The 72,089-nt window shown below is 39.4% G+C and overlaps 6 protein-coding genes across 10 annotated transcripts; 1 reads left to right on the top strand and 5 right to left on the bottom strand.

Moving 5' to 3' along the window:
• Window positions 1-16,764: 16,764 nt before the first annotated feature.
• LOC109188827 (calcium-binding protein P-like) lies at window positions 16,765-17,187 on the bottom strand. The gene has a single exon (XM_019339464.1). The coding sequence runs from the start codon at window positions 17,185-17,187 to the stop codon at window positions 16,765-16,767; it is 423 nt and encodes a 140-aa protein (XP_019195009.1).
• A 1,472-nt stretch (window positions 17,188-18,659) lies between these two features.
• Window positions 18,660-21,032, bottom strand: LOC109189127 (probable endo-1,3(4)-beta-glucanase ARB_01444). Its single transcript, XM_019339878.1, has one exon. The coding sequence runs from the start codon at window positions 21,015-21,017 to the stop codon at window positions 18,786-18,788; it is 2,232 nt and encodes a 743-aa protein (XP_019195423.1). The 5' UTR covers window positions 21,018-21,032; the 3' UTR covers window positions 18,660-18,785.
• A 3,495-nt stretch (window positions 21,033-24,527) lies between these two features.
• On the top strand, window positions 24,528-27,066 carry LOC109189125 (sarcolemmal membrane-associated protein). Its single transcript, XM_019339875.1, has 6 exons — window positions 24,528-24,887; window positions 25,421-25,543; window positions 25,938-26,117; window positions 26,223-26,304; window positions 26,431-26,495; window positions 26,633-27,066. The coding sequence occupies exons 1-6, from the start codon at window positions 24,594-24,596 to the stop codon at window positions 26,924-26,926; spliced, it is 1,038 nt and encodes a 345-aa protein (XP_019195420.1). The 5' UTR covers window positions 24,528-24,593; the 3' UTR covers window positions 26,927-27,066.
• Window positions 27,043-30,630, bottom strand: LOC109189124 (protein trichome birefringence-like 19). The gene is made up of 2 exons (XM_019339874.1): window positions 29,984-30,630; window positions 27,043-27,993 (listed from the first exon to the last, which is right to left on the bottom strand). Exons 1-2 carry the CDS (start codon window positions 30,596-30,598, stop codon window positions 27,223-27,225), a joined length of 1,386 nt encoding a protein of 461 aa, XP_019195419.1. The 5' UTR covers window positions 30,599-30,630; the 3' UTR covers window positions 27,043-27,222.
• Window positions 30,631-36,958: 6,328 nt separating this feature from the next.
• On the bottom strand, window positions 36,959-44,717 carry LOC109188826 (protein trichome birefringence-like 19). Its single transcript, XM_019339463.1, has 2 exons — window positions 44,211-44,717; window positions 36,959-37,751 (listed from the first exon to the last, which is right to left on the bottom strand). The coding sequence occupies exons 1-2, from the start codon at window positions 44,715-44,717 to the stop codon at window positions 37,002-37,004; spliced, it is 1,257 nt and encodes a 418-aa protein (XP_019195008.1). The 3' UTR covers window positions 36,959-37,001.
• LOC109189123 (protein FLX-like 2) lies at window positions 44,250-61,594 on the bottom strand. Of its 5 annotated transcripts, XR_002055541.1 has the most exons (6): window positions 61,321-61,594; window positions 60,520-61,098; window positions 59,753-59,895; window positions 59,432-59,553; window positions 58,056-58,743; window positions 44,250-44,260 (listed from the first exon to the last, which is right to left on the bottom strand). XR_002055541.1 is itself a non-coding variant. In XM_019339870.1 (5 exons), the coding sequence occupies exons 2-5, from the start codon at window positions 61,077-61,079 to the stop codon at window positions 58,162-58,164; spliced, it is 1,407 nt and encodes a 468-aa protein (XP_019195415.1). In that variant the 5' UTR covers window positions 61,080-61,098; window positions 61,321-61,594; the 3' UTR covers window positions 57,566-58,161. The 5 variants fall into 5 exon arrangements, 4 of the variants coding, with proteins under 4 accessions (XP_019195415.1, XP_019195416.1, XP_019195417.1 ...); XM_019339870.1 differs by lacking the exon at window positions 44,250-44,260 and having other exon boundaries at window positions 57,566-58,743; XM_019339871.1 differs by lacking the exon at window positions 44,250-44,260 and having other exon boundaries at window positions 57,566-58,740; window positions 61,321-61,593.
• Window positions 61,595-72,089: the final 10,495 nt, after the last annotated feature.

Below are 72,089 nucleotides of genomic sequence, written 5' to 3'. Positions count from 1 at the left end.
GACGATGACCCATGAAATTACATATATATTCTCAAAGATCACGATCAACAAACAGTTAAATAGACGAATGACTAAATCGTGTTAAAATTGCAAAGTTAAAGACTTAATTGGTTAAAATTGAAAGTCAAGAACCAATTTGTGAATTTTGCTATAGTTGAAAAACCATTTTGGATGGCAAATTATGCCCTGGACCCGTGTCCACAATGAATTGTGGACACGGGCCCAAAACGACGTCGTTTTTCAAAAAAAACGCGTCATTTAGTTAAAAAAAAAATCACGCGCGTTATTTTTTTTTTTTTTTTTTTTTTTGGATTATGAATGTACAGTTATGCCGTTATGAATGTACAGTTATGTCGTTATGAATGTACAGTTATGCAATTATGAAATTATGAACACAGAGCTCTAACATTATGAACTTACAATTATGAACATATATAGTGATAAAATTATGACCATGGAGCTTTAAAATTGTGAATATAGAGCTTCGAAGATTATGAATGTACAGTTATGGAATTATGAATGTACAGTTATAGAGTTATGAATCTACAGTTATGGAGTTATGAATCTACAGTTATGAGATTATGAATCCACAGTATGGAATTATGAATGTACAGTTATTGATCGAATTATGAACAAAGAGCTCTAACATTATGAACTTACAATTATGAACATATAGTGATAAAATTATGAACATAGAGCTCTAAAATTGTGAACATAGAGCTTCGAAAATTATGAATGTACAATTATGGAGTTATGAATGTACAGTTATGGAGTTATGAATGTACAGTTATGGAGTTATGAATGTACAATTATAGAGTTATGAACGTACAGTTATGGAGTTATGAATGTACAGTTATTAACATATAGTAATAAAATTATGAACATATCTACTATACTAATAAGAGCCCAAGAGAGTTAGGCCTATAATGGGTAGAAAAAATGGCGGTCAAATTTTTTAATCAAATGAATGGCTCAGGTTGATCAGATTTTAATTTTTCCTTAAAATTTACTAATTTATCCTTAATGAATATAATTATCCGTTAACTTTTCCTTTAAATATTATCTTTTCCGTTAATTTCGGTTAGTTCACCGTTAACTTATTGATTTCAATAAGAAAGGTCTTAGGTTCGAACCTCATTCCAATCAAAGTTGGCATACTTAGTACTATATTTTAATCTTATTAAATTAAATAATAATTTGGTAGCTACAACAAAAAATAATACATATGCATTTATTTAATTTAGAATTATGTGTCTACAATGTCTTTATTCAAACAAATTTATTCATTATCAATAAATTAAATAAGAGAAATAATTTTATTAGTTATATTATTTTTATTTTTCTCCAATATAGAAATTCTTTACATTCAAATTTATCAATTGATTATATTCAGTACATTGTCTCTACAATGTCTTTATTAAAAAAAATATATATTCATTATCAATAAATTAATTAAGAGGAGTAATTTTATTAGTTATATTGTCTTTATTTTTCTCCAATGTAAAAATTCTTTACATTCAAATTCATCAATTGATTATATTCATTACATTGTCTATTATGTTTTTTGTGCACTATTTTTTTAAAATTAGATATCAAAGTTATAATACAAAATAATGCTATATATTTATTTACCAAGTATTTTATTAATACCATGAAAAAATAAAATAAATAAAATAAATAAAGTCAATCATATTAACTACTTTGAGAGATTTGTTGACAAGGAGAGTATTCAAATCACACAACAAATTGAAGTGAGAACTATCTCACAATGTTCTTGTAAGACAATTAGCAGTTAGCGGTTAACGTTAACGAATTATATTAGCGGATTTGACCAGCGAATTATATCAACGGTTGATAAAAAGATATTTGAAAAAATTAGCTATTTAGATTAACATGTAAAATGACCTAAGGGTATACATATATTTAATAATAATAATAATAATAATAATAATAATAATAATAATAATAATAATAATAATAATAATAATAATAATAATAATAATAATAATAATAATAATAATTGTTTTTAAAAAATAAAAAAAATAAAAAAATATAATTAAACCGAACATATTAACTACTTGGGGGATTTATTGACAAAAGAGTATTCAAATCACACAACAAATTGAAGTGGGAAACTACCTCGCAATGTCCTTATTTGGCAATCAGCAGTTAGCTCTTCAATATTAGTATATATTTAATATTTTTAATTTTTATTTGCTCTCCCTTATGTCCCGTATTTGGTTTCAACCATACCTATACAATTATTTTATTGACAATTATAATCAATCTTGACTATATTATCTTGCATTTGCAAACTTAGTATTACCTATTTAAATACGCAAATTCAACATTAAATTATCTATGCGTGAACAATTCCAATATAATCTTGCATTGATATACTTTAAAGTACTTATTTAAAAAAAAAAACATTGGGCATTATTCCAATCGCGCAATGCGGGTAAAAAACTAGTAATCCTATAACGAAGCTGTCTGAAATTTAAAAAAAAAAAAAAAAAAAAAAAAAAAAAAAGATAAGAGTGTCTAACGACACTGTTACCCGTGTCCAGCAAGCATGCTGGACACGGGTCCAACGCATAACGATTGATTTTGGATATTTACCCTTAAAAACTTGTTTTCTATTCACAATTTCTAACTATATAACTAGCTAAGCCCACTGCCCACTAGCCCAAGATGCCGCAAATTATGTTGTGCAACCGAATGCACCTTGCAAGGTGCATACGGTTGCAAAACGGTGCCGTTTTGGTTAAAAAAACGCGCGTCCCACTTAAAGGAGAAATCAGGTTCGATTCCCGGCAATAACATTTTTATATATCCAGAAATTCATAACTATATATCCAGAATTTCATAACTATATATCCAGAATTTCATAACTATATATCTACAGTGAATGAATGAATTAAAAATCCACAATGAATGAATGAATGAAGTAAAAATCCACAATGAATGAATGAATGAAGTAAGAATCCACAATGAATGAACTAAATATCCACAATATATGATTGAACTAAATATCCACAATGAATGAACTAAATATCCATAAATTCATAACTATATAACCACAATTTCATAACTATATATCCACAATTTCATAACTATATATCCACAGTGAATGAATGAAGTAAAAATCCACAATGAATGAATGAATGAAGTAAAAATCCACAATGAATGAATGAATGAAGTAAAAATCCACAATGAATGAACTAAATATCCACAATATATGATTGAACTAAATATCCACAATGAATGAACTAAATATCCATAAATTCATAACTATATAACCACAATTTCATAACTATATATCCATAATAATGCTATTGCTGAGAGTCGAACCTGATTTTTTTTTTTTTAAGTGGGACGTGCGTTTTTAATCAAAACGACGTCGTTTTGAACCGTATGCACCATGCACATGGTACATTCGGTTGCACAGCATAACTATTGCCAAGTTGATAGGCAATATCTAAGCCCAATATCTATTCTTAATTCCCCAACCTCAACTCCACTGACCACCGTCGCACAGCAATCATTATTGTGTGGACCATGGTCCACACAAGTTGTGTGGACCATATTTTATCTACTGTAAAATAATGTATATTCAGTACAAAAATAATGTACATTCAGTACAAAAATAATGTACATTGTATTCAGAGGATGTACATTATTTTTGTTCTGAGTGTACATTATATTGTATAATGTACCTTCATTACAAAAATAATGTAGATTTAGTATATTAAAAATGTACTTTTTGTTATGGTTCACATAACATTGTGTGGACTATGGTCCACACAATAATTTGCCTTCGCACAGACCGATGTCCCGTCCTCGGCTTTTGCTTCTCGCCGACGATTCCTAGCTTCTGCTTCTCGCCGACGATTCCTCGCTTCTGCTTCTCGCCAATGATTCCTTGCTTCTGCTTTTGCCAACGATTCCTTGCTTTTGCTTCTCGATTCCACTAATCCACTCCACTGCTCTCCGTCTCCGGCCGACGACTTGACGCCCTCGCTCAGTCTCTCCGCTCCGGCTCTCCTGTCTCCCTCACGATCTCCAGCTAACGACCTCCCTGAGGCTCAGGAGTCAGGCCTCAGCCAGTCGCTCAGTCAGAGGTAATTTTTTTTAAATTCTATACTGCAAGCCAATCGCAGTCCGCGGAAGTAGCAGTAGAGAAGAAGATGAATACTATCAATGCTTTGATTTGAGGAAGAAAGAATAGTGACTAGAAAAGATGAGAGCGACTGGAGAAGATCCTTACGAAGAAAGAAGAAAATTGCGGAAAAAAAAGATGTGGCTAGGATTCGATGCATTACAGCTTTACTGTTCACCCGTGTGTTTTCTAATTAGAGAACATATTTTCAGCGTGTCTCTGATTTCTTCATAAATGGAGAACAATTCTCAGTTTTGGAAATGGGAACAGAGTATGGTAAACACTTTGCACTGTTTTTCAATTTTTAATTTTCGGAAATTTTTGAAAATTCTCCTTTAGTAAACACGGTCGAAAATTTGTTCGAAAATTTCTAGCCGAAATTTTTTCTGAAAATTTTTAAAAATTTCCTGTTAGTAAACGCTCCCATATATTTCAAAAAAAAAAAAAAAGAAAAGAGAGAGATATATAAATGTTAGGGATGATAAAAAAAAAGAGTTTTTTTTCCCAAAATGGTCCCTCGACTATTGCTCATTCTCAATTTTGCATTTCGACTTTTAATTGCACTCAATGTGGTCCCTTGACTTTTAAAAACTCCCCCAAATTGGTCCTCCGTTAGAAATTCCGTCTATTGAGTGTTAAAATGAAGGGCATTTTCATCCATTTACTTATTATATACCTAATATACTCTGAAAAATAGTCAAGGGACCATTTTGGGAATAGTCGAGGGATCATTTTGAGAAAAACTCATTTATTTATTTCATTTTTGTAAAACTATCAAATTAGAGTTTCTATACATTTTTTTTACAAATATAAATAGTTAAAATCCACAATCAAACCTCAAAATTTTAAACTTTCTATACAAATTTATTCATTCTATCTAAACATACAAACTTTTCCTCTAATCCTATCAAATTTTACAATAAGTTCTGTAAATTTCAAAAATATAATACTCATATACTTTTTATGTTCACACACACACACACTAAAACTTCAATAGACAATCAATCACTATGTATCATATTAAATATTATTTTTACCATTGAAAATAACATTACTATTTTTATCAGTTTAGACACCCAAAATGTACTCTTCACTTCTCGGTCACTATGCCTTTTGAAAATAAAATTATTATTTTTACAATCAATCGCTATGCTCTGGCACTTCTTCGAACTGAGAAGTACGCGTCACTTCTCGGTCAATGACAAAATTTTAGAAAATATTTTTGGAAAGTTGGCTTAACTTAGCCGGTCAAAGTACCTATGCGGTCCTCGTACTATAGTGTTTTGTTCAATTTAGTCCTTCTACTTTAATTTTGTTCATATTAGTTCCTATACTTTAAAAATTGAAACAATTATGGACAATAGCTTATGTGAGCAAATATTTATGTATTTATTTTGGACATATTAATGTAATATATTGGTAGTAAAAGTAATTAATTTTAAATATTTATAAAATAATATATGAGTTGGCATGTAAGTATGATGACATGGCATAGATAATGTCAGCGCTACATAAGCTATTATCCTTAGTTGTTTTACTTTTTAAAGTACAGTGACTAAATTGAACAAAATTAAGGTAGAAGGACTAAATTGAACAAAACACAATAGTACAGGGACCTTATAGATACTTTGACCAACTTAGCCTGTAAGGCCATTAGTTTCATTCCAAAGTTAGTACAAACCATAGCTACCATTTCCAAATGCCTATCTACCCAGAAGTACATCATGCTAAAGAGAGTCTAGAACTATGGCTATCAATTTTATGAATTAAAGGACAAGTAAAATAAACCAAATGCAAAAATAATTAGCACAAAACAAACAATTCTAATCCTAAAGTCTCATCATTTACCAATATTACAAGTTCTTGTCATTTTGAAGTTTGTTTGTATTTTATATATAAATGTTAATAAACTTAAATTTGAAAGTTAAACTTGTTTACCAAAGTACGTAAAAAGATAATAATTTTATTTTAACTATAAAAATAATATTTAATGTAATACATCGTGATTGATTGTCTTTTGAAGTTTTAATATGATTATATGATTATATATATACATAAAAAGATAAAAATAAAAAGTATATGAGTATTTATCAATGTTACGAAATTTATTGTAAAACTTGACAGGGATAGGGGAAAAATTTGTATGTTTAGACAAAAGGAAAAAAATTATAAAGAACGTTTAAAATTTTGAGATTTGATTGTGGATTTTAACTATTTATATTTGTAAGAAAAAAAAAATGTATAGAAATTCTAATTTGATTGTGTTAAAAAAAATGGAAATAAATAAATGAGTTTTTCTCAAAATGATCCCTCGACTATTCCCAAAATGGTCCCTCGACTATTTTTCAGAGTATATTAGGCATATAATAGGTGAATGGACGAAAATGTCCTTCATTTTAACACTCAATAGATGGAATTTCTAACGGAGGACCAATTTGGGGGAGTTTTTAAAAGTCAAGGGACCACATTGGGTGCAATTAAAAGTCGAAATGTAAAATTGAGAATAAACGATAGTCGAGGGACCATTTTGGGAAAAAACTCTAAAAAAAAATGTTCATTTCATAATTAATGTCAACATCAACTAACCAAAAACACTCTACTGGCTTTTCAAATTTTGACCCTTGATATGATAAGCTAATGCAATAAATTATTTTATTAAACATAAAATAACCTATTGACCCGTCAAACCAACTAAAATTATTGAATTGTTATATCATGGATCATGGTTCACATTGCCCTGGTCCTAACGATGTATAAATTATATATTTTTACTATTAGAATTGTGAACTTAATAAAAATTGTGTTTTTAAGTCAAAACACATGGAATTGTGAATAGAATACATGATCATCAAATCCTAATATGTTAATATTGTGTGGCTGCAGTATTTGAAAGGAACTTGTGAATACAAAACAAGATAATCAATTACATATATGTTAACATTGTATGTTCGTAGTATATAAATTGTGAATTTTTAAATGATAGTGCTAATTGTCACGTAAGCAGTAATCAACACAAGTACGATCAAGTAAAGCGGGTAAACTTTTATAGATCGGGTGAAAAGGTCCTAAGTACAATCTAGATAGCTGCTCGGGTGTCGACTGAATGCGGTCGGGATTCTCTGATAACAGCTTTATCGATCGTCCAAAAGGTCCTCTCACTGTCGCAACGGCGGGTATTTATAGACGCGACGCAGGGGACATGATCCGGGCTTTCCGGCCAGCCCGACGCGTGGCTTGGACACGTGTCGTCCCCTCGGGCGTCTTGCTGTCCCCGTCAAGTGCTGACGCGTGTCTCTCCTCAGCTTCTGTCCAAGGGTGGTCGGTCGGGAATTTAACACTCCGGTCGAGAACCGATCGGGCTTCTCCGAGGAATCCCGACCTGTGACCTGCAAAAAGAGGAGGAAAGAGACAAGATGAGTCGGTCGGGTAGGGCCCAGGCCGGTCGGGATATACCCTATCAAGAGCCCCCCCAGCCCGGGCATTTTTGACCGTCCGGGATAAAACGGGGCGGGATGAAGAAGCCCAACCGTCGGCCGTCTAACCCGACCGGATAGTTGTCATTCTCTCCCCCGCCACGTGTCGACGACTGCAGGCCTCGACGACTGGAGCGGTCGCCTCGGAGTCAGCGCTAGGCGTGTCGCGCAAGCTGGCCCGTTTCCCGCCTAAAGCTCTCCGATAAATAGGCCCTTGGGGCCTTCATTTGAACTTTCACCAATCTTCTGAAGCGATCGGTACCCTCAGAGAGCCCCGAGCAGATCGATCGTGCAAAACAGTCGAGCAAAGCTTTTTAAGCCTCTTCAACAAAGTATCTTCAATCGGTAAGCTTCCTAGGCCTTAGCCTTTTGTTTAATGCTTTAAGTTCATAGGGTTGGTAGGTTATAACTAACTGACCCCTAACATCCCGTCTAACACTAACCCCGACCGGCCTCTAGGTAGATCGACATGTCAGACTCCGACAGTCAGAATGTCTCGGTCGCAGATTACGACGAGGAGGTCGAGCACCTCAGCGAGGAGGAGGTCGACATTATGACGTATTCGCCCGAGGATACTCAACGACCGGCAGCAGTTCCCGAGCGAGCCCCCGAGCAGCGAGAGGCAGCGTGCTCGTCTAGCGCATCGGGGTCCGGTTTGGGCCGGTCGGAAAGCTCGAGTCGAGACAGTGGGGAGACCTCCACGAGCGGGCAGGGATCCCCGATTGGCAGCCTTAACGGAACACCCGGTCGGGTGATTGGGGATCACCCAGACGATGTCCCTCGGGTCGACGTCCCAGAAGACGCACCAGAGCCGGCCGAGGAAGATGCGGCTGACCCGACCGGACCGAGGAGGGACGACTTCGAGTTTTTGAATAGTGAGTCGGCCGAGCAGCAGATGAGCGAGCTCACTACAGGTGAAGCGAAGCGGATCGCGGAGATGCTCAACGGTCGAGTAGATTTCGACACGAGCAGGAGGCTCGGGAACGTCATCGATCGGCATCAGGGCAAGTGGCTCGGGATGCATTACGACTCCCTGATGGCCCCGATCGCCATCCCTTTCACGCCTCTCTTGACGGCCTTCCTGGGGTACTACCAGGTCGTCCCGGGCCAGATTTGCCCGAACGCGCACAGGATCCTTGCCTGCTTCCCGCAGATCTGCGCTCGGCATAAGGCGGCCTGCACGATGGAGTTGTTCAACTTCATCTATCAGGTCAAGACTCTCCCGGCCATCTACGGAGGCGGCTTCCTGATGTTGCAGTCCCGGGCAGACATCTGTGCGATCGAGGGATTGCCCGGGAATAACAAGAAGTGGAAGAACCGAATCTTCTCACTTAAATACGACCCGTGGATTCTCCCGGTCGAGAGGGTTTGGAGCACCCATTATCGGAAGCAAGTAACGCCGGTCGAGACTCCGAAGCTCGTGGCGGACATCGCTCGGATCTCGAGCGAGCTCCATGAATACACTATCTTCCGAACGGCCGAGGCTGTCGAGGCGGCCAAGCTCCCGCCCCCCGTGTACGAGCTCAAGGAGAAATACCTTCCGGTTCCAACGGGCGTAACGGTCGCGAAGGCCACCAAACGGAAGAAGAAAGGTCTAAGATCGACCAACCTTCCCGAACGTGTTTCCCGATTGATGTCCCCCCTTCTTCGACCTTACTAACTTTGATACTTTGTTGTTTGCAGAAATGGAGTTCGGAGACGATGACGCCCCCCAGGCCCCGCCCGCCAAGGTCTCGCTTGGCAAGAAGAAGCCAAAGACCAAGTTGGCGGGGCTCAAAGCCAAGCCGACCGGGCAGAAGGACATCCCGGTCGCCCGTCCGATCGGGACGTCGACCGTCACCACGGCCGAGGGCTACGTGGTGGACGCGACGGACGTCCTGGTGACCCGGGTAGAGGTCGCCCGGGGAAAGGAAAAGACGCCCGAGCAGGGCGTGGCGGCATCAAGCGCCGCTGAGAGCAGGGTAGCCCGAGCCATGCGACCAGGATTAGCTCCCCGGCCAAGACTAGCTCGGGCAGCTCGACTATCCTGGCGCAGATCGGGAACGCCGGGCCGGCCACGGAGGACTTGAGCAAATTGTCCCCGACCCAGGTGGCCGAGAGGATCGGCCACGACCTGGCCGAGGTAAGCTTTCTTCTTCGTCTTCTATTTTAAGTCAAGTGCCATCAGTCGGGCTAACACTTCTTTCTTGCAGGTTTCCCGGTTGGCCCAGCTCCTTCAGGGTCGGGCCATGCTGGCCGACGAGGCCGACCACCACAAGAAGGTTGCCGCTTGCCGATTCCGGGAGGTCCAAGAGATCCAGGCCGAGCTGGAGAAGGTCCAGAAGGACCTGAAGAAAAGCCAGGAGGACCAGGAGATCCACGCGGCGGTCGCGCGAAAGGCGATCGGGGAAGCGTCTGAGCTCAGGAAGGAGGTCCTCGAGCTGAAGGCTCGGGTGGAGACCCCGGATGAGCTGGCTTGGTTCATCTTTCAGAGCAAGGAGTCGGGCACGGAGTTCCTTACGGCCGTCAGAGGAACGCCGATCGGGGAGGAGCTGATGGTGGCGTTTAGTCAGTGGGCCTATAAGGCTGGCCAGAGGAAGATGTTCGAGACGACTCGGACGAGGCTCGAGCAGGGACTCGAAGAAGAGGACTTCCAGCTGGTCCAGACCTTATTCCCTCAGAACGTCTCCGACCCCAGTCCCGGTTTGTTCGTGCCGAAGAAGAAGGCAGGCGAACCGAGCAGGTCGGCCACGGCCACTCCGAGCGGCAAGGAGCCCCCAGCCCCGAAGGAGAAGTAGACTGGCCTTCCTTTCCCTAGTTTTGTAAGGCACTTTGGTCGGGAGCCCGGTCCCGAGTTGTACCGGGCAACTTCTTCTGTTAATAAAACTTGGTTTTTACTCAACTTATGTTGCTCGGTTGGATTTATGCCTTTGCTTGTGTATTTTGACGATAGATTAGGGCCCGGCCTCGTGACCTTTGGCCCCGATCGATAGAGTAGTCGGACCGTATGGCCCAACGGCCGGTCAAGGATAGCCCGACCTGTGGCCGATTGGCCTCGCCTTCGATTCCAAGGCAGGCCGCTCAGGACGGGGTGTTCCCGACCATGGGCCCAGACCTCACCTTTGGCTTGGCCGTCTCGATCGGGGCATTCCCGATCACCGGCCTAAACTGCGGTTCCCGACCCTCAGGCTTTGGAACTTATCTTCGACTTCTAGTCTGGCCGTCTCGATCGGGGTGTTCCCGATCACCGGCCTAAACACTTCATTTAGGGCCCGCCGTCTGGGGTGTTCCCGAGCGCGGGACCTATAGCACTTCCTTCACCTTAGCCCCCACACCGTTGTGCGCTAGGGGCACGAGCAGGTGCGTTAGCGAAGAGAAGCTCGGCCAGACTGGGGGGTTCAGCTGTAGCTTAGATTTCCCCGATCGGCTGTCCGACCAGTCGAGGCATTCGCCCGGTCGATTGTCAGTTGGCTATTAGAGCCACAGAGATAAGGCTATTAGAGCCCGATTGCACACCCCTATCGGTGAGGACCGAGGGAGAGGAGTTCGACGGCTATTAGAGCCGATTTAGTAGCTGGCTATTAGAGCCATGTTACACCGCTATCGATCGGAACCGAGGGAGAGGAGTGTGGGGCAGTGCGCCCGTCTTCAATTTTGTTGCCGAGTCTCGATCGGGTGAAGGGCGAGCAAGACAAACGATATGAGAAAGGAAAACCGACCGGGCCGCCGTATGCAAACGGTTGGGTAATCACCGATCGTTCATACATTAATATTTCCCGCTCGCAGGCGGTCGAAAATATTTACAATCAGAATAATTACAAGGGTGCCTCCCCGTAGGTCGAGCCCCCATTCAGTCAAAAATTACAAAAAATAGGCTAATGCCTAAACATAACGAGGTGCTCGAAATTCCAAGTCCCCTCGATAACCCAACCGGTTGTCATCTCGAGCCGGTAAGTTCCCGGTCTCACTACAGCACTGACGACGTACGGTCCTTCCCAGTTTTGAGCTAGCTTCCTACCTTCCAAAGGTTGACTGGCCTCCCTCCGGCGTAAGACGTAGTCTCCGACCTGGAAATACCGAGGGTTGACCCGAACATCCTTTGAGCTTTTGACTCTCTTCTGGTACTCGGCCATGCGCCGAGCAGCTAGCTCTCTCTTCTCCTCGACCCCATCGAGGTCCACGACCATCGAGTGTTCGTTTTCTTCCGCGTTGAAGGTTCGTTCTCAGTCGGTCGGGATCCAAGCCTCGATCGGGAGTCAGGCTTCAGCCCCGTAAACTAGGGCAAACGGGGTCTCCAAGGTCGCCTCTCTCGGGATCGTCCGATAAGTCCATAGGACGTAGGGCAATTCATCGGCCCAGCTACGACCAGCCGAGTGTAACTTCTTCTTCGGACCTTCCATTTATCGTCTGGTTGGCGTTCTCGACCTGCCCGTTTCCCTGGGGGTAAGCTACTGACGACCGGATGTGTGTAGTCCCGATCGTGGCCAAGAAGTTCTGAAAGTATTGGCTCACGAATTGGCGGCCGTTGTCGCTGATGAGATGCACAGACACGCCAAAGCGGGAAATCACGTTGCGCCATAAAAACCGAGCACATTGTTGGGATGTGATCGTGGCAAGCGGCTCGGCCTCGATCCATTTCGAGAAGTAGTCGATGGCGACGATGACGAACTTGCGCCGACCGGCAAGTTGGGGGAATGGTCCCAGGATGTCTACGCCCCACCTTGCAAAAGGAATGGCGGTCGTGACCGGCTGATAAAAGGTGGCCGATCGTCCGGGCATCCGGGCGAACAACTGGCACGTCTCGCAACCCCGAGCGAGCTTCTCACAGTCGAGCTGGATGGACGGCCAATAGTACCCGATCAGCATGATGCGGCGAGTAAGCGATCGGCCGCCTTGGTGTGACGAGCAGATGCCCGTATGCAGCTCCTTCATGACAAGGTCAGCTTCAAACGCGGTCAGGCAGCGCATGAGGGGGCTCCCATACGAACGTCTATAGAGACGATCGTCCAAAACCTGGAACCTTGTAGCCCTGAGCTTGGCCTTCCGAGCGCGCTGGGGGTCGGTCGGGAGCCGACCATGCTCGAGGAAGACTATTAGGTCGGTGATCCAGGTATCTTCTGCCGGTTGGATAGGAACGACTGGCAGTCTGTGAATGCTGGGTCTTGGGATCACCGTGATCCGAGCGATCTTTGACATGTGCTCCGGGGCGTCTTGGGCCAATTTGGACAAGATGTCCGCATCGGCATTATCCAGTCGGGGTATGTGCCGGACGGTATACCCCCGGAACGTGGCAAGTTTTTCCATTGCAAGGTCCTGGTACGATTGTAATCGTTCGCCGTTAACCTCGTAGTCGCCGGTGACCTGCCCGACTACGAGTGCAGAGTCTGTCTGAGCCCGGATGTACTCAGCCCCCAGGTCCCGAGCGCACTGTAAGCCATTGATGAAAGCTTCGTACTCGGCCTCGTTGTTGGTGGGGTGGAACTGGTATATAAGCGCGAAGTACACCTTGAACCCTTCCGGGCTCATGACAACGACTTTTCCTCCGGCCCCTTTTTGGCTGCTGGACCCGTCCGTGGCCAGGGACCACCACTCGGCCTCGGGATCCTCGACCTCGGGGGGTCGGGTATCCCGGGCGGTGCACTCGACCAAGAAATCTGCAAGGGCCTGCCCTTTGATGGCTGGTCTCGGTCGGTACTCGATCGCGTACTGGGTCAGCATCAACGCCCACTTGACCAGGCGGCCGGATGATGAAGCGGTGCGGAAGACTGGACCGATCGGCTGATCGGTCAGCACGCGGATGGCTCGACCCTAGAAATAGGGAGCCAGCTTCTTCGCGGCGATGTAGAGGGCGTAGAAGACCTTCTCTAGCCGGGAGTACCGGAGCTCGGGACCATGTAGCGCGTGGCTTACATAGTACACCGGTCGCTGGACCCCTTCCTGATCAGTTCGGCACAATACTGCGCTTACTGCTCTATCGGATACGGCGAGGTACACGTCTAGGGCCTCCCCGAGCTCGGGCTTCGAGAGCACAATCGGAGACATGAGGTACTCTTTTAGCTCATCGAAGGCCGCTCGGCATTCGTCATCCCAGACGAACCCACTTACCTTGCGCAATACTTTAAAGAACGGTAGAGCGCGCTCGGCTAGTTTGGAGAGGAACCGGCTGAGGGCTGCCAACCGACCGGTCAATTGCTGGACTTCCCGAACGGTGGAAGGTGGTTGCATTTCCAGAATTGCCTGTACCTTGGCCGGGTTGGGCTCGATCCCCCTCTTTGTCATCATATAGCCGAGAAATTTCCCCGTTTGAACCGCGAACGTGCACTTGTTCGGGTTCAATCTCAGCTGGTACCTCCTCATGATCTGAAAGCATTCTCGGAGGTCCCGAGTGTGGTCGGATCGGTCCCGACTCTTGACCAGCATATCGTCAACGTAAGCTTCCATCGTTCGGCCCAAGAGATCAGCGAAGAGCATGTTGATCATCCTTTGGTAGTTCGCTCCTGCGTTGCGTAGGCCGAACGGCATCACTCGGTAGCAGTACAGTCCGTCTGGGGTAACGAACGCTGTCTTACTCTCGTCTTCATGGTGCATCATGATCTGATGATACCCTTTGAAAGCATCCATGAAGCTCATCAACTCGACCCCAACCGTTTCGTCGACCATTTGATGTATGCTCGGGAGCGGGTATGGGTCGAGCGGGCAGGCCTTATTGAGGTCGGTGAAGTCTATGCACATCCTCAAGCTGGGGGCTTTGGAACGAGAACAACATTTGCCACCCACTCGGGATAGATCACCGGTCGGATGTGCTCGATCGCCGCCATCTTCCTGACCTCTTCCTTGACGAACTCGCGGCGGTCGGAAGCGAGGTGCCGGGTTTTTTGCACGACCGGCTTAGCGGTGGGATCGACTACCAGCTTGTGGCAAATAACCGTCCGGTCGATCCCGGGCATGTCTTCGGGTCCCCACGCGAAAACATCGGCAAACTCCCGCAGGGTGGCCAAGATTTCCGCTCGGAGCTCGAGGGTGAGGGCCCGGCCAATCTTGATCGTCCTGTCCGGTCGGTCCTCGGACAGGGGAACTTCCTCTATTTCCTCGGAAGGTTCTGGCTGTTCCTTCCGGTCGGCGGAGGCCTCTTTAACGATTGTGTTCACCCGGGAGGAGGTTCCCGTGCCCCGCCTGTTTACGGCCCGGGTGTAACAGCTCCGGGCGGATTGGACATCGCCCCGGACAACACCGACCCTATTCGGGATGGGGAATTTCATGCATAGGTGAGGCATTGAAATTATCCCACCGATCTTCATGATGGCGGGTCGGCCCAAGATGATATTGTGGACACAGCGTAGGTTCACCACAACGAATTCCATCTCGATCTTGATTGACTTGGGCGGGGTGCCGATCTCGACTGGGAGCGCGATTTTTCATTCGGGGTGAATAAGGGCCCCGGTAAATCCCGACAAGGGTACGCCGACCGGAATTAGTTCGCGCTTGTCGAGTTGCAGCTTCTCAAATACGTCCAAATAAAGGACGTTGACACTGCTCCCAGTATCGACCATAACCCTTTGGACATCAGTCCCGTTCACATCGATCGTGACCACGAGAGCCTCCATACCGTTGTCGTCGCTGCTGGGCTGGTCGTCGATGGTGAAGGTTATGGGCTCCATCTTCTGCCTCTTCCCGGTGTCTCGGGAATCAACGATGGCGACCGGGCAATTCTCCCTTGGTCGGGAGGCATCATCCAATCCACCGAAGATCACGTGGATGATCGGCTTGCCTGCCGGTCGGTTGCTAGTCGGTGGATCTGGGTCCCGTCGGTCGTCCTGACGGCCCTGACCCGACCGATCGGAACGACGGTGGGATCGTCGACGATCTCTTCGATCGGTCTCTTTGCTGCCTTCTTCTCTCTTCCCCACGCACTTGTCCAGCTTTCCCGAGCTGAGCAGCTCTTCCAGCAGCTGGCGTAGCTGGACACACTCTTCAGTGTCGTGGCCGGCGCACCTGTGGTAGGCACAGTGCTTATTCCTGTCCGGTCCGTCCCGACCGGGGTGAGAGAGCTTTATGAGGTTGCAGGATTGGGCATACTGCATGGCCTCGGCAGCGGATCGGTTCAAGGCCGTGAACGGACCAGGCCTGGTGCGGGATCGGGGACGGTCCTCACCCGATCGGATCTCCGCCCGGCCGGTCGGCTTACGGGATAAACTCCCGACCTCCTCCGAACGCTTGACCGCGTTCGCCTCGCCAGCATTGGCGTAATCCGTGACCCTTCGGAGGGCCTCTTCGTACGTGTTCGGGGGGTGGAGGATGAAGTCCTGGTAGAGATAACCCGACCGCAGAGATATGTGGAGCATATGCGTGGCTGTGGCGTCATCCATCTGCTCGACCTCCCCGACTGCGGCCTTCCACTTGACGAGGAAGTCGACCAAGCTTTCCCCCTCGAGCTGCTTGGCCTTTTCCAAGTACATGTAGGACTTCTTCACCGCCTTCGAGGTGATGAATTTCCTAAAAAATTTGATCGCCAGGGCGTTGAAATCGGAGATCGAGCCCGGCTGCAGCGATCGGAACCACTCGGCTGCCCGACCGGATAGAGTGGAGTAGAAGGCCCTGCACATGACGGCATCTGACACGCCCATCATCGACATGTTGTGGAAGTAGTCGTTGACATGGACCTCAGGGTCCGTGCGGCCGTCATAACCTCGGTTCCCCTGGTTCTAGAGGTCGAGCGGGTAAGGCTGGGCCATCACGTCCACCGTGAAAGGCGCTCTCACCAGGGTCGACTGCTCGACTCGGGGCCTGGCGGCGTGCTCGTCTCTAAACCGAGCAAATTCCTCCTGGAGGTTGCGGAGCTGCCCCCGAGTCTCGTCGAGCTCGGTCATCTGAGCCTGAGCGCCTTCACGGGCGCGCCTCCGACGATGGGACCTTGAACCACCGTGCCCAGACGAGGCCTCCTGGCTGATCTCCATCGCCTGCTCACCTCCCGAGCGCTGGCTCGTGCCTTGAGGTCCCAGGCGCTCTCGCATGGCCGGTCGGAGGCGGTCGAACACTACTGTCCGTTCGGGTTACTCCGCTTGGGTCCGATACTCTGGCTGCTCTTGCTGGGCCTGCCGTGGTGCCTCCATCGCGACTGCACCCTCCGACCCCAACCGCGAACGAGCCGAGCGTCTAGCCCGGGAAGAGGGCTGAGGCGGTCGGATAGAGTGGAGGGGCGGCGGCTGGAGCCGTGAACGCAGGCGTGTATGGTGGATAGCCGACCGGTGGCGTGTAGTACATTGGCTGGCCGGGCCAGTACCCATATGGCTGAGGAGGGACCGGGTATGGATAGTGCCCGGGGTACTGGGGATACTGCTGGAACTGCGGGTGTTGGAACTGCTGGTCGGGCTGACCGGGCTGCTCGGGAACATAATACCCTGGTTGGATGTAGTTGACCGGCTGCTGAGCGGCCGGGTATGAGGTTGACTGGTGTGGTGGAGAGAGATTGAGGTTGAGGTCAGCGGCGTGACCTTGTTGGTGGGACGACGGATGATCGGATGAGCTGGCCTCATCCGCCTGGTCGTCACGAACGAGTTCTTGTGCCCACAGATACATGGTGTGGTAGAAAAGAGAACGAGTGCTCGCCAAACGGTAGCTTGTTCGCACGGGTCCCCACGGACGGCGCCAAAATGATAGTGCTAATTGCCACGTAAGCAGTAATCAACACAAGTACGATCAAGTAAAGCGGGTAAACTTTTATAGATCGGGTGAAATGGTCCTAAGAGTACAATCTAGATAGCTGCTCGGGTGCCGACTGAATGCGGTCGGGATTCTCTGATAACAGCTTTATCGATCGTCCAAAAGGTCCTCTCACTGTCGCAACGGCGGGTATTTATAGACGCGACGCAGGGGACATGATCCGGGCTTTCCGGCCAGCCCGACGCGTGGCTTGGACACGTGTCGTCCCCTCGGGCGTCTTGCTGTCCCCGCCAAGTGCTGACGCGTGTCTCTCCTCAGCTTCTGTCCAAGGGTGGTCGGTCGGGAATTTAACACTCCGGTCGGGAACCGATCGGGCTTCTCCGAGGAATCCCGACCTGTGACCTGTGACCTGCAAAAAGAGGAGGAAAGAGACAAGATGGGTCGGTCGGTTAGGGCCCAGGCCGGTCGGGATATACCCTATCATTAAAAAAGTAAATCGTTAACATTTAGTAGGTAAATTGTGAACATTTGGATCTGGGTCCACAAAATAATTTGCCAAAATCAATTGTTATGCCATGGACTCGGGATCACCTTGCAAGGTGGACCCAGGTCCAAAACGCGCGTCTGGGGCCGTTAATGTGACCGTCTCCTCAACCAATAATATATTTTTTTTTGGTGAATATAGAATTCAAAAATTATGAATATAAAATTCAAAAATTGTGTTATACTGTTGATATAATTGTGAATATTGAATTTTGTATATTTAAATTTAAAATTGTGAATATTTAGTTCTAAAATTGTGAGGTTTTCAAAAAAAAAAAAGTTCTAAAATTGTGAATATAGAGGAACAAATTCTAAAGACAAATGGCAAGTTAGCGGGCGAGCAAAGAAGCAATTTTTTTTTTTCTAAAATTAGACAATGTTGTTTTGAATTGCAAGGTGGATCCGAGTCCACATCATAATTTGCCTGCCACGACTAAGAACGAGAGAGGAGTCTTCATAATTGTGAAAAAGGCAATTGGCTATACCTCTTCCCTGATATCGGTAGGCCAAAAGGCATCATAGTCATTATTGACATTGCAATGGGCAAATTTATATGCAGTATATGTATCTCATTTTCAAGATATCAAATTCAAACAATTTCAGAAGAACCCACAATCAGAATATAAAGCTTGATCCATGAGTTCAAAACTTCTAACACACTTCCATGGTTGATTTTTAGTAATAAGCGGAAGACCCACAGATTAAATCACAATAAATAACTGAAATGAGAACCAGATGGAAAAGAAGGTTAATAATGGTGGTTGCCTGTCTCCTTATAGTATTACTGGTGGTATCTATCTATCTATCTCGTCTTGACCATGAACATTTATAGTAGGGGCAAAATCTTTGTAAGAACATACAGAGTCTCTTAAACTGTATTCATGGAGAAATTCAATGGAAATCAAAAGGCAATAACAAGTGGTATCAGATAACCAAACAGACTGGTTTCTAAATATAATGAGTTGCAGCACTCAATGACAGTAGTGATGAAACCAGCATAACTTACCACCTCTATCATATTCCTCAACATCATCCTCTCTACTGTGAATCCACCAAAGAAGATTTGTCAGTGAGTTCCCGTCGTCATGCCCACTTAACCTCCTTACCTTCTCCAAAGCGCCCGCTTTGTCATAAACTCCTTGCAGTGCGTACACGAACCCTTTCCACCCTTCCCCGACCCCTTCTCTCGCGAGAGCCGGCAGAGCCCATAGCACCAGTTGTTTCACAAATTGAACGTCAGAGAATAGAGCTTCGCTGATTGGGAGTATAGGCAAGAGTTGTATTCCCAGCCGGCACTCTCTCCATTCAGCAGGAGCGAACCAGAGGCCGCTGTCTCGTTTGTTAGCCCACAGAACCCCCACCACGCGATTCTCCCTGGTGAACTCTTCTGCATACAAATTGCTATCCTCTCTCACTTGCCACCACGTTTGTGCAGATTGAATTTCCAGTGCAGAAAGGGTGGATCCAATGGCTGCAAGATGGGTGTCCCCATAAGCCAACCCCATCAAAGCTGCAGAATAGTAAGCGTTCACTGCCTCGCTCGTGCTCTCCTGGTTTCGCCCATCTGCAAATTCAGTCAATCCTCCCGCCCAAGAATGCAGTTTCCATAGGTCAAAACACCTCAACCGGGTGTAATTTGAACTCTTTTGCCTGCTCAAGTTCATAAAATCTGCCACAAGAGAGTACGCCTGGCCTCTGTACTTCCTTCCCCACGCAGAATCAATCTTAGAAAGCACAGCAATCGCGTAAACAAAGTAGCCCACGTGATAATGGTGATCATTAAAGATCCCAAACCCAAAATCAGCACCAGTATCAGTTAACCCTTGTTTCGTCACAAGTCCACCCCATCTCGAATCATACAAGAAACCATTAGCTCCAAAAGTCCCATCCAACCAGGGCTGAATTGCATCCTTCAAGAACCTCCGAATCGTGGGAATAACATCAAGATGACACACCTCCTCAGCTATCAACGCTAGCCTCGCTGCTCTTGCTACCAACTTACCATAAAAATAAGACGATGCAGTCTGTATATTCGCAGCATCCAAAGCCTGAACATCTGTATCCAATGCACTAATTATCTCGCCATACGATTCCTCACTTGCACCTTTAACCGAATGCCATGTCACTGAAATGGGGTCAGTTTTCAGAACCCATGAATCCCCAACAACACCTACAAGATCACCATCAATGCTGCTATACTTAAACCCCTCCAAAACAGTAATTGTGCAATCAGAGTCGGAAAGAAGGCGGAGATGCAGAGGATGTGCAAGCATCAGCAGATCCCCCCAGCCATTCTTATCCCACTTATACTCCAAACAAAACGGTTTGGTGAAGGCAGCGTGGCCGGCAGTGGGGTAACAGCTACTAAACCGATCAAGAACAGCTTCACATTTCGGATCAGGGTTTGGCAATAGAGCAATCCTAATTACACCACAAAAAGTTGTAGAAGTAATGGTGGATAGATCATGGGTCAAATTAATGGGGGAAGAGGCGTACAAAAGCCAAGTCTGGTTATTGTTCAGCTTAATAGTGTATTTCGTCTGGGAATCATTGGAGGAACATTCAAGAATCGCATGAATAGTTGAAATTGAAATACTGACATTGCTGTAAACGTTACAGGTCAAGAAGGGGCTGCCCCGGACAAGAAAGAACCTGAGATTGCTGGAGGGGAGATCCAGCGTGAGACTGAGATCGCTGAACGAGGAAACAACGTGAGCCGCATTAGGGTTAGGGTTATCCAATGCGGAAATGGTGAGATCAGCGTTGAAAATCTGGTAAATGAACGCAGGGTTTCGGAACTGAGACGGGTAACAGAGAGTGAGAGAGGATTGGGATGATTTGATGAGATAGGGGTGAATGTATTCCGCCTGATCGCCATTTTTAAGAACAAAGTTCTGGAAGAAAGAATTTGTGGGCAGAGGGTTTGAGAGGAGATCAGGGGCGAAGAAACGGGATGGATCGGGGAGAACAGTGGACTGGCCGTGTGGGAAGAGGAAAGGCTTGGCGATCGGCCTCTGGTCTCTCGGTGGCGACATGGCGGCGGCGGCGGCGGCGGCGACGGCGGAGAATTCAGGCTGAAATGTCGAGGATTTCTGCGGTGGCGCTGGCTGCTGATCGAATTGCGGTGGAGGAGATTTATAGGGCTTTTTAAAAGACTTAGAAACAATGGCTTTGACTTTTCTTGTAATTTTTTTAAACACCATTATTGTCCCTTAGCCGCGTAATCTTTATCGATGATGACGACAGTCAAAACACAAACGGATAAAATTTCCCGGTACGACGTCAAGTGGGCGCGTGTTTGTTCCTGTCGACCAACTGAGTTCGTTGATATGCGTCAGCAATGGTGACGAAGAAGACGTAGAAGTATTTGGAACTTGAAGATAAACCATTGATGCCATTATCTTCATCAATTTCTTGCCTTCATGGGGAGTTTGCTTGAGGGAGATGGTGAAGTGTCGAAGGAGACAGCGTAGTGAATGGAAATGGTAGAAATATTGGATTAGAAGTGAAGATGGGTCACCTTTGTGGCTTGTTATTGTTGTTTCTTTCTTTCTTGAATTTGTTACGTAGATTCTTTTGTTGGTATTTGTTATAATAGGTAAGTGGTGGATGAGGAAAATTAGGTATATTTTTAAATTGTAATGCGATATAAAGTTTTTATTTGTAAGTACGATTAAGAATAAGAGATGAGTCTTTTTACTAAAAAAAAAAAAAAAAAAAAAAAAAAAAAAAAGAGAATAAGAGATGAGTCTTCATAATTGGAAAAAAGGTGATCGGTGAAACCTCTTTCGTATTTTTTAAAGATCAAAAGATCCATCCTTGCATATGTATACTTTAAGAAACCCCCTTATTTAACCAATTACGATAAAATGGTATAAAATATAAATAAGATTATTTGTGATATTATTATATGAAGGTAACATTCTGAACATTCGTCCATATGGACATATTACGCGATGACATGATAACTGTGTTGTGCTTAGAAGCTAAGATGATCCCGGGTGGTTACACAACTAAAGAGTGAACAAGTTCTTAATGAAAAAACAAGATGATGAAGATCAGTTATGTGATGATGATTTGGAAGGAGAAGAAGATGAATACAATGACGATAATGAAGATGCCTTTGTTGATAATGTTGAGTGCCATAATGTTGCATCCAATGATGAAGAGGAAAATATAAGGGTAGAAGTTGAATCTGAAAATGTGGCATGGGTGTGAATGAAGACGTGCAGAGTGTGTATTATGACTCTAAAAGCCCCCCGAGTTATCATTCTGAACAAGAAGATGAAGAAGCACCATTTGACATGTCCAATAAAGCAAAAAGTAGATTTGGAATCCCTTCGTATAATCCCAATGTTCTGTCAATTGAGCTTAAAGTGGAAACTCTATACAATGATCGGAAACAATTCAAGAAAAGCAAGGACAAATTATGCAGTGTACTCGAAGAGGAATATTCACTATGTGAAGAATGAACAAAATCGAGTGTTGTTTTCATGTGTAAAGCCTTGCCCATTTCAAGCTACTGGACCAGGGGATGAACCTCTGAAGTGTTTTCAGTTGAAAACACTCACTGCGGAACATAGATGCAACCAAAAAATACAGCTTGGGAATTGTGAACCAAAAAATGGATTGAAGATAGGTATGAGGATAAGGTAAGGGATAACCCTGCAATTGGACCAACATAACTAAAAAATCACATCAAATATGAACTGAAACTTAATGTGGACATTTGCATGGTGATAAGAGTAGTGAGTGCTATACTGACGAAAATTGATGTTAGTTTTAAGGATCAATTTCGTATAATTAGGGATTATGCTGTTGAATGTATCAACTCCAATCCAGGTACACATGCAGTGATAAAAACACATAGAACTACCCTTGACAGTCATTGTGTGTTTCAGATATTTTATGTTTGGTTTGGAGCTTTATAGTTAGGGTTTTTAGAAGGGTGTAGGAAATTGGGATGGATGTGTGTTTTCTAAATGCAATTGGTAGAGATCTAATAACCAAATGTACCCTATAGCATGGACAATTGTAGAGATAGAGAACATCGATTTTTTATGCTGATTTCTAAGGTTATCGAAGGCAAATGTGTACATTGACTCGTGTTTTGGCAATCATGTGAATGAAAATGTATGGTTTCTTTATTTGTGTTTTGCAAAACCTTGTGTTTTATGACTGTTGTAACAGATTGTGAATTTCAATATTGTGCTCTATGACATATTTATGTTCAATTATTTGTTTTATGACATATTTACGTTCAGTTATTATTTTTTGGGGGTATACCCAATGTTTTCACCGTCGGACACAATGAGTAATTCCCTCACTAGATTGTAGGCATGTGATTTACGTTCAATTATGAGAATAAATAATTAAAACCTTGTGCAATCTTATGATCTTTGTTAGATTATGAAGTCCAATTATAAGAACAAATCAAATTTACTAATCAACTTTAACATCACATTGCAAAATTATTAAAAACTTAAATAGAATACTAACCATTAATAAACTAAATAAATACTCCGTAGTAAATTAGATTTGAATTGCCAATAACAAAGTCAATACACAACTAGATCTATATGTCAACAAAAACAAATTAAAACATCATATTAAACTACAACAAAGGCAACATAGATTCATATGGTATTGTTCTTTGTTGCAAATTTACATACACAATTATTACAGTATTACTACAACAATTACTAAACAAATTATTATTGTATTTATGTCTTTTTTTCTTTCAACTTTAGCTTGAATAGTCTTATCAATATCACTTCGCAATTGCTGAATTTCCTCCATATAACTTTGTACTTCATATTCTTCAACTCGATCTAATTCAACCTTCATATTCAAATCAGATTCAAGCTCATCATATTTTCATAATACACTTTTCCATATAAAGTACGCACAACCACCTTCCTCAAAAAATTCAACCATTCAAGAAAATCATAAATTTGAAAATAGCGAACATGTAGAAAATCCAGACAAATTTAAAACAACCTAGAAAATTTTAAAACAATAACTCAGAAACTTTTAAAACCTAAAAATTTATAAATACTTGTACATTTCACTGTTGACACCACAAAATTGTTGTCCATTGTCTCGTGATTCACATAGTGGTGATTTCGATCTACAGCGACAATACAAGAATGGCTCATATTGTAAAATTAGTCTCAACTTTGAGTGAGATTTTGGTGAACCACTCCAAGAAGAAGCTGCCATCTCCAAGAGTAGAAAATATGAGACTAACGTAGGAAAAGAAGAAGAAGAAAGAAGAGGAGAAGGAGGAGGAGGAGGCGAAAAAGGGTTTGAAGAATCTGTATAAAAAGAAGAAGAAACTAGAGTTGCGATTTTTTTATTGTGAATGTGAATGCACAAGGAGCAATTAGCGTTTATAAATCCTTTTTTTTTTTTGAACACAACACAACGAATATCATTAAAACAAATGAGCAATACAGGCCGGTGGAACAGATTTCCACGACTCTAGGACACACCTGGAACCAATTGTTCGTGTCAAAACATGAGCTATCTGGTTCGCTGACCTCTTGACATGACGATTATAGGGAGCTAACCGATCATTGAACGTTAATGCTCTAAAATAAAAATTTGTAAATTTAATTACAACATTGAAAGTTTGAGCTTGACTTCTCGTATAAAGTTCGGGTCTTTTATATTAAAAAATAATTTCATATTGTATTGTAATAAATTAATAATCAGTTAAGCGGCAAACAGTACAGTTGAGAGTTGAGACCTCTTCGGAAGAGGAGTAACGCTCAGCGATGGCGGGGCTGCTTGCTTGGGCAGCAGATGTGGTCGGAAAGAGCGGACACATCAACGGCGGCGACGACGACGATCCGAATTCCATCCCGTTGATCTTGACAGACGAGCAGCAGGCCTACGTCCAAGAGCTGAATCGCAAAGCCGCCTCTCTTAGCCGCGCGATCCAAGATCTGCGACTCAGACTTCCGCCTCCCGACATCTCACAGCGCCTTCCCCACCTCCACGCCCACTCCCTCGCCTCCAACGCCGCCCTAGCACTCCAGCTCAATGCCCACTCCGCCACCAAGGAACAGGTTTTTGTTTCGTTGCTGGTTTTCTTGCCCTGGCTCGAATTTTCCTCTGTAATTTATATGATCAGCTGATTTCTAGACTCATATTTGGATTATTTCATGTGGTTATCGGAGTGACTGCCGTATTTTTTGTGTTCCCATTTCTGGCTCTCGATTTCACTGTCACTGTAATGTTTTGGAATGCTTACTGCAAGTTTATTTTAACTGATTCAAAAAATTTAGGAGTTGTTTGCTACAAACAATTATCTGAATTATGAATTCAAATCATGACAGTGCTTTGTCTTGTCCCTATTTTGTCTATCCAATTCTATTTTTAACTGCACTCTCATAATCTCTGCTGCAATTTGTTTTAGATGTTGGAGAGTCTACTAATTTGTTTTGAGGGTAAAACTTGTGTAAATGGAATTTCTGCTTATCTTTTCCTTAAATTTAGCCAATCTGCAACTTAATGCACAAAGCCATGGGAACAAAGATGTACACCACTGCTTTTCTGTTTTAATTCTAAAGTTTGATGGTGGCTTTATTTGTTATGGCAGGCGCAACAAAGAGAAGTTACACTACAAGAAGAAAATGCTGAATATGAGAAGGCTATATCAAATTGTAAAAACAAAATTGAAGAGAAACTGCAGGAAGCAGATACACTTCAGATTAGGTTAAAGGTTAGAGACAAGTTCCATTATAACAATGTTCTATGAATAGGGCGCAGGAAGTATATTAGTCTTGCATACCTTCAAGCTTAACAAAGAGCATCTTGAAAGTGTGTAGAGTATCTTCATATGAATTGTTTTATCAGCTCTAGGTAATTTACTACTAAGAAAGTTTTGGATTATAAATATCAGTTCACCAACTACTAAGAAAGTTTGTTGATTCACCATTTACTCTTTCAGAAGAGTCGAGACCCATAGATATGGTCTGAGGCGCTGATTACTACTCTTCTTATTTGGGTTAGATCATTTGGATTGACAGCAAGCTGTCTATTACTTCATACTTAATACTTTCTAATATCTTTTTATCAAGACAAAATGACATTGACACTTCTACATTGCTCTATAGGAAATGGAACTGTTCGAAGAAAACTTGAGATCTGAGTTAGAAAGTGCGCTAGCTGCAGTTGCAAGCCAGTCTGTAAAATCAAATAAAACTGTAAGTAATTCTACTATCATGGTTGATAGTGGTACAGAATCTTCAAAATCCACACTAGCAGAGAAGGTAGAGGACAAGAGAAATGAACTGGTTAGAAACTTACTCCCTTCTCCTCATGATGCATTACTTTCTTTTTCTTTTTTATTTAGTCTATTAAGCTTATCATTGATTGCTAAAACTATTTTATCATATCAGGCATCAATGGAAGAACTCGTTCAAGACCTTGAGAAAAAGTGGGCACAAGTTCAGGATAAAGCATTGAAACATCCCTCTCCAGGTACCTCTAAATACAATTTCTTATTAGCTTCTTGTTTGATTGAAGTGTTAGATATGTTTCCTTGTTTGCTGCAGTCCTCTAGTTCCTTGATGATGTGTTATAATTTAATGGTATGGAATCTTTCAGCTCAACGTGAGAAATTACTGGACAAGCAGCTTCACAGCCTAATTGAACAGCTTGCTGCCAAACAGGTGAATTTATTATTACTCCATAGTCCATACTGTAAATCATTTTATCTTGTTCTGCTGATGTTGCAGTGGTATCAAATATCTTCTCTCCTAATAGTTGTTGATGAAGAACTTGTTCAATTTTGTTTTCCTGCTTTTAGGCCCAGGCAGAAGGCCTTGCAAATGAAATTCATATAGAAGAAATGAACCTAGAGAGATTGAAAGGTCTTCAAAGGCGGTCTGATAGTAGCAGTGCAAGGAATAGGTACGGAAGAAGCAACAGTTTTGACAAAGGACGTGCTTCATCAGATTATATTGTTGACCCTCGTCAGAAGCCTCCATATCAGGTGGCTGGCCGAACTGAGGCTATTCAGAAACTAGTGCTGCTAAGGTCAGGTTTTGTTCTCTATATTTTAGCTTTACATATCTTGGTGTTCATCAAGATTTCATTCTAAAAAGTAGTATGCACGTTACATGTCAAATGCATTGAAGCTCATCTTCGAAAACAAAATAGAAGGCTTATGCTAATTAGAGGTCTTGTCCCCACTTCTGATATGTCATGAATTTGTTGTTAATGAATGTGCAATTTCTGGTACACAAATTTTGGAACTATTTTACATTTTGATACAGTTTGAGAACTGATAAATTAGACGGGAAACTTCTTTACTTCCTGATTTCACCCCTTCTGCAACACAAGAACTTTGGTAGACAAGAAGACTAAAAAGAAGACAAAAATACAAGTTCACCTCTGTTATTCATCCTCTATCTCCCTTTTCAGCAACTCCCACAAGAAATCACTCCATGTATCAATTGGCCCTGGCAAACACCAATGCACACAGTCATTATACATTGTCACGTTTGGATTGGGCCAATGACCATAGCCATTAGGATGCCCATCTGGTCTCAACAACATTGCCTGTGTTACATCAAACAATCTAAATTTCGACCCCTTCCTTCTCCCTTCCTTCACTGCCACTGCAAATTCTTGCTTCTGAATATCATACATACCTATCTTAAACTTTCCCAGAATTGTGTCATTCCTCTTAAATGGTTCTGTCCTCACACATGCTCCACCCTGATCAAAAGCCCCATTTTCAAAATGCTGTGGGGCAAAAGACCTCAAGAATGTCACTCCCTTAAAACTCTCCAAGCTATTAATCGCCCTAAACACCGTCCTTAGAGCCCACCTGTAGCTGAAGTCTTCAGTCAAGTGGGTAAGGTTGGGCTCTGGGCAGTACAGGCAGCCGACGAGCTGGCCATCTAGATAGAATTTGGTCGGCCGGAAGAACCAGTGACCAGCGTTGATGATCAAGTAGTCAAAGGTGGAGATTTCTGAGGTCCAAGATTCATCAAATTCGTCTAGGTATAGATCAAAGGGCTTTGTGTTGACTTCAGAAAAGGTTGTTCCTGTCTTGACCAAATAGGGAGACCAAAACATCCTAACAGTGAAGTTATAGTCTTTGTATAACATATGCTTCCGGTTGTCGTCTGTAGTGTTTGAAATGTCCACAGGATATGCAACCTGAACAAGAACAAGTTACACTCAAAGTAGCATTCAACTATGATAGATAAAAGATAGTCACTTGCCACAAATCTTTTTAATCAAATTTTGCACAATTTGACACGATTTCGAATGTGTAGTATGTATCTGTATTTTACAAATAACTCCTGAATACAATCAATATGAAGGGGACATTTAGTTTGCGGAATATAAGAGTATCTAAGGTAATAGGATTACCTCTCAAGAGGTAATGTGAGATTACAATAATGTAAATTATCTTGCGTTTTTTTAGTTGGGGTTGTTGGGATGTAACATTAACATGCGAGGCTAGAACCAAGTAAGGTTATATAACATTAACATACTAACATTACTGGGTAATGTTATATAATTTGAACTAAACACATCTAAATATAAATTGTTACTCTGTATAATAATTGTTCTAGTTAAGAAAAATAGCACTTTTTGTCCTCAACCTTTTGTCCTCAACTTAAATTACATAAAAATATAACTTTTCGTTCTTTCAATTATAAAGCGTTTACCTTCCAATAAATTTCCTTTTCCATACGCTAAGGCGCTAATTAAGGCGAGGAAGACGCATCTCCAGCTCATGACCATTTGGCTGTGTTGCCACTTACCACTATTCTATTGTCCTGGTCCACAGTCCACACCGCGTATCTCTTCTTTTAAAGATCGACGAAAGGAAGCGTAATGCTACCTAATCACTTATCCCAAATTTGTTTTTTTTTTTTTTTTGTTTTTTGTTTTTTTTTTTTTTTTTAACGAGATTTATCTCTCATATGTAATTCGTGAGCTATTTCATACGAGTGTGCAAGTTTCATTTAAAGTTGGGCTTGGTCATAGTTTTTATTATTTCATTATGACACATTATAAAACACATATGAAAGATAAATTTCATTTAAAAAAAAAAAGTTAAAAAATACACCACCTAATAACATAGAACAATTCACAGAAATATTAAAAAAGGAAGCGTCAAAATCATTTTCTGTCAAGAAACTTACCAAAACTCAACAAAACTTTTAATATTGTTTTCCTTAATTAAAGAAAAATATTTTATAGTTACATCTTTTTTAATTTTTGTTATCCTAGGAAAACAAAATCATCTTTTTTTCTTTTAATATTGCATTATTGCATATGGAAAATGCTTCTCCCCCCGGGTGTTTTTACCTCCTAGAATTCCTCCTTAATATTACTTAATTAAAGAGTCCACTAAAACCCTATTTGGTAACATAATTAGCTTATCTGTCAATTTTAATTTATCTGATCACTATTAGTTGTTTGACTTGTTTAAACAATCAATATAAATATTTAATTAATTAACTTTTTATAACAACTTCCAAAATGCTAAAATTCAAAAAGATGCTCAAAACAAATTTTTGAGAAAGTCATTTATGTTATCAACTAGTCAAACTAGGGTCGGATTTTAAATTTTTGTGGCCCTGTTCTGGTAAATAACTGAGGCCCTCCAAAATCATAATTTTTATAATTGATATATGCAAGTTTCGAACCTTTAACCTTCAAGTTAAAATCAAGTTAAAATACAATAAATACACAATTTTACCACCTCTTAATGAAACCTTTTAGGTTTAATTGAAAACTTATAATTTTTATTTCTAAACTAACTAGGTAAAAATTGAATATTTGGCCTCTAAAATTTGGGACCTATAAAATTGGGGGCCTGTGCGGTACCCAACTTGCACAGCCTAAAATCCGGCCTTGAGTCAAACCCATTAAACCGATCAGCTAAAAACTATTTACCAAACATTCCATAAATAGTTAAAACATTTTCATTAGTGAAAATAATAATTTAACTTTTTTCAACTCAAACAAAAAAATGCCTTAAAAATGGAGGGGTGTCTAGCATTAGTTGTGAAATATATTTATCTTTTATGAATAAAATCAAGATTATATATTTATATTTATCTTCTATCAATGAAATCATGACAATATAACGAAGAATGAAAATAAAGAAAAGAGAAAGGCAAAAGCATACTCTAGTTAAGAGGCAAACAAGCGACTGGAAATGGTTCCTGGCAATGGAGTCTCCGACGAACGCCAAAGATTTATTCCTCCCAAGTTCTAAGAACCGGCGAGGATCAAACACTGGGAGCTCACACCCGTCCGGCCTCCACCGCCACTTCAAGTACCCCGAATCCGGCCGCCCATACTTCATGCAATTCTGATGCTCTTGAATGCTGTAGCAAGTCTCGTTCGTGTAATACTGCGCCTCCGCGTTCGGAATCCATTCCCCGGCGAAGATATCGCACTTCTCCGGAGCCGGAGGCGCCCGGAGATGAGCGCCGCCGATCGCTGCTCCGATACTTTCGGCTGCAGTTAGATTAGCAGCGCAGATTGCGGCGATCTTCTGCGGAGCGGTGGTGATGAGAGGGCGATGAAGAGAGAAGGCGACGACGAAGATTAACGTGAAGGCGATCAGCGGTAGGATTATGGTGCGCAGAGTTGGAGATTTGCAGGAGGAAAGCTCCATTGAAGCTTCCTTCGCTTCAATGGAGATGAGATCTGAGGGAGAGAGATGAAAGGATGGAAAGAAGTAGCAATGAAGTGGGAAATGAATATTTAAGTCAAGATGGATGGATGGATGTTTCATGTTTGCAGGCTTTAATTTATTTAATTTATTATTTATTATATAATTAAGACACCTAAATGGGATTTGGGAACCATTTATGCAGCAAATGAGGGAGTTAAGTTCCGAGTTACTCAAAATATTCAATATTTTATTTATAGTGGTTAATTCTTTTTCTCATAATTCAAGCTTTTTAGTTTCCTGAATCTAGGTTTGGGATTGTTTATTACACCCAAAATTAAAAAAAGAGATAAATTCTAAATTGTTCAAATGATTTCAGGTTCTAGCCGTCTGTGCAATAGATCTTTACCACATCTGATTGCTAGAAAATTCTTAATGACTTCTTGAATTTTTAATAGGGTTCAATCTGATATCTTATAACTAAAAGTAAAATTAAATGTTAATTGATTAACCACTTAAAATTTCTTACGGAGTTTATGCTACCAATTATAAAGTTTTTAACTTTTATTGGTTAGTTTTATTTTGTAACAAATCTTCACATACATTTCAATTCAATTGTCTTTTTCCCCTTTATTGGAATGTTGTCAAATGTTTTGTCACGTCATTAGATAATTGAAAAGAAATTCCGTTACTTGTAGCCCGCAAGCTTTATCATTTCTCAACGAAAGTTATTACCTAAATAAGAGTGGTGATCGGTGAAAAAAAAGCATATTTATTACCTCATCAATTATCGTTATTATTTGTCTTAAGGTGTATTAATCATGACTTTCATAAAATTTTAAAGATTTTTGTGAACTTTAAAAGTTTGGAGGTATTCAATTCCAATTTTTAGTGAGTCTTTAAAAGTCAAACGATATTCAATCAAGATTTTTAAAGAGTTTTTAAAAATTAGATGGTATTTAATTAAAACTTTTAAAGAGTCTTTAAAAGTCATGCAGTATTCAAAAAGTCATAAACTATTATTTTTGTAAGTTCTCATTGTTAAGAAATGTAAAATATACTACTATTATTTTTGTAAGGTTGCAGCAGGTTTACTCATTCGATGAACAAATTTAATTTGAAAGATAAACGTTAAAGTTCATTTATCTTCAGAGACATTCTAGCACTTTCGATGTTCAATTTTGAACAAAATGAAGTGTAAATAAATATTTATTACACTTTCATGTACCAAAGAACCAAAACCGTCACAACCTTTAATAATATAAAATTTAACTAGCCCGCATGGGCAGCTCAACTGGTCATAAATGTGAAAGTTAAAAAGAATGATCAGAGCACCACCACAATCGTTATGCCTTGGACCCGTGTCCAGCATGCTTGCTGGACAGGGGTAACAGTGCCGTTAGGCACTGTTATCTCCTTTTTTTTTTTTTTTTTTTTTTTTTTTTTTTTTAATTTCAGATCACTTTGTTATAGAAGTATATGTTCATAATTTTATTACTATATGTTAATAACTATACATTCATAACTCCATAACTGTACGTTCATAACTCAACTCTATAACTGTACATTCATAACTCTATAACTGTACATTCATAACTCCATAATTGTACATTCATAATTTTCGAAGCTCTATGTTCACAATTTTAGAGCTCTATGTTCATAATTTTATCACTATATGTTCATAATTGTAAGTTCATAATGTTAGAGCTCTTTGTTCATAATTCGATCAATAACTGTACATTCATAATTCCATAACTGTAGATTCATAATCTCATAACTGTAGATTCATAACTCCATAACTGTAGATTCATAACTCTATAATTGTACATTCATAATCTTCGAAGCTCTATATTCACAATTTTAAAGCTCCATGGTCATAATTTTATCACTATATATGTTCATAATTGTAAGTTCATAATGTTAGAGCTCTGTGTTCATAATTTCATAATTGCATAACTGTACATTCATAACGGCATAACTGTACATTCATAATCAAAAAAAAAAATAATGCCGTTAACGCCGTTAACGGCAAAACGCGCGCGATTTTTTTTTTTTTTTTTTTAACTAAATGACGCGTTTTTTTTTTAAAAACGATGTTGTTTTGGGCCCGTGTCCACAATTCATCGTGGACACGGATCCAGGGCATAATTTGCCCCAACGGCACTGAGGGGCTCCTCAGTGATTCTGCTGAGACTCGATCCCAAGTTATTGTTTCCAAACTTCAATTGAGTTGTCTATGTACATTGTCATATTATTGTATTTTCCTAGGTAGGGTGAACAAAATTTGGTTTATGTCCCTATTTATGCAACATATTGAGCTAAATACAAATATTTTATGTGCACTAGAAGTACTTATAATTATTGGACATAGACTTACAATTTCTACAACAAAAAATTCAATAATATTTGTACATATGTAAGGTGTACCTAACAACCATTTTATGGTTTCATTTTTTTGCTATAAAAGTTTATCTCAAAGGATGTCTCTTTTATATCTTGTTGACGTTTGGTCAATTCACAATATAAATAATACATACAAAGAGTTTTGTATAATTTAATATAATTTTATTTGATCAATTAGTAATATAACTATGTAAGAGTAATATAACTGGGTGATCGCCAACTAATGAACCCGTCCTAATATTTCATTTCTCTCTATGTTTTTGTATACAAACAAAAACTCTGGAAAATAAAAAGCCTAAAACAATGAATTTGCTCAATCTAAGTGAACCAATGCACAAATAATCAATAAATATAAACAGTTGTTAAACAAAACAATATATGTAGTGCAAGAAGCATTTTACCAAGGAAAGTATATCCAATATGTTTGAGATCCCACCAAGGGTATTTCCAAACTTTTATTTTATTTATTTATTTTTGTTGATATTAGGACATTGTTAGACCTAGATTTATTTAAAGTTTTTTTTAATGTTTCTATTTATTTTGTATTTGGAAAAAAAATGCAATAAAGCCTGGTGGGATGGATCATGCCTGCCGCATCAATGTTAATATGCAATAAAGATAAAGATAGGGAAACTGAACTTAAATATCATTAATCATATTGTAACGTAAATTATGGTTCATCGTATAATAATTGAGAGGATAGTATAATCTTGTTTCTGAATCTTCACATAGGCATAGAATTCAGTGTCCTTATACTTATACATTTTATTCATATATAGTAGTTATAAATAGACAATTTATTTTTAAAAGATATTTATCATATTTTCTTTTTACACACGATATCACATTTTTAAAAAAAAAAAAAATATCTGAAGTCTTTCTTATATATGTACACACTTGAAAGAGTGATGGAGAGAAGGGGCATAAGTATAATCTTGTTTCTTAACTTTACATAGGCATAGAATTGAAGGATATCCACACTTCAAGCCTCCAGCCTCCAGGTCTCTATATCAATTGAAAAATGTGTTTCATTTTAACTACAAAAATTAACTCTATTAATAGAATAAGCATTTATATTTTATAGGAATAAGGTTCAAATTGGCCACTGAACGTAACCTGAAAATGCAATTAGGCCACTGAACGAAAAAAAAGTGCAATTAGACCACTGAACACTCCAAAAATGTGCAATTTCACCTGATAGCAGGTTACCCTCAATTTTAGCAGGTTATCTGCTTACGTGGCAGCTGAGTTGGCATTTTTAATAAATTTTAATTAATTTTTAATAAATTTTAATAATAACTTTTTATTAAAAAAATTTTTTAAAAAATAAAAACGACTTTATTTTATTTTTTATTTAATTTTTTCCAATTTTTTATAAAATTTATTATTAAAATTAATTATTAAAAATTATTAAAAATGCCAACTAAGCTGCCACATAAGCAGGTAACCTGCTAAAATTGATGGTAACCTGCTATCCGGTAAAATTGCATACGTTTGGAGAGTTCAGTGGCCTAATTACACATTTTTTGAGTGTTCAATGGCCTAATTGCACTTTTTTTTGCCTAATTGCATTGCCAATTTAAACCTTATTCCTATTTTATATATTATATATATAATCAAAGGGATGTGGTGAAACAGAATAACGTAACGTATAAACTCAGGTGAGAAAACTTTTCTTATTAGATTTGCAGGTTTAATTAGGTTCTAGTCCGCAAGGGCGGAGGTGTATGAAGATCGAGTTGATATTTCCTCTATAAATAAGAATGGCGATTGCGGAGTTGAAAATTTTGGTGACGAGACTGAAGAGGAAGCTTGTGGGGAAGAAGAAGAAGAAGAAATCAAAGAAGCTTCTGATGAAAACGAACAGCAGGTGTGCGTATAACAAGTTGGATAAGAGCGAAAGCACGAGAATCGAAATGCGAAGCGACAAGTTGCTAGGCTCGCAAGATCGATCGATCGTAGATTGGACTCTCGATCGGAATTGCTAGCTGATGATTTCATTTCTGCTTAATCGACGTCGTTCGTTTTGAATTTGTTGTGTTTACAGTTACACACGCGTGTCTGTGAGAGATTCCGGGTCTCCGGCCGGCCGCAGGCCGCCGGTTTTTGTCGCCTGGAGGTATGTAAGGGGTTCATCATGCCGTATCATATATATTCATATATTGGTTGTATGTTAGCAGGGTTGATCATTTCTTGTGCAGGGCCGTGTGGCCCTACCAAAATTACAATTTTTAAAATCGATACATGCAAGTTTCGAACCTTTGACCTTCAAGTTAAAATACAATAAATACACATTTTTACCATCTTTTCATAGAACCTTTTAAATTCAATTGAAAACTTTTAATTTTTATTTCTAAACTAGCTAGGTAAAAATTAAATATTGGACCTCTAAAATTTGGGGCCCCTCTAAAATTAGGGGCCCTGTGCGGTAGCCCAGCTTGCACAGCTTAAAATCCGGCCCTGTAATCTTGTGTGGTAATAATTTGAAACACTCCTCTGAGTTTGAATCTCGAAACGGAATATTTTTAGTATATCTGATCTCATGTATCTGGGAAGAATCTCTCGTTTCACAACGGCGTCTAAATCCAATTCCACATACAATAAAACTATTCATCTATCCATTCACAATATTGTAATATAAGTATTTGTAATTGTATGAATTGTATGTGTGTACATATATACCATTGTAGGGTCACACAAGTGTGAGATTGTCTTACGAATACTTATTTGAGACGGGTCTGATCGATCGAGTCAGGTCAATGAAAACGTAAATACTTATACTGAAAAATGTAATATTAGTCAGGAATAAAGTATTTTCGTTACATGAGAAAATGTAATACTTTTGAGAAAAAATATAAAAGTTGATAGATACCCAAAATAGCCAGCTAGACGGGAAGGCATGGCAAGGCAGCCGGATCAAGGCACGACCCGATACTTAGGTGGAGGATCTCCAAGGCTCCCACTCATTATATAAGGCGCCTAGTGATGGCCGCCCGTCATCCTCTGGCGACCAGTCAGCCATAGCGGCAGACATTTACTCAGGCGGGGCTTGGCCCGCGCAGGTAGAGCGACTAGTCCCTGGAGCCGGTGTGTCCTCGGGTGGGCTCCCAAGCGAGACCCAGTTGGACGACCAGCTTTGGTGGTCAGTGTGTCTCCGACTGAATACCCTGCGGGATTCAGATGGACGACCAGGCTACACGAGCGGTGTGTCCTCGACCGTGCGCTACTCCAGAACCCGACCGGGCGACCAGGCTTCGCTGGCGGAGTGTCCTTGTTCGGGTGCGGTGGCCCCTAAAGGCATCCCCACGGTGGTCGGGACGTTCCCGACCGGGTGCGTGTCCAGAGACGGATATCAGCGGATACTGCGGAGACAATCTTCGTTCATTTAAGTAGCTTCCTTAATTAGTTTAGACGGTTATGGTAGTAAGTAGGCAACTGCATCAGCCCTACGTTAGCCCTACCCCACCTCTAGATTTGACTTTACGTCAACCCTACTTACCTTGTAAGAGTGTCATACTCATGTATAAATATCTCGACGGGATCACCATGTAGAGGATGGGCATTTTTGACGGCCAAACCCTATGGAAATAATATCACATTATTCTCTCTTTTTAATACTTTATCCCTCATTTTTACTATCTCGTACACTTCCGAGATCAAGCACAACATCTTTTCGGTGGTGTTGGCCTGCCGAGCGGCCACCAAGGCTGTGAAAACCAACAAAAGTATTACATTTTTTTTTCAAAATTTTTATATTTTTGCATATAAATAATTAACACTTTATTCCTGATTAATACGAATTATTATATTTGTCAGTATAAGTATTACTTTTCATCTAGACCTGACCTATGACGAAAATATATGAAATGGTCTCACATAAATTTTTGCCATTATTGTAAGTCTTCGATTCAATTAAAAAATTATAACTAAAAAAGAGAAGTTGGATTACAATTTAAAATAAATTGTTCAATAATCTTACTTTGATTAAGATAAGATTTAACTTTTGGTGTTCTGACTGTTATACATGAATCACATTTGATCAATGAGTATTAAATTACTTCAACCCTATAAGTTCTAGTACTGACAGCCCCATAAAGTGAACTAACTAGATTGAAATCCCAACCTAATCCTCCCTCTCCCTCTTCAGCAACTCCCACAAGAAATCATTCCATGTATCAATTGGCCCTGGCAAACACCAATGCAAACAGTCATTATACATTGTGACGTTTGGATTGGGCCAATGACCATAGCCATTAGGATGCCCATCTGGTCTCAACAACATTGCCTGTGTTACATCAAACCATCTAAATTCCCTTCTCCCTTCCTTCACTGCAACTGCAAATTCTTGCTTCTGAATATCATACATATCTATCTTGATGAACTTCCCCAGAATCGTGTCATTCCTCTTAAACGGCTCTTTCCTCACGCATTCCCCACCCTGATCAAAAGCCCCGTTTTCAAAATGCTGTGGGGCTAAAGACCTCAAGAACGTCACTCCCTTAAAATTCTCCAAGCTATTAATCGCCCTTAATGCTGTCCTAAGAGCCCACCTGTAGCTGAAGTGTTCGGTCAAGTGGGTAAGGTTGGGTTCTGGGCAGTACAGGCAGCCGACGGGCTGGGCGTCTAGGTAGAATTTGGTCGGCCGGGAGAACCAGTGGGCGGCGCTGATGATGACGTAGTCAAAGGTGGAGATTTCTGAGGTCCAAGATTCATCCAATTCATCTAGGTATAAATCAATGAGTTCAGTATAGGTTGTTCCTGTCTTCACCAAATAGGGCGACCAAAACACCCTCACACTGAAGTTGTAGTCTTTGTATAACATATGTTTCCGGCTTTCGTCTGTACTGTTTGAAATTTCCACAGGATATGCAACCTGACACAAGAACAACCAATTACACTTCAGGACTTTGAATTATCTATTCATAACTACTTCCTCGACTAACTGATTCATGTAGAAATTCAACTTAGTGCCATTAGACCACAAGGTCCTTGGCTGATTGAGTTACTTATATCAATAGTTATTGCACGGACCGTGGTCCGGACAGCTATGAGGACCACGGTCCAAAAATAATGTCGTTTTGCTTAATTTTATATTTTCACCTAGTTGCAACATACATTTTGTAGAATATAAACAAACAAGAAGAAAAGGGATGTAGAATACAAACAAACAAGAAGAAAAGAGATAATGTATAAATTTTTTCTTTTCTTCTTGTTTGTTTGTATTCTACACATTTTTATAACTACTCATAATGTACATTATTCTAAAACATAATGTACATTATTCTAAAGTATAATGTACATTATTTTAAAACATAATATACATTATGATAGGAATATTTTTGTAATAAAGTTTTGATGAGCCAAATGTACTTTAGATCCCTTAGAATTTAGGTCTTTAGTACAAGCATCATAATTCAGAACATCAAGTCAGTATGCAAAGGAAAATCTACCACGTGAAGAACAAAATTAATTTGGAGAATTAATTTTGGTCCTACAAGTATTCATCCAAGAAAGAAGTATTAAATAATGGCGTTACAACAAATGACTGGATGAGCCTAATGGTGAAATGGTAGAAGTCCTTACTCATAAATGATCACACTTGAGATTGATTCCCCCCAAGGACTTATTTTTTACAAGTCAGAATAGGAGCACAATAGCACGATGTGTCAAGCAAGCAAGATGTTGCCACAAGAAGAATCCATTGCTAAGAGACGTTGGATATTTGAAGATGATGAAGAAGATAATAATTTTTAGAAACAACTTGAAAATCAAGTTGAGATAAAAAATATTATCTTGTCAGGCAAGTTGACAATCAAATCAAAATTGAAGACCTACTATTGTCAACAATATCAGGCTATGAAGATTCAAATTTCAAATATCAAATTGTTCCGCTCCAACGGATATATTTGATTGTCTATAAAAAGCCATGAAGACTTGAAGATACAACACGGATGAACAAGTGCGAATTCTAGATATACAAAGTGCTCAAATATTCATTGAAATATCTAGAAAAGAGACTTAATCTAAATAGTCTCAAAATTAGTTGGAGAGAGATACAATTACCTTTGTATTTGTAATTGTAAAAAGAGTATAGCTGTGTGCAAGATACTCTAGTGAGTGTAGCTGTGTGCAAAACACTTAGTTGGCGTTGAGTATAGTTGTGTGCGAAATACTCGTAGTTGAGTGTAGCTGTGTGCAAGACACTCGGAGTTGGGTGTAGCTGTATGCAAAACATCCGGAAGAAGTGTTTGTGTAGCGCTTATTCACTATTGTAACTGTGTGTGGAAAATAGTGAATTACTCTTAGAAGTGAATGGAGTAAAGTGGACAAGGAATATTACGCCACTTCCAAACCACTATAAATTGCCTCTCTCATTTACATACCGCACTTACATAATTCGCTTTATTTATTTATCATTTAACTAATCCGTTTACTATTCATTGTCTATCTTAATCTTTCGGGTTTAGTGCGTTTTCACGTATGCATGTAACTCAAACTTATCATGCTTAACATTTGAATTATTCTAAGCAAGTTTGACGTGTTGCATGTGACATTCATCATACAGTTGACGGGACACGAAATCTTATTTACAATCTTGAATATTATTGTTAAATATTGAGTGCATCACCTCCTTTAAATATTCAAGATATTCATATCATCCTTACACATCATCTGAACTTATTTAACGTATGCATGTGATTCAATTTATTACTTGGGCATAACTCCTTACACATATTTATTCCGTTGTGCACTTCAAGTTAAATACTTCTCTATTTACTTGTTATTTAAAGTTGAAATTACCAAAGGTTATTTATTGTGAAAAAACTTAGAAAGTCTATTCACCCCCCTCTAGACTTTCTACCACCCTAGCTATAGGGACCAACACATTGTATTACTTTAGATGTTTCATTATTCTAACACGTAATGTACATTATTTTAACACATAATGTACATTATTCTAACACGTAATGTACGTTATTTTAAAACACAATATACATTATTCTAACACATAATGTACATTATTTTTACTCATAATATTCACGACGTTATTTTGGATCGTGTTTCACACAATAATTTACCTGCTTATATAGACTAGACTCTTCTATGCGGCAAATTATTGTGTGGACCATGGTCCACACAATGTTATGTGGACCATAACAAAAAAGTACATTTTTAATATACTAAATGTACTTTATTTTTGTACTGAATGTACATTATACAATATAATGTACACTCAGAACAAAAATAATGTACATCTGTTGAATACAATGTACATTATTTTTGTACTGAATGTACATTATTTTACAATAGACAAAATATGGTCCACACAGCTTGTGTGGACCATGGTCCACACAATAATGATTGCTTTTATGCACTTTGGGCCTTCACCAAGCCTCTAGTCATATTAGACTGATAAATCACTCCGGACCGTTTGGCCAGACCCAAGTATATCATCCAACAAAGTGTTTATTACTTATAAGGGAAAATATAATATTTTTGAAGAAAATGTAATATTTTTATATTTTGATTTAAAAGTATTACTCCCTCAGTCCCATTTTATGTGTCTAGTTCGGTTAACGAGATTTTACTGGAGTTATTTTTAATTCAATTTTTCGCAATATTAAGTTTAGTATTAGTATACAAAATTTATATATTTAGAAACTACACTAAAAGTACTATTAAACACAAAAACTCAAATTTAAAAATAAGTAAATAATATTAAAGAAAATAAACAAAGAAGAAAGAGTTGGTTTGACCAATGAATAATAAGTAGGACAGATAAAATGGGACAAAGGGGGTACATTTTTTCTTTATAAATAACAAATATTTTATTCCTAATTAGTATTACATTTTTAGTATAAGTATTATATTTTAATATTAATCTAACATGTCTCACAAATGAAGATCCGTAAAACGATCTCATCAGAGAATCACTCTAATAAATATTATGTGCACATACAATACATTATACAGTCATATAAGAAAATACTTCTGATTACCATCAACATCTACTCATACAAAATTTAAAATTTACCTCTTTGATTTATAAATATAATTTCTTTAATTATTATTGATATTGTTTGCATAATATATATATATATATATATATATATATATATATATATATATATATATATATATATATGAAATACAATAAAAATAAATTAATTTAATTTGTTTTTTTTTAAAAATTATGATAACATAATTTCTTTTCTGCGTCGCATGGGTAAAATATTAGTATACGTTAAAAGTAATATTCTTCTTATTTTATTCGAATACGGTTCAAATAGGTCACTCAACTGCACACCAAACTACAATTAGGCCATCGAACTAAAAAAAAAAAATGTAATTGGGTCCCTAAACAACACCAATTCATACAATTCAACTCAAAATGACTGTTTTTACCTGAAAATATACTCACGTGATCGTTACTGAATTTTAAAATGTTTTTTTAAAATAATTTTAAATAAAAATTGTTCTTTAAAATTATTTTTAGAAAAAAAAAAAAAAACCAAAACAAAACAAACACCTTCGGAGACGAAGAAGCTGGCATTGAAAACGACAAGACCTTTGTCTACTTTCGTCTCCTGGCCGGAGACAAAGATATCTTCTTCGTCTCCCACCATGGAGACGAAAAATTCTTCGTCTCTGGCAAATTTTTTGAAATAATTATTTTTATTTAAAATTATTTTTAAATTCGTAACCGTCACGTCAACATATTTTCAAGTAAACATGTTATTTTGGATTGAATTGCATAAGTTTGTGTTATTCAGGAATCCATTACATTTCTTTTAAGTTCAATGATATATTGCAGTTTGGTATGCACTTGAGTGATATATTTAATCCTTAGTCCTTTTCTTTTCTTTTCTTTTCTTTTTTTTTAAAAAAAAAAAATAGGAATAATGGTCAAATAGAACCACCAACTATTATACCAAATTATAACTAGGCCATTGAACTAAAAAAAAACATTCAATTGACTTATAATAAAAGTTTGAATTTTTTTATATTTATATATATGCTTGTAAATAAAATATAGTAAACCAATTAGAAATAATAAGATAAAGTCACAACATTTAAAATATCTCTATCCATAACTCAAATTAAATCCAACTAGCTTGTATATTAGGCAACAACATCAACATAGACCAATTCACAGAAATATATGATACATAGAAACATTCAAGAATGATGCATGCGTCAAAAACATTTCTGTCAACAAATTCACGAAAACTCAACAAAACTTCTAAGATTATTTTTCTTCATTAAAAGAACTCACAAATGTAATTTATTTTTTCTAAGGAAAAAAGAAACTAGAAAGTAATGCACCTTAAATTTTAAACATACGCACCTTAAACTATTTTTTTTTTTTTGAATGCTACTGGCTCTATTACATTGTAGTATCTGTTCATATACTTTCTCAACCTACTGAAACACAAGAACCAATAACGCCTCCACTGAGGCTCGAACTCATAATCTTCCAAATGGAAGTCCAACCCGGATACCATTAGACCACATAGTCCTGGTACGCACCTTAAACTATAAACATATTAAATTTTAAACTTAAACACCTTAAGCTTTAAACTTAGGCACCTAAAACTATAAATTTACGCACCTTAAGCTTTGAACTTACGCAAAATTACCATATATATATATATATATATATATATATATATATATATATATATATATATATATATATATATATATATATATATATATATATATATATATATATATATATATATATATATATAAGTCGGTTCAGGTGCGGGTGAGTTTCTCCCGTGCGGTGGCTAATGTGCGTGAGTTTTGTATATAACGTGTGTGAGTCTTGTGCTTAAGGCGCGTGTATTTTGTGCTTAAGGTGCGTGAATTTTGTGCTTAAAATGTGTGAGTTTTGTGTTTAACGTGTGTGGGTTTATGCTTAATGTGAGTAGTTGTTGAAACTTTAAGGTGCGTGTGTTTTGTGATTAAGGTGACATGAGTTTTGTGCTTAAGGTGCGTGAGGTTTGTGCTTAAGGTGCGTGAGTTTTGTGCTTAAGGTGAGTGTGTTTGTGTTCTTAAGGTGTTTTGTTTGTGTGCTTAATGTGCGTGTGTTTTGTACTTAAAGTGAGTCAGATTAATGCTTAATGTGCGTCCACCCGCACCTTATCCCTATATATATATATATAGTCGAGTTCAGGTGCGACGACCCATTCCCGTGCGGTCGTGCGGTGGTTTTCAGAATACACCAATAGTTAAGCAAAATATACATCATCAACGTTAGGAAATGCACTAAAAAAACACACACACAAATTAGGTACGCATACCAAAAACACACCATTAGGTATGACTAAAAGAGCCACACAGTGTTCGGAAATACACCATTAGTGGTAGGGAGGTATATGGTGTATTTTTTGGGTGTGTTGTGTATTTTTTGGTGTATTTTTGCATTTCATTGTTGTGTGTTTCTCTTTCATTATTGGTGCATATTGTTAACACTATTGGTGTATTCTGAAAACCACCGCACGACCGCACTGAAGGGTGTCGCAGCATTTGAACTTTTTTCTATATATATATGTGTGTGTGTGTGTGTGTGTGTGTGTGTGTGTGTGTGTGTGTTAGTTAGAGATCAAATGCGGTGGACGTGTCCATGTGAAATACGAGGTTGAATGATAGTCATTGATCTCGCCAAAATCAACCATTCATATTGAACACAGATTTAAAAAAAAAAATGTGATGACAATTTGGTAATTTTACGTATTGTTCAAACTTAATGCACTATTTTTACACTAATTTGCTTCTTCCTTCCAAGACAAGCATTTTTATTTTTAAATTTCATTAATTTGAATTGTTGATGTAGATTTGATCAACGGCTCATATCTCACCACATGTTCGCACTTAGAGATTTTTTTCGCACCAGATCGCATCCCTATATATATATATATATATATATATATAAAGAAAAATAATTATTTTTTTGAAATACTTATGATTCTTTACAAGGTAGTATCTGTTTTATACTTTCTCAAACATTTTCAGCCCAAAGAAAAATAGTTTATAACTACATTTTTAAAAAAATATTTTTTGTATCCTACATTTCTTTATGTTGAATTTTTTCCGTTTCTTGTTTATGCATGTGCTGACTTGACAAAAAATATAAGAATAATATAACGCATACTCTTAATTTTTACTCATTGCTTAGTTGTGTACTATAGTCTATTTGTATCTTCTATATTTACTTTCTATTAATAAAATCACGACAGAGTGCAGTTGAGGTTAATATATCACTTTGCAAAATATAACGAAGAATGAAAAATAAAGAAAAGGGAAAGCTAAGGCAAAAACATACTCTAGTTAAGAGGCAGACAAGCGACTGGAAATGGTTCCTGGCAATGGAGTCTCCGACGAACGCCAAAGATTTGTTCCTAACAAGCTCCAAGAACCGGCGAGGATCAAACACCGGGAGCTCGCACCCGTCCGGCTTCCACTGCCACTTCAAGTACCCGGAATCCGGCCGCCCATACTTCATGCAATTCTGATGCGGTTGAATGCTGTACCAAGTCTCGTTCGTGTAATAATATGGCGCCTCCGGGCTCGGAACCCATTCTCCGGCGAAGATATCACAGCTCTTCTTCTTCGTCGCCCTGAGACGATCGCCGCTGCTCTCAGCTCCGATACTTTGGGGTGCATTGAGATTAGCAGCGGTAGTGCAGCGTGTGGCGATGTTCTGCGGAGTTTTGGTGTTGAAAGGGCGATGATGAGGAGAGAAGGCGAGGAGGAAGATTAACGTGAAGGCGAGCAGCGGTAGGATAATTATGGTGTGCAGAGTTGGAGATTTGCAGGAGGAAAGCTCCATCATTGACTTCAATGGATCAGAGATGATGATGATGATGATGATGATGAGATCTGATCTAGCGAGAAAGATGAAATGATGGAAAGAAGTAGCTAGCAATGAATAATTAAGTCAAGATGGATGTTTGCAGGATTTAATCTAATTAAGACACCTACAAATTTAGGTAAAGAATCTCATGCAGCTTACTTGGGGTACGTGGCCAGGGTAGCAATTGAATATTTTATCTCATCTATAGTGGTTAATTCTCTCTCTCAAAGTCATAAGTCATAACTCAAGTATCCTAGCTTCCTCGGTCTATAGTCTATAGTATATACTGTCATCAACGAGACCTGTGAGAGCAACCTTAATAGTTTGATTTTTCTTTTAAATTTTTGATAGACAAGAGCATCCACCTTAATATTGACTATCTCACTCAATCTCAAAAATCATTCTTTCTCAATAGTTTTTATTTTTTTTTTTTCAAATTTTTTGTGAATCCGTCATTTTACTCCAGAGTTAATTCCAGCAATGGTCCTCCAACTATAGTGATTTTCCAAAATTAGCCCCCGACTTTTAATTTGGACACTTTAGGTTCCTTGACTTGCAATTTCATTCCAATTGAAGTCCTTTCGTTAGAATACAGTTCATCAGACTTTAAATGAAGGGGTAAACTCGTCCTTTCACCTGTCTATGTATTATTCTTCGTATTTCGCTGTTATACCTTGTAAACATCTCAATAATAGAGGAACGCACACACGAGTAGTCAGCAAATGGGGAACGACGAGGAACATTTTAGGGTTTCGACTAAGATTATCTTCATATATATCACGTATATGGAGAAATACTAAGAATAATACATAGGCAGGTGAAATGATGAGTTTACCCCTTCATTTAAATTTCAATTAACCGTATTCTGACGAAAGGACCTCAATTGGAAAGAAATTGAAAGTCAAGGGACCTAAAGTGTCCAAATTAAAAGTCAAGGACTAATTTTGGAAAATCAATATAGTCGGAGGACCGTTGCTGGAATTAACTCTTTTACTCCACTATATTTTAATTATTTCTTTATCTATTATCATTCAAAAAATTATAATTATAAATTTGATAACAATATTACTGATAATTATAATATAAATTTAATAATAATATTATTGATAATTAACAAAATTAATTTAATTAATAATTATAAATTTAATAACAGATTACTAGAGGTTTATATGGATATGTGAGTTGTCCAATCTCTTGAAGTAGATAAGGAACCATTTTGCAAGAGGAAATCTTAGAGTTAATTTTATTGGAGGACCTTTATCTTCGGTGACAATTTCAAATTTAGTCTCGGATTATTGTTTTTGTCATTTAATACTCTAGATTATCATATTTTGGACACTTTTAGTCCTTTCGATGAATTTCCGGTGAAACACTATTTTAGGCAAAGGTATTTTTGTCTTTTTTTTTTCCAATGAGTTAATTCAATCGGAGGTCATTTGTCTTTGGTAGCATTCCAAATTAAGTCCCAAATAATTGTTTTTGTCATTTAACACCCCAGACTATCATATTTTAGTCATTTTTTGTCCTTCCAATGACTTTTCCTGGTGAAACCCTATCCAATGACTTTTCCTGGTGTTAATGGGTGTTATTATTTCATGTTATATTTGTTGTATACTATAGTTAATAATTATGTGGTGTTAGTTTAGTTGACTAAGGATAGTCTATTAGTTAGGAGAGTTTAGCGTTTCATATCTGTTATACTATTGTAAACTCTATCAGTTGTAACTGAATTGAATTACTATCTCTAATCTGGTATCAAATAGGCTATCGATCATGTCTCTCTCTCTCTCTCCACCGTAAACAGCCCATCCTCACCGCAAAACCACTCCCAATGTCGACCAATTTGTCGGAAAGGACGGTCTCCGCCGCCGGCACTCCCTCACCGACTACCCCGAACCCTCTAGCCTCAGCCCACCACTACGTTTCTATGAAGCTTACATCCAGAAATTTCTTGTTCTGGCGTACGCAGCTCATCCCGTTCTTACGGGGCCAGGATTGCCTTGGATTCGTCGACGGCAGCACGTCGTGCCCATCGCCTACCGTCGACACAGTTCCATCCTCCGGCGACTCAGCGTCTGGTGCGACTGCTACGGTTCCTCTTCCCAATCCGGCGTACAAGGCGTGGGTGCAGCAAGATCAATCGACCCTCTCACTCCTCAATGCCCGATGAGGTCTTTCATTTGACCGTCGGCCGGAATACCGCCGCGGAGGTATGGCGTTCCATCACCTCGGCTCCCGAGTCCTCCACACGCGCACGGTGCCTGAACTTGCTCGGGTAGTTCCAATCGCTAGGCCAAGGTAACGCCTCGCCGGCTAATTATTTGGGGTATGCAGAACTCATCGTAGAAGCTCTTGCGCAGGCCGGCCGGCCACTCTCCTTGGACGAGCAGAATCTCTATGTATTCCGAGGACTCCGTCCGGAATTTAGAGTTATGGCTATGTCTCTCACTATTTCAGGTACTCTGGTGTCCCTCCCACAATTATCCGACTATTTGCAGGCTCAAGAATTCATCATCTCCGATGAATACCCCGTGGTGGTTGATGGCGGATCACACACGGCCATGTATGCTGGTCGTGGCCGTGAGTCGAACGGCGATGATGGCCGGCATGGGTCGAATTAGCAAGGACGAGGTGGTCGCGGCGGCTGTGGTGCGCCGAGATGCCAAATCTGGCGTTCACACGGGCACACGGCTGTCTATTATTACAAGCGATACACGACTCAGCCGTCGGCTCATGCTCATGTGGCGACCTCCGGCGAAGTTGCAACGGCGAATGCGGCAAATTCGGCAGAAGGCTGGTATCCAGATACCGGAGCTACAGCGCATGCCACGCCCGACACCGGAATGATGACTCACTCCGACGAATACAGTGGCCCCGACGTGTTGCGAGTCGGTAACGGCGCAGGTTTGATTATTTCACGAGTCGGTCATGTATCCATCCCTTCTGTGTCTAAATCTTTATGTCCATCTAATGTTTTGCATGTCCCGAGTTTGTCCGTACCACTCTTATCCGTTCACAAATTCACTAATGAAAACAATGTTTATTTTGAATTTCATAACAATTATTTTATTGTGAAGGATTCCAAAACCAGGGCAGTTCTACTTAAGGGACCCATCTCGGGTGGCTTGTACAAACTTCCAGTGTCACAATCGCACTTCGCATTCACCAGTTCCCGCACTACTCCTGCGGTGTGCCATCGCAGGCTAGGTCACCCGCACGGTCTCGTCCTAAATCGAGTTCTCCAAAGTTGTCCGGTTGAGCCAAATAAAGCCAAATCGCCGGGGTCATGCACGACTTGTCACCTTGGCAAGTCTTCGCGGTTTAAGTTAGATAGGGTTGAAAATTCTAGCAATAATGTTCTAGATTTATTATATACCGATATATGAGGACCTGCTATTTGTAGATGACTATTCGCGCTTCTGTTGGTTTTATCCATTACGGGTAAAATCGGACATATATAAAAATTTTGATTCGTTTCATGTGTTGGTAGATCGCCAATTTTCGCGTTCTATCCAAGGCCGACCCATCTCTAGAGTGGGGCCCATAGGTCATAAGATATATTAATATAGTATATATAATATATACTACGTATTACTTAAGTTAGACGAAGAAGAGACAGAAGACTCAAATGGAAGCCGAGAAGACGGAAGATCGAGACATCGCACACTCATGCCGCCCTTTGCCTCGCCGGTCGTGCACATTCAATTCTTCTCAACGGTAAAAACAAAGTTATTAAAAGCTTTGGCAATCAACAATTGAAAAATAACAAATCTTCTCTCCAAATCTGCTTCACCACTCTCTAGTTCGCCGGACGCCGGCCTGCCACCGCCACGTCTTTGCCAAATAGTCTTCGTAATCCCTTTGTGGCTTCAATGCTTCACCAATATAATTCCCCTAATCAATCTCAGTAATTTTTTTGCAAAGATATTTTATGATTTGGTTTTTTTTTTTTTTTTTTTTTTTTTTTTGAAAACTATGATTTGAGAATTAGGAATTTAGTTTTCATAATGCCGTATTTATCTATTGTTTCTTCTAGAATTAGGAATTGTTATTGTTGTTTTTTGATATTAGAATTAGGAATTGTTAGAAATTGGTCGAATTTCAAATGCAAATTAGGCTGATTATAAATTGTTCATTGTTGTTTTTGGAATTAGGAATGCAGATTACTGCATTTTTTATTTTTACCTTGCCTCATGATGAATTGTAGAAATTCTTGCTGCACTTTTTTCTTCTCATAGGTCGTGAATAAAATCTCAATTGAAAAATAAAGGAAAAAAATTAAATACTATAACAAATTTTCATTTACGGAGTTAAAATGTGTAGTCAAATTTGTTTACTATTGCTTGTGTTACTAGTGGTTTTTTTAATATATGGGTTTTTCTTGATGAAAATGTGTTTATTCATTTTACTCGTTAGTAGAAATAAAGATTGTTGATTGACAATTTCACTATTCATAAGTGCGATGTGCTTTTGTTTTTGTTTTTGTTTTTTTTTTTTTTTTTGTTAAGACCAGTTTTATTTATATTGTTGTCATACAATGTTGCCTAATAAACATTTATCTGGAAGTGAAAAGAGAAAAAAAAAAAAAACAAAAAAAAAATGAACAGTTAATAGCTTTTCATATAGGGGCTTTTTTTTAAAAAAAATTTGCCCCGGCCTATAAAATGTTTGGACCGACCCTAGTTCTATCAAGTCTATACAGTCAGATTTAGGGGGTGAATACAGAAAATTACGCACCATATTCCAAACACTTGGTATAAATCACCAGCAATCTTGTGCCTATACACATGAACAAAACGGCAGAGTTGAGCGCCGGAACAGACATATCGTTGAAATCGGCTTAGCTCTTCTCGCTGAAGGCTCAGGACCCCTTCAATATTGGGACTATGCCTTTGAAACTGCCACTTACTTAATCAATTACCTACCAACATCAGTCTTGAACTTTGAAAGCCCATATTCCCGTCTACATAAAATGTCACCACCATACACGTTCCTACGAATCTTCGGGTGTCGGTGTTACCCCTATCTTCGGCCATACAATCGGCACAAGATAGAGTACTGCTCAGCTCCCTGTGTCTTCCTAGGTTACCCTCCGTCCTTTAGGGGATACAGATGCATGGATCTGATAAGTGGAAACATCTCTATATCTATCGCCATGTCCGATTTGACGAGTCTGTTTTTCCTATTTCACAGGACAGCCATCACAGGCTACATCGCCACCGGCTGTGCCATGGGCAGCCGGGCCCATACTACCGCAGCTCACACAAGCGGCTACACCACTAAATCCAGGTCCAGTCACCTCAGGGTCCGAACCCACTCTGCTGGCGCAAGACCCGTTGATAAGTGCATTTTTATCTATATTTTTACCCCATTCTTGAACTCATTTTATTTGTGAATTGCCTAAAAACTTGTGTGAATTGTGACTAATTTGTGTTGGTTTTATTTCAAGGTGCAATCATTCACAACAAGTGAGGAATTCAATGATTTTTGGGAAGATTCGAGCAATTCTTGGACTAAGAGATCAATCAAAGAGTTTGGAATGCATTTTCAGGAGCATCGTACTGCTTCCCGTACGCCCATCCCTCATCCCATCCGAGATCTGAAAAAGGAAGCAGGTGGCGTACACCCTGTCGTACGCCCGTACGCATGCCAGTACGCATCTCTTCTCCCTGATCCAGTTTTCACTGGAAATGCACCAAAAATCATACCCCCTAGCGTACGCCCATCCCTGAGGGCGTCCCTACCTGCTCTGCCCCTATTTATGCTCGAATTGAGCTCTTTTTCCATGGTTTTGGACCTTCTTCCAACCCTAGACATTTCCTTTCACTTCCTTTCATACTTTAGTGTTAGATTAGGCTTAGATTTAGGTTCTTTAACACATTTCAAGCTTGTAATCAAGGATTCAACACTTGGATTCCAAGATTTACCATCAATTTCTTAGTGAAGTTTTCTTTTCCTTATCTCTTTCTTTTGCAAGATTTATGTTTAATGCTTGTGTTTTTGTGCTCTCTATGCTATTTAATCATGTGTAGTTAGTTTTTGGACTTGAGTTAGGGTTGTATTATCTATCTTGATGCTTGATTTGTGATTATTGCAAAAAGGGGGAAGAACTCCAACCTAGGGTTCATGTGTTTGTGAAGGTTTTGTATTTATATCTTGTTAATGTTTGATGTACACATTCATTAGCTTGTTTTTGGAGGATTCCTTGCCTCAACAAGAGTTGGGTGATGAATCCAAGCCACCCCTTGCATAGACCCGATTTCTTCCTACGAAAATAGGAGAAATTGGGGGCTTTAGATGCTTTGTGTGCTTGATGGACTTGGAATTGATTCACCACGAAAGTGGGGCAATTCCTTGTTCTAATCCTTGTTTATTAATCACGAGAATGGTTCGTAGACTAGGATACCTACGTGCTTTCCCGCTTGATTCCTTGGTTACTTGTTCTCCCTAATCCCTTAGGTTGTTAAAGCATCTAGATGATAATGCTCCCTAGCTTGAGTCCTATTTCTTTATTTTGTGTTTATCTTTGTGTATATGTGTTAGTCTTATCATTTCCTTAAACTTGTAGTTTGTTTAGCTTCTTGTTGATTTCCTTATGCTAGTGCCTAGTTTATTGTGATTGCATATTGCGTGTCATATCCCCCAATCCCCTGGGGACGACATAACACACTCGTACACTCACCATCACTCATTTTTGCTACACCCAAAATTGGCGCCGTTGCCGGGGATTGGCAATTTGGTGGTTCTATGTGATTGTTTGTTTCACTAGCATTAGAGTTTAGGGAATCTTAGGAGACTAAGCTTTTTCTTTCTTTTTGTTTATTTTTTATTGTTTAAAGAGCTAATTGTTTTACCTTGTTTGAGTTTTGGTTGAAAGATCCATACTTTGTCCATACGCTCTAGATTCAAAAGGGGGAGCTTTTACCACTCAATCAAGAACTTTCACTATGGATGAGTATGCATTCCAAGGAGGATATTATGATTCTCAATCTTATGGGGGTAACCAACATGATGGAAATGGAGATCCTTGCACAACTCAACCCCACCTCCTAACCATTACTGTGATGCCCAATCTCAATATTTTTGTCCACCACAATTTCACCCCCAAAACTCATACTCTCAATACACTCCAAACTGCCAAAATTCTTACCCACCACAATCCTACCAAGACTCACTTTACCATTTCCAAGACCCCCAATATGCTTCATGTGATCAATACCCTCACACCCAACAAACATCTCCATACTCCACCTACTCTTCTTACCAACCAAACTCACCTCCACCACCCCAAAATCCATACCATCAAGGCTCATCTCTAAATCATTTTTCCCCACACACTCAATGCTCACCAAGTGTAAGGAGGAATGTATTAGATGAGGAGACATTAGCATTAGCTAAGCGTTGGGGAGTCACTATTGTATCCGATGGTGACATTGACGATGATGGCTATCCCATGAGACCGAGTGAAGAAGAGTATGCCAATAATCAATGGGAACCTCAAGAGCCACTCTATCAATCAAGAACCTCAACAAGAATGCCAACCATTTGATCAAGATCCAGAGATGAAGTTTATGATGGCCAACATGCTTAAGCAAATGAATGAGCAACAAGTTCTGCTAGACAACATGATGGCTCAAATACAAGGTTTGACAACTCAAGAACCCGTTCAAGAATTGTCTTCCAATGTAGATGTTCTACAAGAGTTGCTCTTGCCAAATGAAGGTCATGTGGTTGAAGAAAATAAAAAGCGAGGTGAGAACATTGATGGTGAAGATGAAGATGATGAGGTCTATGACGAATGCATTGAGATGGAGACATTGAGTTGGAGAGAAAGTATAAACTTGCAAGGGAAGGGTGATAAGGAGCAACTAGAAGATGGTCCAATTGAAGAAGTGCAAGAAAGTGATGGTGTTGGGGAAGAAATAAAAGATGAGAGTGTTGAGGAAGAAAGGGAAGAGAATATAGAAGTTTGTGACAATGATCACATTGTAAGTTGTGCATTTGAAGAGAATTTGAATGAAAATGTAGTCGGTAGAACGGAAAGCTTGAATGAGAAAATCCCAATAATGGAGCTTGTTGAGATTTTTAGAAGAGTTTGGGAACCGGGAGGAGTTAATAGTTTTGAGAGTATTGGCCCACATTGGCCGATATTCATATCTAAGGACTCCCAATTCTTATTGGTGAATGACAAAGTCCCAAAGTTCTCCTTGCTTATTCAAGATGGGAAATGTCAAGAAAAGAAAATGTGTGGAACTAAAGAGAATGATCAAGCTCTTGTGTATTATCATGATCCAAGGTTTAGAAAGAAGACATCATTTGATTTGTGGATTAAAAATGGATTTGAGGAAGGGGTATGTTTGAAGTTTGATTTAGATGAGCATTATTTCTTAAGCTTTGAAGTGGTGATGTTGAGCTTAAGGGAACATATTGATAGCCACCACTTGAAGTGCTATTTGGAAGAAAAGGTTGAAGAAAAAGAGATAATGATTGAAGAAGAGAGCATATTCTTAGAAGTGAATCATTGCAATTTCTTTGAGAAGAATATGTTACTTTTGAGCTTAAAGGAGTTCCTTAATGCCCGACATTTAAGGACATTCATTGAAGAGAAAGTGGATGGAGAAAAGAAACTCATTTTCATCCAAACATGCAAGGGTTGTTCTTTGAGAGGTTGAGTCGAGCTAGCGACGTTAAACTTAGCGCTTCATGGGAGGCACCCCATGTTATCTTTCATTTTATTGCACTTTACTTTTTTTTTCTTTACACTTTTATTATATATTATGCTTTCACTTGTGCTTTCATGTATAAATTCTCTTGACTCTAGGAATGACACCAAGGAGTATGCTCAATTCCAAGAAGGCTTCATGATGATTCTTTGACACAAGAAGATTCATTAGGGGAGTCTCATCTACCTTCTCTACTTTCTTTAATTGTGTATAGTGTTTTACTTGGTGTAGATAGTAGAGATTGTGCTCCTTGTGCTTATTGTGATATCCTCCCCCCCCCCCCCCCCCCCCCCCTTGTTCTTTGTTATCTTTCACATCGAGGACGATGTATCCTTTAAGTTCGGGGGAGGGGATAATTTGGGTGTTTTCTAAAAAAAAATAATAAATTTTTGAAACTTTGCTTGGATGACTCATTGTGCATAATATTTGGTAAATTGTCTTTCCTTCCTTGAAGTTGTGATTACTCCCCCTTTGTTGGTTTGTGGTTTGTTTTGGTGGAACTTGTTGCAATTCAACTTGTGATTGATGAGCCAATGGATAATACATGATTGATCTATTCTCTTGCCAATAGCCTTGTTAACCACTTAATAATTGAACCAATTCTTGATCTTGTGTGTTATGCATTGCTAGTGAATGCTTATGTGAGATTCCGGTCATGGTTGTTTTGCTAGAACTTGCCTCATTACTCCTCGTGTGAAACCTAAGATTTGCATGTTTAGAAATGATTTAGGCCATTTTTGTTTAGCCCGAGCCTTTAAAGCCTACCCCTTACATATGTTATTACTCCTAGTTGTCCCCGTTGAGCCTTTTGTTTGTTTAATAAGTGCTAAGCACTTGTCCCCTCTTTGTGATTGTTTTTCCTTGTGTTAACCCTCATCATTTAACCCTTAACCCCTAGTCAAAATGTTTCCCTCCACCCTTGAGAGAATAGAGCATTTATTCTTTTTCTTTGAAGAGATCTTTATTGGAGCTTGTTTTGTTAGCAATCTTCTTGATAATTTTGTCTAAGTGTGGGGGTATTGGTTCATGGAATAAGTTTGTTTATTGGTTTGAAAAAAAAAAAGAAAAAAAAAAGAATGATGTGAAGATTGAGAAAAAAAAAAGTCATGAAAAAGAGATGAAATGAGAAAAATGAAAAGAAAATGAAGAAGAATAAAAGTTTGAAAATTGATTCTAGTTTGTGTTGAAAGTTGTACTCAACCCCCACCTCTTTAGAGGGTTGCTTTGTGTTCCATTGTAAATTGCTCCTTAGTTTATAGATGTCATATCTCTTCTAGCCTCAATTGTGAATAAATGTGAAATTATCTCCTTTGTTTATTTTCCATACCCCTTCTTTGTTAGTCATTCACCCTTAACCCCATTACAAGCCTAGTAAAGACCTACTTGATCTTAGCATGCAATCTTAGAGTTGAACTAGTGAGAGTATGAAGGGCAAGCCTATGGAATCTCATTCAAAGCCAAGTTTTGCATAATCTCAACTTAGCATTTGTTCACACTTGATCATCACACACTTAAATAATTTTGGTGCTTGGTTATTGGCTTGAGAATTGAACTTGTGTAGAAGGCTAAAATGATTCTTGAAACAAGTTGTGTTGTAACAAGTTGGATTGTGGTTTGATAGGTTGTGCAAAGTGGGAGAATGATCAATTTCATTGCAAGGATGGTAATTTATCGCACCACTTGCTATTGAAGGTCTCGCACCAGCCAGGACCCAAAATGTGACAACCCGTGTTCAACCACATGAACGGGGGCATGTCATTCGCCTCCGTCACATGACTCGAGGCACAAATGAGCGCTTTCATGCCTTAAGTGCAACTACTGATCCGACTTGCTACTCACAGGCTGTAGGGCATCCACAGTGGCATGAGGCCATGGACCTGGAGTTCAATGCACTTCTTCACAACAACACTTGGTGTCTCGTTCCACCAGAACCACACATGAATATCATTGGGTGCAAATGGGTGTTCCGCACCAAATGCACCGATGATGGTTCGGTGGAACGCTATAAAGCACGCCTAGTTGTTAAAGGCTTCAATCAGGTAGCAGGCGAGGATTTTTTCGACACCATCAGTCCGGTTGTCAAACCGACTACGGTCCGGATGCTCTTTTCTCTTGCTGTGTCAAACAGCTGGACTCTGCGCCAGTTAGATGTACACAATGTTTTCCTTAACGGCCACTTGGTAGAGACGGTATACATGAAACAATCACCGAGATATGAAGACCCGGCACATCCTGGTCACGTCTGCCATCTTCAATGCTCTCTGTATGGTCTCAAACAAGCCCCCCGGGCTTGGTTTAAAAGACTTCATGATTTTGAAGTGTTTGTAGGGTTCTCACCATCCAAAACAAATGTCTCGCTTTTTCACTATACTTCCGACTCTTCACGGGTGTTCCTGCTCGTTTATGTCGACGACATCATTATGATGGGAAACGATGCCGCTCTGGTCAATACTTTGCTCCATCGCCTAGCTTAAGCTTTCAAAATCTGAGACCTTGGCAAACCGGGATTCTTTTTGGGCATTGAAACAATTGCGGTAGAGAAAGGCTTAATACTCTAACAGCGGCGCTACATGACTAACTTGCTAAATCGGTCCGGGATGGTGGGCTGCAAACCGCTTGCCACACCAGCTGCTGTTACACAAGCGGTAACTCCTTCAGCGCAACCGTGTGAGAATCCAACACAATACCACCGCATAGTAGGCGCCCTGTAATACTTGACTATTACTCGGTCGGACCTCTCTTATGCGCTCAATCGCCTGTGCCAGTTTATGCACTCTGCGACTGTTGACCACTGGGGCCTGGTGAAACGTGTGTTACGGTACATCAAAGGAACTCTCGACTATGGCTTGCGCCTCTCCGCTTCTTCCTCCGCTGCCATTCATGCCTTTTTGGACTCTGACTAAGCTGGTTGTCCGATTGACAAGAAGAGCACGAGTCGGTATGCTGTTTTCTTAGGCTCCAACCTCATTTTTTGGCTCTCTAGGAAACAGCGCACCGTGGCCCATTCGTCTACTAAAGCTGAGTAAAAAGCGCTGGCTGATGTGTCGGCAGAAGTAACATGGGTCGTCTCATTTCTACATGAACTTGGGTTACACTCTGGACAGCCGTCGACCTTAGTGTGACAATCTTGGGGCGACGTATCTTTGCACCAATCCGATTTTTCACGCAAGGACTAAACATGTTGAAATCGACTATCATTTTGTCCGGGACAAGGTTGCCTCTAGAGACTTCGTGGTCAACTTTGTATCTACCAAAGACCAGTTAGCGGATATATTCACCAAGCCGTTGCCAGGGCCGAGGTTTGCTGCACTCCGGGACAAGCTCAACATTGTGGCGCATCAACCTTGTGCTTGAGAGGGTGTGTTAATGAGTGTTATTATTTCATGTTATATTTGTTGTATACTATAGTTAATAATTATGTGGTGTTAGTTTAGTTAACTAAGAATAGTCTATTAGTTAGAACTTAGAAGAGTTTAGCGTTTCCTATTTGTTATACTATTATAAACTCTATCAGTTGTAACTGAATTGAATTACTATCTCTAATCCCTTGTGAAACCCTATTTTAGGAATTGGTATTTTCCGATGACAAAGAAGAAGGTTCTTTCTGTTTTTTTTTTTTTTTTTTTTGCTCTACAGTTATAGTAAATGATTCACGAAATCATAAACTAAAATAATAGCGATCAGACTAAAGCCTACTGAGTGACAACATCCTAAACTTTCCAACTATGTTGCAAAATGAGACAAGAGTCGGGTGAAGGAGATAGTCCACAACGGAAGAAACGTAAATCAAGAAAATAACAATATAGAAAATCAGAAAATTTACAAAAAAAAAAAAAAAAAAACAATTGAAGAGATGAAACGATTGTTTGGAACTAAATTTGAAATTGCCACAAAAAATAAAGAACTTCTAAGAGAATTAACTCGTTGGGAAAAAAAATTAAAATGAAAATACCTTACTCAAAATAGGATTTTATAAAAAAAAATGTCATTGAAAAGATCAAAAGTGTTCAAAATATGATAGTTTATAGTGTTAAATGACAAAAACGATAGTCTAGAACTACATTTGAAATTGTCACTAAAGACAAAAAAAAAAAAAAAACCTCCGCTACAATTAACTCTACTTTTACAATCGAAAATGCTTTAGAAGAAAAATAATGTAGAAACAACCCTAAACAAGTTGGTTTATCGACTAGGATCACCTCCTAAATTTGATCAAATTTGAAGGCCATTTTCACTTCACCTGTGAGAAAGCTAAGCACAATATACACCACAAGAAAAATGTTCAACCATAGGAGATGAATATCATGTGCTAGCTTGACAATATTTTCTACACAGTTCTATCAACAGAAAGAGATATATCCATCCTATGATTCTACTCAGCATTTGTTTAGTAGAAAATATGGGGGAATACACCTGGCTTTAGATAGCAGTTCAATCTAAAGAGCCCCCACAATAGGCCTTTTATCTCACTTACAAAGAGAACAAAAATCAGTCGCTTGTGAAAGCTTCGGTTTTACTCCCAAAATCTTCGGCCCCAGCCGCTGTGCATTGAAAGATAGGGCTCACTTGAGGATGAACTTTCATATATCACGTGATCACCATTTTGATGGTGAAGAATAACGAGAATAGATGTCAGAGGGAGGTGCTGATTCTCCAAGAAGTGTCAAATGCAATGGAGATGAAAATCCATTCGAAGCTTATCTACGAACAGGGTTCCCCCCACGTGCTGCTCCATCATACCCCGTTCCAGTATGACCAGATGGTGTTGCAGACCCATAAGCTGGATTTCTTGGAAGTCCAAGTTGACCTTGAGCCCCAACACCTCCTTTCCCAGTTGTGTCATGGCCAGAGACCATTGTGGCATCATAATTGGCTCCACTTGGTAAATCATACCCAGAACCTCGGTTTGCATCATAACCAAGTGACCTGTATCCGTCATATCCAGGGCCTGTATGAGTATCATAACCAGGAATCCTCTGAAGATCGTACCCAGGCCCCCTATGTGCATCATAACTGGCTCCCGTTGGTCCACTCTGTGGATTGTAACCATGTCCACTTGCGCCCCTTTGTGCATCATAAGCAGGTGCATTTGCCACCCTTTGTGCATCATAGCCAGGTCCTGCCCTTCCAATTTGTGCATCATAATTGGGCATTTTTGAAGCATCATGAGTGGGTTTTGCAGAAGTAGGCCCAGGGTGAGCTCCAAAATTTGGAGAATTACCGATAGGAGCAGCAACTCCACTAACATTTCCCATAGGTGGAAGAGGGCCACGTCCCTGCTATGGAATGGATAGAATTGTTTAACATTCACATTGATTCTGCCTCCAAATTCAGAGAAAAGGTTGCAGTTTTCCGACCAAATGTAGGAATGATAAACTTAACTTTAATATCAATAATGCATTAAAAAGAGATCATTAAATGCATGTTAAATTATAACAAGGCTTGCCACAGAATGCATCATTACACATCTGAAAATGATGTAACATAAGAAATAAAAATAACTACCAGTTCACAATAAATAGTTTGATAAAATGGTTATGACAAGATAATAATTATGTCATACAAACATAAAATGCAAGTAAATAGTTGCAATAAGCTTTTGCTCACACTGCAGAGTATAACCCAAAGCACAGTTTAGGCAAAGAAACGGAAGTTAAAATATTTCAATAATGAACAGTTATGAAATAGAATTTTCTATACTAATCAATATCAATATTATAAAAAAAAAAAAATTGAAAGTTAGCATGGACAAGTATGTTGTTTGCTCTTTGGTCATTTGTTTCAACAAATAATGCCAGAAAGTTACACTATTCATTTGCAGAAGTTGGTTTTAGAATTTTGCAGTATAACACACAACACTTATAAATAATAAAATAAACCATCAAATGCCAAATCTTCACTTTATTGATTGCAGTAAAATGACTTGAGAAAGCACAAACAAAAAGTAAATGCACACAATATACAAACCTGAGCAACACCATAGCCATCTCCATAAATATTTTGTGCAACAGGATAATGAGTAGCAGCATCACTCTCATTATGTCCCATAGAATTACTATACGTTGCACCTGCATTTGTATTACACAGAACTAGATGATTTATAAATGGAAGATTGCTATATGCAAAAGAGAGCAATAAAACTACACACACGCACATATAATATAATGTATCCCAATGTATATATGATAACACAAAAATAAGACCACTATATCAGTTTTGTTTGAATATATTATTATATATAACTCACGGAGCACATATTAATAATACAGATGTGTATATATATAATACCAGTTCTGTCTAAATTAGCCGTATTATTTAATTCTGCCCGAAGCTTTTCCACTTCACTCGCCATGGTCATGTAGTTCTTTTCCATCACCTTAAGAGATTCAATGTGATCATGGTAAAATTTCCTATCATACTCATAGGTTGCCCTGCATTAACCAAATTACAGGACATCAGGCATTATCCATTAATAATAAGTTAGCATGTGGGAGACAGCAAAAAATAAGTAGAAAAGGATAATTAGCAATACAATGTCCACCAATGCGAGTATGAGCTATGAATAATTGAATAGCAGCTATCCATCTAGCAGCTTCCACATTATTTTACTTCAAATGCCTTTCCACAATATGAGCCAACCCAATATGATTATTCTATCCTTTATGAATCAGGTTAAGTATCAAAATATTTTTCTCCCATATGGCATAACATTCTTATGAATTCTATTCTATAAAAAGGAATATATCCTGTTCTAACAAAACAACACCATTATCTTAGGGAACCGAAAAGTAAACTTAACTAACTGAATCATTACCATACACCAAAAATCCACAACAAGAGGAGGTACAAAGAGCATGATGATGATAGAATGGTGGGCAGGTTCCACTAAGAGAAAAAGGACCATCTTCTGTTAGAAAAGAAGTGCAAAGTGCCTCCTTGTTATGCCAAATTGCAAATGAATACATAACCTTCAACCTTATACTGGCAATATACAATGAAAATTTCCTAAACATTTGAGCACTCAACATTTCACAACACCTAGGAAAAGAATTTACCTGCAATGGCTGTACTCCTGTCTCAATGCTTCCAGCTCAGATAACAAAAGAGGAATCTGTTGTGTGTTAGAGTGAGTCCTCTGAAGATCTTGATTCAGCTGCTGCACTTTCAAAATAAGTTCCTGCCTTTCAGTAACCAGATTCTGAGCTTCGCCCCGTGCCTTCTGCAATTCTGCTTTAAGAGGATCTGCAGCTTTTAATTCAGCCTCCATCCTAGCAATTTTATCCTTGAGGACCGTTGTCTGTTGTTCCTTCTCAGATTTCATAGCCCCTATGTGAGTGTGCAATAGTTGCAGCTCATGTTTTGCAGCAGCAAGCTCTTGCCTCAACGTTCCATGGGTGGCGGCAAGCCTATGGTTTTCTTTTGCAAGTTTTTGCATCTCTGCATGTTGTGTGGCAAGCTTTTGCTCCATAATCTCGGGATGAGGAAGCATCTCAAATGGAGGGAAACCACCAGGTGGGGGCCGAATCGAATGACCATAAGGATCAGGATGCACAGTGCTTGGCCCTAGGGGAGGGTGTCTTAGGAATGGAGGCGGTGGTTTACTTTTGCTACCCATTCCGGATTATATTCCAGGCCTTCAACCAACAACAATTACAGTGATTAGGGCACCAGCCAATTAACAGATTAACAGATTACCAATGAGCAACAATGAATCATCCACAAAACACAATCACATTTACAAGTTATCAATTAACACGGCATAACATAGATAAATGAAATGAATATCTAATTAAAAAAAATACTCGAAATTTTCAATTATAAATGAAAGATCTTCTATAGATGATTAAATATCATACCCAATTGATATATTTCCGAGGAGAAAACGGAGAGTTGCCGGAGACGGGAGGGAGATCGATGAGCGACGACTCCGGCGAGGCAGAGATAAGTAGACCCCGAAGACGGAGGGTGATTGGGCGACCGGCGACCGACAATGGTGAGGTTGAGGACGTGAGAGAGATTGAGCGAGAGAGGCAGCGACTCCAGAGAGCAAGCGAGCGACTACCTGTGTGTGTGAGATTGTGAATTTGTGAGGGACTGTTTAGGGTTTGAGTGTATGACCATTTGAGGGCTCCTTCATTCTAATTCTAATATCTAAATTGGTCATTATTTGGAATAAACATTGCTTATAATATTAAGTTTAGATATCAACATTTGTATAATACTTGATTAAGCTTGAACATAAGAATTAATTATTTGAACTTATTTTGTTAAATATATAATTTTACAATTTCTAATTATGTAAATCACACACTTACGTAGCTAACGCCAGCAGCAGATCGACGAGTAGGCGGCATGGGCGTGTTCCGGCGACCTTCTAACGTGGCAGACCTCCCCTCCGACGAGCTCAGGCGTAGCAGGTGGTGGTTCGGCGGCTGAGCAGTGACGAGCAGAGGAAGAAACGGGTTTGGCCTCAACTAAAATGACGCTTATGCACTCAAAATAACGGTAGATAGACGGCAATTGTAACGGAGGACCACATTGAGTTTGATTTTAAAAGTAAGAGGACTAAATTAGGTACTTTTAATACTTTGAGACTAATAATTTGAGAAGTAAAATGGATATTTAACTCTATAAATGATAAGCACATTCTAATAATTATACTTGAAATCTTCACTTCATCATGCAATAAAAATCCATGATAAAATGGGTTTATGTTTCCTGTCTAGAAGTGTGGTTGAGAATTTGAATATTAATAATTGATTGTAAATAAAAAATGATCCATAATTAATTAAAAAAGATTGGTTAGATCATTGCATTTTAATTAAAATGAAATGAAAATTAAAAATTTGAGAAAAATATTTCAATAATAATATTCTATTAGGGATGACAATATGCCCCGTCCCCGTTGGGGATCCCCGGCCCCGTAGGGGATGGGGACGGGGACGGGGAAAATTTTCGAGGATTGGAGATGGGGATGGGGAATTTTTGAAATTCCCCGGCGGGGACGGGGACGGGGACGGGGATACCCCTCCCCGCCTCGCCCCGTCCCCGTCCCCGAATAATTATTATAACTAAAATTAATAAATAAATAAATAATATATATATATATATATATATATATATATATATATATATATATATTACATAATGCTACGGTACACAGTACATTGCTAATACTATTTATTTTAGTTATAATAGTATATATATATTACTTAATGCTAGTATGCTACTGTAGTTATAATAGTATATATAGATTACTTAATGCTACTGTATACAGTAGCATATATATATATATATATATATATATATATATATATATATATATATATATATATATTACATAATGCTACGGTACACAGTACATTGCTAATACTATTTATTTTAGTTATAATAGTATATATATATTACTTAATGCTAGTATGCTACTGTAGTTATAATAGTATATATAGATTACTTAATGCTACTGTATACAGTAGCATATATATATATATATATATATATATATATATATATATATATATATATATATATATATATATATATATATATATATTACATAATGCTACGGTACACAGTACATTGCTAATACTATTTATTTTAGTTATAATAGTATATATATATATTACTTAATGCTAGTATGCTACTGTAGTTATAATAGTATATATAGATTACTTAATGCTACTGTATACAGTAACATTGCTACTGTGTACCGTAGCATTATGTAATATATATATATATATATATATATATATATATATATATATATATATATATATATATATATATATATATAAAAGTTTAAATTAAGATTTAAGTTTTTATTTTTTAAAATTAAAAATTACAAAAATTTTAGATTTTGACTAAGAGTTGATCGGGGATGGGGAATCCCCGTCCCCGCCAAATACCCCGCGGGGCGGGGATGGGGACTATTTTTAATTCCCCGCTGGGGATGGGGACGGGGACGGGGACGGGGTCGGGGTTTCGGGGACGGGGTCGGGGAGTATACTCCCCGCCCCCGCCCCGCCCCGTTGCCATCCCTATATTCTATATTATCAATAGTAAATGTAAATTTTAAACAATAGTAAAGGTAAATTAAAAATTGAACGGAAATATTTCAATAATAATATCTACATCATCAATTAAAAATGGAACGAAAATTAGGTAAAAATGTCATTGCATTTGATATTTTAATTGACTGAAAATAAAAAAAAGAATAATTGACTGAAAATGAATATGATATTACTAATTGACTGAAAATATAAAAGGATAACTAATTGAGTGATATTATACTATTATATATTTTCATCAAAGTAACCCGTCCTTATGGATTGAAGGTGTTTGCTCTAGACGAAGATGAACAAGATTGTGTTGTCACTACCAGTGTCGTCTACATAGAGATTTCAATAATGTGTAAATATAATTGGTGATATTAAATTTTTTTTTTAATGAAAAAATTAGTATATATCTAGACAAAAAAAATATATCTTCCATACAAATGAATAAGAATAGCAATTCATTTCTATAATTGAGTTGTCCTAGAACGAGCACATTTGCCTAATTTATGAAAATACTAAACAATGATAAATAAAATATTCAAAGTTATAGCACCATATGCGTACATCTAGACGTTAGCTATTAATTTGAGCAATTATTTACACAAATTCAAGCAATGATAACATTAAAATATATAAACGATCCAAACAATATTTGTAATTGCACTATATAATATTTGATGTTCTAATTTAAATAATTATATATCGATTCATATATTCTTAATATATTACAACAAATTTATTCCATGTATCGCACGGGTGCAAATACTACTGTATGATAAAGAATTTATGGACGGCAATCTACGGTGATTATAAAATATGAAGAATTTTTTTTTTTTTTTTGGTTTGGTGATAGAAATATGGTCAAGTAAATGATTTTTCACCCTCGTGTATACTTTATGTAAATGTTATGTACTATAGACCTCCTTAAGGTAATTCTCATTGTGTCTTCCTTTGTAGGATTATTGATCCCATTTGTTCATAGATGTTTTTTTTTTTTTCTAAAATAACCGTGATTTTTTTATAAGATAGTATTTATTTTATATTTTCTTAATCATTTTCAATTCAAAGAATTTAAGTCCCATTATCGACCAGGATTATGTGGTCCAATGGTACCTGGGTTGGACTTTCATTTGGAAGGTTGTGAGTTCAAATCTCAGTAGAGGTGTTATTAGCTTTTTGTGTTTCAGTAGGTTGAGAAAGTATATGAACAGTCCCATCATCGAGTATTTAAATATAGGACCACCAACTTGGAATGGTGATCTAGATGCAATCACATTACATAGTCGTTGGTCGGGGTGACATAATTTGGTATATACAATATATATATGAGTTAATACACAAAATGGTCATCGACTATAGTGATTTTTATTAATTTCGTCCTAAACGACTTTGGTAACCTAATGTAATCTCTGACTTTTGTATTTTTTTCTCAATTTAATCATCCGTTTGTTATTCCGTTAAATTGATGTTAAACAAATAGACAATTCAGTAATCTCAATATTGACATCTCTTTACTCTCAACCCTACAAAGCGTGAAATCCCTCTTTCTTTTACAAATTACTCCCATACCTGCGAATCAAATTTTATATTCGTAGATTTGGGAGTTATTCATAAAAGAAAAGAGAAATTTCGCACTTGACAGATCTAGGAGTTCAATTTGTAAAATGCACCACACCATGGTGCATTTATAAACACGTGGTGATAAATTTGTGCATACATAATAGTGCAAATCCTCACAACCACACAGAAAGCGGTAGACGTAGCCGTATATGAACCAACATCTACCTTTACATTGTACCTGGAAATAAATAAAAAGTCCATGAATGCATGAAGCTCTTCATTTGTTTATTTTCTCCGTGTTAAAATAGTAGGATTTGAACCCCCTACCTCTCCTAAGGTTAAAGGCATGACTTGCCAAAATCTATCTCATTTTTTATTTACATTTATCTGTATTCTTGTACTTATATTTAAACATGTACTATATATACACATATATTTACAAGGGTTATATATAGGGTGAGAGTAGAAGAAGGGACAGCTGTCCCCCAATGCCCCACGGTAGATCCACCCATGTCCCTGAGCCCTATCGCCATCTGCTGAACAGCCTGCAGCTAGCATACATGTATGTGATCAATTGTATATACTTCGTACATAATAATTTAAACAATGTATGGCTTATGACAGTAAGAATGTTTACCGGTATAATATTTACTAGTACAAATATACAACGAACAGAGAGTAAACAACAATTCGTATTATTAATAGTTTAAGTTTCTGCTCAACTGGTCACAGAGGTGAAACTTTGGAAGAATGATCGGGGATTGAGTCTCACCAGTGGCAGTGTGGAAGCAACTTCTCAAAGTGACAAGTCTAGCCTCTGTGGTTCATGTTCAGTTGGGTTACCATAATTTACATCCTCCTAAATGTTCTGTCGGATCGGAGGGAGGAAGGTTATACCCTTCATTTTATCATACATTATGCTATTTTTTATTTTTTTTTGAATGCTGATACATTATGCTATAAATATTGTACTATGATGGGGAATATACCCCGGGTACAGACTCCCTGTACGCTCCGTGCTCTCGTTTGGGTCGAGGTCAAACGGTTCGGGTCCCGGTCCACGGGTCAAGGTCAAACCTGCCTACGCTTGACCCTATAAAAGGGCTTCTTGCCCTCTAAGTGAAAGGATCTTTTGGCCTCTCCTTCTTCTCCACGAGCTCTCTCACTCTAGCTAAACACTCTCTCCTCTCTCTACACAAGAGTAAATTATGAATAAAAGAGTTATTTGAGCTACTTCTTGTCTACTCTACATTGTTCATACATACAATATAATTTGTATATACGGTATACTCTTTACGTACATCGGGTAATTAACCATATACTCTTTACGTACCTCGGATAATTAACCGCATCAAATGGCGCCGTCTGTGGGGACCCGAACAACAAGCCGTGTTCCTGCAATTCATTGTGTTTTTTCTTGTTTTCTGCCTGATCTGCAGTCTACTGAGAAAGGTCTTTTGGGAGAGAGCATTTACTTTTAGGACCAAATCCTAGCAAGAGAAGAGGCATGCAGAATGGTGACAGCCAACATGCACCACCGCCCGCCATCGTCGCCGGATCTACCTGTTGATGGCGCTGCTGCATGTTGATGAGCGAGAGGGAGCGAACACCAGAGGTCGCCGGATCTCCTTGTTTCTGCCGATCGTTCAGCGCTGCTGTTGCTGGTTAGTCGGAGCTACACCAGAGGTCGCCGCCATCACCGAACCGGTCGCCAGGTTCATGTAAGTTTTTCACGTTAAATCTGCCGATTCGCAGCCCTTTTCTGCTACTATGTTACTCCGGTAGTTTAATTTCTCCGCGGGGAGGCCGGAGGCAGAGCTGAGTTCGGTATCGGCGACGCCGCGGGTAGTTTCTCCTGTTTCACCGCACAGCACGGTGATGTTCTCCACCAGCCAGTACAAAAATTAGCCAGCAGTTGCAGCCCCGTTCGAACAGCTCATCTCCGCTGCATCACCGCCAGAAGATCTTTTCCTCCACAGTCCATTGCATGCATGGGAAATCGGCATCTTTCTTGAAATATTGAGAGGAAGGTCCTCAGAATCGACAATTCCTTTCACGAAGCACAAGTACTCTGGAATCAACTCTTCACAGTTGTCCATGGTAAACACATTTACGAAGATGCAATTTGATGTTGTTTGACTTCTTCTTTGTGCCCGGCCGTAGCCTCCTGGGGTGCTCTGTTTAAATTTTCGGCAGCCTCCATGGACGAGATATTCCTCTTGAGGATTTGAACATGCTGCAAGATTTTGATGGCCAGCAACTAATTCTAAATGACTTAGCTTGTTTATCAACGTCACAATTCTGCTTCTTTGAATTATTTTTGTGGTTCTAAAATGCTGATTCCTTCAAATCTTGAAGAGCCTTTCTCTAACGAGGTCACCTCCTCTCCTCGTTACTCTGATCAGACAGCGGCTTTAGGCGTTTTCTCCCCTTCACACAAATCAGCTGTTTTCAATCGGCTCCAATAGAAACAGAGAATGCTTTCGCCAATCAATATTAGTGTGTTTTCTCCTAAAAATGTTGAGCATCATCTTTTGCAAGCTCCATGTGCAGTCTCCTCCCCGGGAAGAATGTCCCCAAGAAGCGCGGATCCCATATCCCCAATGGGCAGTTCGCCGGAAAAGAAGCTGCCTCACCGCCACCACCGCCGTCCCCTCCCATTCTCTCTCCGTCACTGCCATCTGCTGCGGGTACTCCTTGGCAGTCTTCTTCGGTTGATGGATATGGGTGACAGCCCTGTTACTGGTGGATGTGGGCGGTGGGCATGGCTGCAAGTTGACACTTAGATTGCATGGAATGTGATTGGAAGTTCAATGGTTTGCAAAGACAAGAAGAAACGAATGGTGGTGAGTAGCGGTGGGAAGGTGAGAATAACAAGAAAATGAAGATTCTCGTGCTCTCCAAGTGGAGATTATCTTGGCAGTACTACCAAGTTTGATTATATTATTTAAATCTAGCTTGGAGTTAGTCAAAATTTTTAATGTAAATTTTAAAATTGTACTCTATTAGGCATAACTTTGTACTTAGATTAGTCAAAGTACAAATTGTATAGGTTAAGTGCCTTCTAATTGTACTTAGAAAATAGAAAATTGTAACAGCAAAATATATGTATATTAAACCCGGTTAGGTTGGTATTTCCACCACCGGTACCTAAAGTCCGGTTAGATTGGTCTTGCCATCACCGGCATAAGTCCGGGTCCGTCCCGGCACAGTCGGTAGACCACGAAGCCCTACGAGGGTAGGCTTAAGCCCGGGTCCGTCCCGGCACGGTCGTTAGGCTAAGAAGCCCTACGAGGGTAGGCATAAGCCCAGGTCCGTCCCGGCACGGTCGGTAGACCAAGAAGTCCTACGAGGGTAGGCATAAGCTCGGGTCCGTCCCAGCACGGTCGGTAGACCAAGAAGCCCTACGAGGGTAGGCATAAGCCCGGGTCCGTCCCGGCACGGTCGGTAGACCAAGAAGCCCTACGAGGGTAGGCATAAGCCCGGGTCCGTCCCGACACGGTCGGTAGACCAAGAAGCCCTACGAGGGTAGGCATAAGTCCGGGTTCGTACCGGCACGGTCGGTAGACCAAGAAGCCCTACGAGGGTAGGCATAAGCCCGGGTCCGTCCCGTCACGGTCGGTAGACCAAGAAGCCCTACGAGGGTAGGCATAAGTCCGGGTCCGTCCCGGCACGGTCGGTAGACCAAGAAGCCCTATGAGGGTAGGCATAAGCCCGGGTCCGTCCCGGCACGGTCGGTAGACCAAGAAGCCCTACGAGGGTAGGCATAAGCACGGGTCCGTCCCGGCACGGTCGGTAGACCAAGAAGCCCTACGAGGGTAGGCATAAGCCCGGGTCCGTCCCGGCATGGTCGGTAGGCCACGAAGCCTTACAAGAGTAGGTTAAGTCTGGGTCCGTCCCGGGCTTGTTAAGTTGGGTATAGCCATCAGTTTCCGACGAAGGACCGGGTCCGTCCCGACCTTGTTAAGATGAGTATAGCCGTCAGCTTTAGACAAAGGATCGGGTCCGTCCCGGCCTTGTTAAGATGGGTATAGCCGTCAGCTTTAGACGTCAGCTTTCGACGAGAGACCGGGTCCGTCCCGGCCTTGTTAAGTTGGGTATAGCCATCAGCTTTTGACGAAGGACCGGGTCCATCCCGGCCTTGTTAAGATGGGTATAGCCATCAGCTTTAGACGACAGCTCTCGACGAGGGACCGGGTCCGTCCCGGCCTTGATAAAGTTTGGTATGTACTGGGGAGATTAAAGATCAAAGTAACCTTCCCGGTCTCGTTATCGTTAGACCTTCGGGTCTCGTCGCTTCCCGCGTAGATCGACCTTCCCGGTCTCGTAGATCGCCTCACGCGTAGGTCGACCTCCCCGGTCTCCTAGTGTGAAAGTCATAGAAAGTTCGATCCCCAAATCGCAAATAAATCCGACCTTCAGGTCGTACCTAGCAACCCGGTCGGTAAACCGTTAAAGTCGACCTCTAGATCGCAGCTAACCCGATCTCCCGATCTTAGTTAGCTTCCTGGCCGCTCGATCGGTAAAGATTCGACTTCGCGAATCTTGTTGCAAAATCGACCCCTAGGTCGGGCAACACCTTTCTTTTGTCCACCAGACTGCGTTTAGCGTTGTGCTCTTTTTTCCTTAGCTAAAAATTTTTCCCACTGGGTTTTTTATTAGCTTAAGGTTTTTAACGAGGCAACCGACGTAAGTCACGGACCGTATAATCAGTTTTCCAGCCCGAACCCTTCCTCGCTAGCTCATCGTCAGGGCACGGACTGGGGGGACTTCATGATGGGGAATATAGCCCGGGTACAGACTCCCCGTACGCTCCGTGCTCTCGTTTGGATCGGGGTCAAACGGTTCGGGTCCCGGTCCACGGGTCAAGGTCAAACCTGCCTACGCTTGACCCTATAAAAGGGCTTCTTGCCCTCTAAGTGAAAGGATCTTTTGGCCTCTCCTTCTTCTCCACGAGCTCTCTCTCTCTAGCTAAACACTCTCTCCTCTCTCTACACAAGAGTAAATTATGAATAAAAGAGTTATTTGAGCTACTTCTTGTCTACTCTACATTGTTCATACATACACTATAATTTGTATATACGGTATACTCTTTACTTACATCGGGTAATTAACCATATACTCTTTACGTACATCGGGTAATTAACTGCATCATACTATATACGGAGTAATATTTTGAATAAATATACCCCTACTGTTATAACTTCCATTATCTTTTCCACTATTGCTACCATGCACATGCATCCACCATATATTTTCTTATTTTCAATAATAATAATAATAATAATAATAATAATAATAATAATAATAATAATAATAATAATAATAATAATAATAATAATAATAATAATAATAATAATAATAATAATATACACATTATATATTGGGGTTATATGTTTTTTTTTTAAAGGAGCCTGTGCGGCATTTATTCAAAATATGCTGAAATAGCAGCTGGTGGACTTCAGTCCGCATACATAATTGTCGTCTGAGTAGAGGCAATAGATGCTAGAGTATGAGCTAAATAATTATCTAATCTAGGAACGTATCGAATTAAACAGTTCTCAAAAGCCAATATACTAGTCCTGCAGCTATCAATAGCATAGCCCAGATAAGACCGTGGTGATCGAGTCGTAGATGATAGATATTGCTGTAGTACTAAACAATCTGTGAAGAGCTGGATAGAGTCTATACCGCGGTTTCTCAACCATGACAAAACTTCTTTGCACGCTAGAGCCTCCGCCATTAAAGGTGTAAAACAATCTAACATAGGGGTGGTCATTGCGGCAATATACCCTCCTTGCGCATCTAGAATAATTCACCCGTTGCCGCCTTGCTCGTTCGTGGGTCGTATGCCGCGTCGAAGTAGCACATTATATATTGGGGTTATATGTTAGTTATTCCTTAAAATATAAATATTAAATTTATAGAAATGTTTTACATTATTATTATTGTTGTTATTATTATTTACAATAATTTAAATATATATAATCTTAATAAATTTAAAATTTTAATATAAAATATTAATATTTGACATATTTTTTGTGCATCACGCATAAGAAATACAAGTAATCAAGATAAGAAGGAATATGGGAGGAAGAGATATTCAAAAGTGTTCCTACCTAGAAGCCCAATTATGTGGGGCTTTCAAAATAATATATAACATATTCATTATTCATGGGTTGAATTGATATTCTCATTTATTTTTAGGGTTTTTGAATTCAATAGAATTTTAAATTTTTAATATAATTCTTAATTAAACATAAAAGTTTTATGAACTAATACTAAATCTAAATATAATCTAAAAACATACTAAGTTTCAATCAAAGTTATATCCCTCATTTATGTCTATGTTTTTAATGCTAATCATTTTGTACATTATGCTTTTAGAGTTGTATTATCTAAAATTTTAGACAAAAATATCCCTACCGTTATAACTTCCGTTATCTTTTTCATTATTGTTACAATGCACATGCATCCACCATATATTTTCTTATATTATTTAATGATAATAATATTTGTAGACATTATATATTGGATTATTATAATAAATAAATTTGATTTCATATAGGTTTTAATTAGTAGGGATTTGTTAGTTATTTTAAAAGATATAAATATTGGGCATATGTTTTTGCGCATCACGCATAGAAAAGACTAGTTAGAATATAAAAATGATATTTTTTTTTGGTCGTTGACTTATCAGAAAATAACATTTTTTCAATCTTTAATTATATATATGTTATCCTCCAACATGACTTTTTTTTTAAAAAAAAAAAATCAACTTTAACAGAATTCATTGGCAAAAAAATCACTTTGTAAATAATTGATAAATAAAAAGTGACAATAAATATAATTGAGAGACAAACAAAATATTTTTCATCCTTAAGATATTGTAAATATTTTTATTAAATATCATACGATCAAATAATGTAAAAATTAAAAGATTTTACGAATTTTATTTATAAATTTGAACTCCAAACATAAAAGACCCATCAGTGCCTTCATCGCTCATG

This window comes from Ipomoea nil, unplaced genomic scaffold (genome assembly GCF_001879475.1).
Source record: "Ipomoea nil cultivar Tokyo-kokei standard unplaced genomic scaffold, Asagao_1.1 scaffold1509, whole genome shotgun sequence".
Lineage (NCBI taxonomy): Eukaryota > Viridiplantae > Streptophyta > Magnoliopsida > Solanales > Convolvulaceae > Ipomoea > Ipomoea nil.
The sequence above is the reverse complement of the archived record's forward strand: the minus strand, read 5'-3'. Positions and strand labels throughout refer to the sequence as shown.

Coding starts and splice junctions, on each gene's coding strand:
- LOC109189125 (XM_019339875.1), top strand. CDS start 24,594: ATGGCGGGGCTGCTTGCTTGGGCAGCAGATGTGGTCGGAAAGAGCGGA. Junction 26,305..26,430: donor ATTGAAACATCCCTCTCCAG/GTACCTCTAAAT, acceptor GGAATCTTTCAG/CTCAACGTGAGAAATTACTG. Junction 26,496..26,632: donor AACAGCTTGCTGCCAAACAG/GTGAATTTATTA, acceptor TCCTGCTTTTAG/GCCCAGGCAGAAGGCCTTGC.
- LOC109188826 (XM_019339463.1), bottom strand. CDS start 44,717: ATGGAGCTTTCCTCCTGCAAATCTCCAACTCTGCACACCATAATTATC. Junction 37,752..44,210: donor TTGTCTGCCTCTTAACTAGA/GTATGTTTTTGC, acceptor TTCTTGTGTCAG/GTTGCATATCCTGTGGAAAT.
- LOC109189127 (XM_019339878.1), bottom strand. CDS start 21,017: ATGGTGTTTAAAAAAATTACAAGAAAAGTCAAAGCCATTGTTTCTAAG.
- LOC109189124 (XM_019339874.1), bottom strand. CDS start 30,598: ATGAAACATCCATCCATCCATCTTGACTTAAATATTCATTTCCCACTT. Junction 27,994..29,983: donor TTGTTTGCCTCTTAACTAGA/GTATGCTTTTGC, acceptor GTTCTTGTTCAG/GTTGCATATCCTGTGGACAT.
- LOC109189123 (XM_019339870.1), bottom strand. CDS start 61,079: ATGGGTAGCAAAAGTAAACCACCGCCTCCATTCCTAAGACACCCTCCC. Junction 59,554..59,752: donor GGCTAATTTAGACAGAACTG/GTATTATATATA, acceptor TAAATCATCTAG/TTCTGTGTAATACAAATGCA. Junction 58,744..59,431: donor ATGGCTATGGTGTTGCTCAG/GTTTGTATATTG, acceptor TCCATTCCATAG/CAGGGACGTGGCCCTCTTCC.
- LOC109188827 (XM_019339464.1), bottom strand. CDS start 17,187: ATGTATCTGTGGGCACAAGAACTCGTTCGTGACGACCAGGCGGATGAG.